We start from the raw sequence: 72089 nt of genomic DNA on the forward strand, positions 1-72089 counted from the left end.
CCCGAGCGTAGCAGTGCACCCCTGGCGAAAAGGCACTGCCAGCTGTGTTGCCACTCGCCACTCCCCCCTTACCGCCAACACCACTGGCAGCATCCGCAGGCGGTCTGCAATCACTGCTGGCCACTACCGATGTTGCTGGTAGCATTTGCAGGTGGTTGCCGACCTCCGGTTGGCACTCGCCACCCCGTAGCCACCTGCAGGAGCTCCCCACTTGCTGCCACCATGCTCCCACTGCCAACAGCACTGCCACCACCTGTGGGAGCTCATCATGCCCCCCCAGCCTCCAGGGACATGCGGTGTTCACGTGCATGCCACACGTGGTATGGGCAGCTTCCTGGTGTGGCATGTGACAATCTGGGAGCGGGTAGGCAGCACAGTGGTAGATAGGGCAGGGAGCAGAAAACAGAGCAGCAGATTGGGCAGGGGACACAGTATGGGGAGCAGACAGCAGCAGATAGATGAGGGGAAGTGGATTGGAGTGACACTTGAGGAGGGAATGAGGCTTAATTTGTGGCATACCTGCCAAAAAAAGTTGGCTCCCAATGTCTGAAATCATCCAACCTTTGTATATACCTACTATATTAACATTTTTTTTCTAACCCAGGGCTGTCCAACTTCTAAATCCCTAGGTGCATCATGCCCCAGGGGCTTTATGCAGTGCATGCTGTACCAGTCAAACCATAGGCCACCGGTTTTCTTTTCTTTCCTCACACTTATAGTATAACTGACAGATTGAAGCATTCAGGCGATCTTCATTTAGGCTTCTCAGACCTGATGCTATCTACTATCCTACTCTTATCAGGCTGCCTTTACTTCATTTAATATCTCACAGTATGCTTTGAAACTCAACCACCATCCTTGTACTATCCAGTATTTAACTCTGAGACTTTCTACTGGACACATAAATAATGTACAATTTCTAGGGACCAGTCTAAGGGCTCTGTATACTGGTATAAAAGATTAATTGGGTGTATCTGTGCCAGCCAAGCAATAGCCATGAGGCTATTACTTCCTGAAATAGCTCAGTTCAGATGTAGAACACCAGCAGCCTCTCCTGGATCCCTGTGCGCAAGGGACGGTGGCACTGGTACTGTGTTTGGCTGCTGTGTGGGGTGCGCAAAGTGGTAAGACTGGGGGTCCTGCTTCCATTCCCTGTATTCATGCAGTAATCAGACACAATTTGGTGACAGCTAGCCTAAATAAGCTTTGACTTTGCTGTACACACAGGGACAAAGATCTTTACGTGTACATATAACATTGTTTTCCAGGCTAGTTATTCTAAACAACAAAAGTGACTTTGATTATCATCATAGATGCAAAACTATATCATGGTTGATTTTGCGCACAGTGGAGTCAGCAGCCTGAGCTAAGGATACTCATTCATAGATTAATAGATGTTAGGGGCTGGAAGGGACCTCTCAAGATCATCAAGTCCAGCCCCCCTGTGCTTGAGCAGGAAAGACGGCTGGGGTCAGATGACCCCCAGCAAGGTGAGTGTCCAGACATTCTTAAAAAGAGATCCAGAGTAGGTGATTTACCACATTTGGGGGGAGTCTATTCCAGACCCTAGACACTCGAGTTGTAAAGAAGTTTTTCCTTATGTCTAATCTAAAGCGGTCTAGCAATTTATGACTGTTCATCCCAGTCTTCCCCTGGGGAGCCCTGGTGAACAGACCTTCTCCCAGTCCCTGATATGCGCCCCTTATATAGGCTGCCACCAAGTCCCCTCTGAGTCTTTTCTTTTCCAGGCTAAATCGAACCAAGTATCTCGACCACTAATTGTATGGCCTACTCTCCATACCTCTAATCATACACATAGCCTTCCTTTGGACTCTCTCAATTCTCTCCACATCCTCCCTGAATTGTGGAGCCCAGAACTAGATGCGGTACTCCAGCTGTGGCCTCACCAAGGCTGAGTAAAGTGGGAGTCTGAGATCCTTAGTCTTGTTTGAGATGCATCAGTAGATGCATGCCAGTGTTTTGTTTGCTTTGCTGGCTAGGGCATCGCATTGGTGGCTCATGTTCAATCATTGGTCTATCGAGACCCCCAGGTCTCTTTATGTTATGGTGCTAGTAAGTGTAGCACTGCTGAGCCTGTAAGCATATTGGGGATTGTTTCTCTCCAGGTGGAGCACCTTACACTTCTAGTTGTGGAAGTATAAGACTTTACTGGTTTTCAAACATTTGGGCTTTGTTTATAATTACAATATATCACTGAGGGGTTTTTCACTTCTTACAGCCTTCATCTAGTTTGTGGTTGTGAGGATACCTAAAAGAATCTTTAACTCTGGCTACATTTATCTGCCCATTATTTGTAAACCTGACTTGCTGCAGGAATTGAAAGCTGCTGATTAATTTTTGAACCCAAGATATTGTAATACTAGTCTTCCACAGTTTAACATGATCCTTTCTATATTCTTTTTTTTTTTTGGCATGTATGAAATCCCAATTACATATTGATGGATATATCATTTTGCCTTATCCAGTAGCTCTGAAATATGTTTAAACTATTTTACAGGGGTTTTTTTACAGGCACTGCAATAAAGTTTTGTGGCTGACTAAAGTCAGAGGCAAATTACACTATTTCTTTACAATTCTAATTAAACTGCTAATTGGTACTGGAGCCTTTTAATACCTGACATTTAGTACAAGTAAATAACAACATAGTAAACAGGACTAATAAAGTGCAGCAGTGGTTTCTTGCTTGCAACCTTCTGAACTCCATTCTTCTCTGGAGTGCACTTGTTCACATCTATTTGGAGTCAATGGACTTTCGCGTCACAATTAAAGAACCAGATGCAAACAGTAGCATAAAAGTGGGTAGGTGAGTGGAGCACAAGTCTTAGGTGTTGCTTAAGATAGGGAGCACCAGAATAGAGCTGAGGGAAGGAGGAACATTTCACCCTTCAAGAGGGAAGCAGTGGCAGGGGTTCAGGAGTGTGAGAGTGAAATGTAGTTCTGTCAAGAGGCAGCAGGAGGCCCACAATGCAGGAGTAGAAGCTGGAATTGGCTGCTGCCAAGGGGAAATGTCACCCTACCTTTTTGCTGCTAAAAACTGGTGATTTTTTTGGTAACTGTACATCAGATCATAGGAAAGCAGGGCTGGAAGGGATCTCAGGTCTTCTAGTCCAGCCTTGTGCTCAAGGCAGAAACATCCCTGACCGAACCATCCCATCCAAGTGTGTGTCCAAGCAACTCTTGAAAATTTTCAAGCATTGAATTCCACATGGGTGCCTGCAGCGGGGGGAAAAAAAAGGTGACATCTTAACTCAAAAGTAGTAAACTCCAGCTGTTACACTTGTGCCACATGCCACCTCCTGCCAGAGCCTCTGGAGTGAAAATCCTGCAAAGAAGTTACAGGGGAGGGAAAATGGGAGTGGGGAGGAGGGACTACCCTGTCGCAGTCCTGGCCAGTTAGGCCCTATAGATTCTAAACCTGATGCAATCAGCAAAGTGTAGAATTTGTCCAAAAGTCAGTAATACTTGTCAGAAGAAAACTGATTGTAATGAAAGATTCCTAAGGACACCAAGTGCCTATCATATAGTCCTATTCAAGCAAACTCTAAATACTTAGCCTGAGTAATGAACACTGCTGAATTTAAGAAGATGGACCATCTTCTTTTGAAGTGAAATACCAAGCTAATCAAATAAGGCTGAGTGAATGAAACAACAATGAACTCAAAGCAGAAAAATTATAAAGAAATAAAAACCCAATTCTTTAGCAATGTGAAAGACACCTTTCCTAGACAACATTACTATTTGGTTAACTCACCATCCTGGCAATTACAAAAATAGATATAAAAAGACATAGATATGCTTGGTAAGTCAAGAATGACAGAATAAAACACAAGAGCTGGAAAACATGCAAGTAGTCAATACCAGTGCACAGTAAAGCAGGTACTTTAGGCCTATCAATTTTTATATGCATTTGCAGATTCACTTATCAAATATTAGTGTAGGAAGATGTGAATTATACATATAGCATGCTTGAGGAAACCACTGATCTCAGAATCTCTTTTGCTGTATATTTCTCAACAACAGCCAATGGCAACTGCAAATGAATCCTACTTACTGTTTTGGGTTTTGTTTTGTTTTTTAATCTTACTGCAAAATGTCAAATGCAAATGCTAAATTTTAGGAAATCAATCTATCGCACTTTGAAACAATAGTTTGTTATGTCCAAATGGAAGAATACAGTAGTATAATAACAAATTAGGGGGCTAGAAAGAAAGCTGAAGGAATTTTAAGGTTTGAAATGTTGTAACATCCAAGCAGGCTTTTCTGAAAGTCAGTAACAAGGGACACTTGTACATGCAATAGGGGTTTAGTCCTCAGGGTGTTATTCTATGCCCCCTAAATTAAAATGGTGGGGCATAGAATAAAAAAACCCTGAGGACTAAACTTTTTCAATTTTTCCATCACATTACAGTGAGGGACCCAATTCTTTTGTTGTTGTTTTTTTTGAGCCAGAGCCTGCCTGTGGCTGGGAAGCAAGCTGAGCTGCGGGGGGCCCCGGGGGGCCTCTCCACAGCAGTGGCACCCCTTGGGGCTGCCCATGTGGGGTGCTAGCAGGCCAGGTGCTGCCCCAGCTTGGAGGCAGCATCCAGCCCTAGCCAACTGTTCCCTGAGCCCGCCTGGTAGAAGCCCATCCGGTAAGCTGAGGCAGCACCCAGCCAGCTAGCAGCCCACCTGGGCAGCCCTGGGGAGCGCTGCCACCATGGAGGTAAAAACCAGGGACCACCCCAGCTCAGAGGCCACTCAGCCTGCTCGCAGCTTACCCCCCAGCCATGGCAGAGGCAAGCAAGCTGTACCAAAAAATTAAATAAATTAAAGGATAGGGCCTCTCACTGCTTCTGCTTTCAGCAGGCTTCTGCAGCTGGCAGAATGCCTGGTGCCACCCGGGAGCAGGCTGGCTTAGTCCTGGGGCAGTGTGGGGAGGTGGCAGGAGTGTGTCTGGGTTTGCTGGCAGCCAGAGAAGGTGGTGAGGATGGTGTATGGGGCACTGAAAGCCCGAGCAGGCTTGGGGAAGCTAGAAGCCTGCCCGGGCGGCCCCACACCCCGTGAACCATCCCTGTCACCTTCTTCCACCCTCCTGCCACCTCCCCATGCTGCTCTGGGGCATGCCAGCCCATTCCCAGGTGTCCTGCCAGCTGCAGGAGTCTGCTGAAAGCAGAAGTAGAGAGGGGCCTGATCCTTCTTATCTGCAGCGTCTGCTCACCTTTTCTATGGCTGGGAGGTGAGTTGACAGCTGCATTGTTGCAATTTGCAATGTTGCAAACTAAACTATGAATTAGTAATGCTTTTTTATTTTTAATGTTACATTGCATAAATAAACAAAAAACTATTTTAATCATTCTTTTTCCTTTTTTTGTTTTGTTTTGTAAGTTTTCTTTTTTTTCTTTGTTTTTTATTTTGTACAGATCTTTTAGCTGACCAAAAGAGCAGGTAATATTATTGTAGTTAAAGTACTGAGTCTGAAAACAAAATATAATGGAACTTGATTTGAAGTGCAAGTACTGCCTTTGAGTTGGCAGTACTTCTCTTCGTATTCCAATATGGTTTAATCGTGCTTGGTGCTTAGTACAAGCAAATCCCAGTTGTTTCAAGCAGAATATTGGGTACTTAGCACTTTCAAAAAAGATCTGTCAGGATCAAGCCCATAATCCTTATTTAGATAACTATTTCATTGATTTCCTTTGATCCATTTATATGTATATGTATTGGAGGAGCAGGTTGTTCCAGGGCTCAGCTTGGCTCATATAACACTTCAAAAATACAAAAATTAAATCCAAAACATGTATCCAATAGTTAGTTTTTCATCTCATTTCTAAAAGTCCTTTTTATTAGCATGGACATCGTTAAATAGATTCTAAAACACACATATTCAATTGCTTTTTCCCCATTAGATTTGAGGGAAGAGAGCAAACTTTATTAGCTAGTGTCTCAAAGTATAAGAAAAGGTAAAGGGGAAAATAAAAAGTTAGTTGCACAGAACAAATGAAATATGCAGTTACATGAAATAGCATAATATGCTGAGGGGGAAAAAACCATATTACTGGCATCACCAAAATCTGCTGTATTAAGGATCAAGTGACCTTAAATGCCATAGGACCATTAAAAGTAATGGGGTGTGATCTCAACCCAGTGAGTGATGTGAAACCAATTTCTTCTCAGGGGCTCAAGCTGTAACTTCCACATTAATGTATTAGTATCAGTAGATGAAACATAACGGATACTACATCTCATTTACATAATGGATGAGACTGGGGAAGCAGTTCCAGATGGCTGATGAGCACCTTGAGCCAAAAGAGGAATTTTTTTGACATAGCAGCAGCCAGGCGTCTAAAGTGCTGAGATTAGATCAAGCTGACAAGAATATGGACTTTGAGTGATTTGTTGCCTTTAAATGGGAAGAACATTAAAACACCCCACAAGAAGTGAAGTACTCTATGCAGCAGTAGGATCTTCTCTGTTTATTGTAGTTGTGCACTGTATCATACTTCCCTGAGGTGGTGCAATTGTAGCTAGTGGCACAGACTGGGAAATTCTCTCCTCTGATCTGCCCTGCAGAACATCACTTCAAAGAGCCTACTCAGATGCTGGAATTAAACACATGTTTAAGTGCTTTGTTGAAGTGGGACTTTACTGCATTTGGTGTGGACTGTGGAGTTATTTAAAATTTCTGTTGAAGTTTTCAAAAGCTTTGAAGACGTTGTAGGTATCTGTAGGTTTGTATTATAGGGATCTGTTTCAGCCTGGCCTAGACAAACTATTAAATGTTTTGGAGTTGCTTTATTGGTAGCTAGGGATTGGTTGTACTGGAGTTCCCTTATTGGTAGCTAGGGATTGATATACACTTTACTAAAGGAAGAAGTCTGTTCTACTAATAAAGGATTAGTGTTGTTGATGACTACTGGAGAAACCTGCTCCTAATATAAAAGGTAGATCAGAACAAGCAATTAATGTTCTGTCCCATGAACATTTTGAGATTTTACAATGTTTTCTGCCTTAAATTGGAATTAAAAGTCAATATTTTGAATTTTTGCCATCAATCCAAAAATATCCCATTTGGGCCAGGTCAGTTGAAATATCTTGTTTAGATATTTTTGAGGGGGGAAAGTGGGTTTTTAATTCATTTTAAAGTGGTTTTATCAGGCAACTCTGCATCTGCATTTAAAAAAAATGTATCTAAAATATGTTTCTCCTTTTTAACAGTGTTAAATGGATCTTTCAAACATTTTATAACAGTCCACCTTTTTTTCCAAGTCAATACTTTTGTCAAAGTCTATTTAAATGAGTTGACAATTTTCAATTAAAAAGTGTCTTATAAAAGTTTTACTGTTTTAAATATCTCCATTGCTGCTCTTCTTCATAGTTTAAATTATGAAAGATAAGCATTTTTTTAAAAATAAATATCCACATAATTGAGGAATAAAATCAGGTCTATAAAGTTGATTTTACAGGATAATGGGAAATCAAAACAGGAAAATATGTAGACTTATGACTCTTCCTTCCAATAAGCCTTAATAAGTTAATGGAGAGAAATGGAGGAGCATTGTTAGCAAGGGAAGAATAGATGAAATACAAACCAAAAACATTGGTTTGAATTACACTAGGATACTGTTCTGTCGCATAGAGATACCATAAACAAGTACTTTACTGTATTATGAAACAAACACCATTTTGATCAAGCAACCTTTCTGTAACCTTTAGTTAGAAAATATGATAATGGAATTATTCAGGGGATATGCAGAATGCTTTATTCATCTTCTTCTTTTTTCATTCTTTTCCTTTCTTGAAAATCAGTAACAGAAAGTTGCTGTTAGTGTGTTGTATTATTTTTCCCTACAGTGCTGAAGCACAATCATAGGCTGTGTATCACCTGGAATGGGGGAAAAAAATCATCAAAATGATAACAGTATTTGGAGGTGAGGTGAAATGAGAAAGGTGCAATGCAAATGAATCTCTCTGTGCTGTGTCAAGCATAAAATGAAAGCATCCTTTACTGTGAGGAAGTGGCTATGAAATGTATTTGAGTATAACAGCCAGATTTATGTTGACTTGATATTAAGTTAATATTGATTTAGATCAGTGGCCAGAACATCAATAGATGCACTAATTCATCTTATTATATGCTTTTGACAGCTCTAGTTTTTTAAGTGTAGTGAGAGATATAGTCAAAATAATTTGTCCCTAGGGGATTGTCCTATTTAGAGTTATCGCACTGTCTGCTCTGTCTGTCTTTTCTTAATTTATTCAAACAAACAGTTTTTCGATTCTTAAATTATGTTGGCTTTTTGCTTCTCCCTCAAGACAATTGCACATCATTAAGGAGGTGGTAGAACAAGTACAATTGCAAACATCTGCTACTATGGAACAGCAACACTGTGAACTGATCTACAATAATTGTGGCTAATAGGACTTCAGTTTCATGTGAAGTAAAACTGGTCATATTATTTGCTGTAGACAAATGCCCTTATGAATTCAGTCTTTCCTTATACATTTGTGCTGCAGTGTTGATTTTTCAATGTCCATGTTATTTGCAAGTATTCAGAAAAAAAGGGGGTTTTTGAAGTGTATTAAATGTCCTACTCTGCCTAGCCTGAGGTGGGAATTGAACCTGAGAAACTGAATTTCCTGGAACATGCACTAACCATTAGGCCATTATGTAAATAGTAGGCAATAGCTTCTCCAGCAGTATTTTTTGAAGTAGATACAACTGCTTATTGTTATAGGCCCACAAGTCTTGGTATGTATTAGATATACTCTAAGCATCCCTAACAGATTAAAAGGATTTTAGCCTTTCTCTGCCTAGTTTTTGGATCTCAATGAGACTGAGGTAGAAGTTAGACTGGTGCAATTCAGGATGTGCACAGAAACAGAATTGCTGGAACTTTCACTTCCAAAAGGGAAGTGCCTAATGTGGTCAAGCACTTAAAGTATCAGGTAGCTATGAGAGGCTGGGGTAGGATAGGGTCAGAACCTAAGCACCTCAGACACCTACGCATGTACCCGATGCCTGCTCTGACACATGCTAATTAGCAAGCATCAGAGCTAATTAGCACACTCCAGCAGCCTTGGCACCATGTGTATTCCATATCCTTGCTCTTCAAAATGGTGGTGGGAGTGCATTAACTAAAGCTGAATACACATGATGCTGTAGGTGCTTTAATTAAATTTTGGCCTTAGGGTTAAAAAAATTAAAGGTAACATACAGGGCAATTTACAAAATGAAAATCTATTTGTACAAAAATTTGAGTTTTAATTTCAAAGCATTCAAAATTTTCTGTTTTTGTTTAATCGTTTATACCTTTAACCTTTTTTTTCCTATATTCCTTTCTAAATTTAAATGATAATATTTTGATCATGGCCTCAATTATATTTCAAAGAAAATATTAATAAAAGTCATTATTTTACAAAAAACAGGAAATGTTTAAAACATTGTGAATTTTTCATCACAGCTTTATTTTAGATAAATGTTTTAACAAAATGCTAAAAAATATAGGACAGCTCTAAGAATGGGCTAGGGTGACCTAATTGGTATAATTAACCATTAATTTCTTTGTCTTAATTTTTCTAATCACTACCAGATCTTTTTGCAGATAGTCTTTTATATTTATAGTTTGATACTTTGGATATCAACATTTAGAAACATTCCCTAATTTAGAAGATATGGGCATTGCAAGACGGTCACTTAGGAAGTAACCAGTTAGTTAGGGCCAAATAAAGGGTCTGCAAATTTTGCTTTCTGCTCCATGATTAAAGTTTGTAATTCTTCTCATTCATTGCATGCCTGTGTTTTATTGAACCCAATGATTACTGCATCATGTCAAAAGTGGCAAATGAGAAAGACCTAGAAAGAATTTGAGTTCCAAACTGGAAAAGATGTTGGAAACTGAGAGCAAGTGAAACAATGCAGCCAGGTAGAAGGACAAGGGCTTCTGTAAGTGATATGCACAGTTAAGTAAAAGACAGTCATGGAAATGTTGCAACCTGTATATTGCTCTTCTACTGTCAGGCAATATAGCAGAGAACTGGAGGATGTTCAGACAGAGGCTCAAGTGGTACCTAGCAGCCACAGAAGCAGAATAAAACACTAACAAAGTCAAATTCTCTTCTTTTAGATTGTGGGGAGGGAAGCACTTTACCTTTGCAGAATGCCAAAATGCAATTAAATGTAATACTGTCCAAAATGAGAAGTACTATATGCCAAAAAAAGAATGAGGGCCTTGTTACACCTTATTCTGTGAGATGTTGATTGTTGCTAGTGGTAGCTTGGAGTGTGGAGCAGTCACACCCTTAGTCTAGAAACCTTTGACTGTCCTCCACCTGTACAGCTGTGATTTGCCACTGGAGGTCCGGTGAGCAGGGACAGGACTAGGAGCTGTAGCTGTGAGTTGCCACTGGAGGACTGTTGAACCAGGACAGGCTTCTATCTCTGTGGGCCGGTTTGTGAGAGATCCTGGGATACTGGAGGACTTCAACTTGGGTGGCACATCTGTGGGGAGTGGCGCTTAATGGAACAGGCGCTGGGTAGTGCAGATCAGAGGTAATCCTGGCCTGGAGTGGCATAACTCTGAGCCACATAATGAGTGCTTAAAACCACTTTAAGGTGTTAATGTGCAGACAACCCAGAGGGTAAGAGCTCCAGGAGCCACCCAAAATTACTGTATAAACAAGGCCCTGAGACTCCTGAAAGACAGATTTTCTTTTTTTAATGTGCAGACAAACAAGTGGAGAAAGTATAGATTAGTATGACACTGAACTAAGGAGCCTGAGTGAAAACTGTGGTTTGGGGGACTTGACAGAATCTTTGATTAGACATACGATTATTTGCAACATTTCAGACCTTACATTACAAGAAAGGCTATTATATGAGGGAAACTTATCACTAGAAAAGACTGTCTAAATGTGCAGGGCAGCAAAAACTGTGAAGTTCCAGGCTGCAGAGCTGAATGCATCAAAAGAGGTTGCAGTAGGAATGAAAGAATATGGCCAGAAAAAGCCATTTCACGGGGTGGAATTTTGTGCTTGTAAGAGGCCACCTCACACAGTGGCTCCCAAGGAGGATGCTACAAGAAAGAGAGCAAATAAGCAGACCTGTACCAAGTGTGGAAGGAGACATATCCCTGAGAGATGTGCTTCATTTAGAAAGCTCTGTTTTAACTGTAACAAGAGAAACCATTTTGCCAGATCCTGCAGATCTGAAACAAAAACTTCAAGTGATGTTTGACAACATACCGGAAAAAATGTTATATAGGTATGGTAGAATCAAGCAAAATCAATGAGAGGGACTGGATTTTGCCAGCAGAACTGCAAGGATCAATGGTTTCATGTAAATTAGACACTGGAACTCATTTTACCAGAGGATGAATAGAGAAAATTAAAAATGACACCAAAAATGAGTCCAACAAACATCAGAATAACTAGGTATTCAGGAATGTGTATATGGGAGAAAGAGAGGAGCATTGCTAGTGCTCAGTATACAAACAGAGTATTCAAACTCATATCCATTGTGGTACCTAGGGAAGTGATGCCTATTTTGGGTTTGGAAGCTTGAGAAAATTAATTTAGTTAATTATGTACTTTCAGTACAAGAAGACATGATTTCCATGTCAGCTGATCATCCTCTTGGCTGTCATGGCCCATATCTGGACAGTCTTCTTAGGAAGAACCAACTGTTCCAGAATACCAGATTCAACCATGTCCATATGGGAAGACGTGTACCTATGAACACAAATACAAATATTGCCATGCAGAAAGAGGAAGTCAGCCTCAATGGTCTTTATGTAGCTAATGAGCTTTGTGCTATGTGCAGAAGCAGAGCTGACAAAAGTGCAAGTCATATCCCAGTGTAATGACTCAAATCTATCAGGACTTGGAAAGAAGGCTTCCCTCCAAAAAACAAATCAGAAACTGTATCAGACACTTTTTTGGTTTGAGAAGAAAGTCAAACTTCTTGAAAGATTTACAGAGATTTGCTAAAGAGCTGCAGAAAGGGGGACAGGAAAGAGTGGTGATGACTCCAGAATGCTGTGCTAGTAACCTTTCCTCTGTAGATGGATATTAATGGAATGTTATGTTAATAGATTTTTGTACTTATTATTAGGAGAGAAAAAAGTCATGACAAAAGTTACAATTTAGAGAGACTTCCTAATTTAGAAGATATGGGAATTCGGAGATGATCCCCCAGTAAGGGAGTAATCAGTTAGTTAGACCCAGATGAAGGATGTGCAGAGGTTGCTTCCTGCTCTGTGATTCACGTTCATTACTGTTCTTCTCATTCATTGTATGCCTGTGTTTCATTGAACTCAGTGATCACTAGATATACCTTTGTCAAATATGTGGAGTAATGATACAACTACACAAACCAATTACTGCAAGTAAAGTTAGTGTGAGCATTTACAATGAATATGTTCCATGTTTAACAGCCCATGTGTCCATACATAACCCTACTTACCCAGCTTCCACTAAGAAACAAGCTACCTCACATTTACTATGCACATAGACAATTACAGTTCACACTGTAGGTTAGCTCAGGGCAATTTGTTCAAGTAGTGATACCTTAAAGCTTACTTCTCTGCTACGCAGGTTGATTGAGCAAACCCAGATCCTAAAAAGTACTTAGGATCATCCTTTGATGTCCATGAAGGATAAATGCCTAAATTCCTTTGAGGATCTAGGCTTTATTTCTCAACAGTCATATCTAAACCTGGCATAAACTGGTATGGATTCATTGGTTTCAATAGTTGCACCAGCTAAGGATCAGGCCTATAATATCAAGGCTAATAGAGGGAGAGGGGAAAAGAGAAAAAAAATCTTCATCAGCTTAAAAAAATGCCTCCGGTGTTAAAACAATACAATGGAAAATTTAATGCAAGTTATAAATGGGGCCATTAATTTGATATACAATGCTCTTTCAGCACACTGTTAAAGATTCATGTTTACTTATATGCTCTGCTAACAATACGACAAAGCAATGCTACACTGTACAACAATTTACTATATTGTGCTAGTTATGTTTTTCAGACTCACTTAAAATGTACATGACTGCTCTATGAAGTTCTTGTAATGGGCAGAATACCTCTTGGGGGACATGAGAATAGATTACATTTGTTTGAAACAGGACTATATTTGTTTGAAACAGAAATGGGTGTTTACCCACTGTGCCTAAATCTGAACCCCTTTTGTCACTGTGAATTGAAAAGCTTGACTCAAATGAGTGTGTATGTAAAACAAGGAAAAGATAGGAAGGAAATTCAGTTAAGTATAGGGTGAAAAATAGAGTTGAGGAATTTTCAAAGGGGCAGGGTGGTAAATTCCAGAGAAACAGGAAAAAATTCAAATGATAGAGAGATCATTAGCTCAGAATAGCTGCAGTGAAAGTGGGGAGCTGTAAGTGGTCCTAAACATCTTTCTATTGTCCCTGAGAGGCAGTCAGGATGAATATGACCTGAAGGGCACCTTCAGTCCCCTGTCATTGCAGTCAACTATGTCATATAAACCCATTGGACATGTCTATGTGAGACGTTTTCTGCAGAGTTGCTAGAGTTTATTGCTGTTCATTGCCAGCAAAGCAAATAAAACCCTGGCTTGCATCTACCAATGCATCTCAAACAAGACCCAAGATGTCATTCTCCTGCTTTATTCAGCCTTGGTAAGGCTACAGCTGGAGTATTGCATCCAATTCTGGACTCCACAGTTTAAAAAGCCTATAATTATATCAGGGCTGTTGACCAGGGCTCCCCTAGGGAAAAGAAGTTCCAATGGTCACAAATGGCTACCATTTTAGACTGGGCATAAGGAAGAACTTCTTTACCATCTGAGTCTTCAGAGTCTGGAATAGACTCCCCTCAGAAGTGGTGCAAGCACCTACCCTGGTCAAGTTCAAGATGCATTTGGATGATTATCTTGCTGGGGTCATCTGACCCCAGCTGGCTTCCTGCTCCTTGGACAGGGGGCTGCACCAAATGATCTTGCAATGTCCCTTCCAGCCCTAATGTATATGAAATCTATGAAATCTATTAAATTAATTGCATGTGTAAACATGCCCATTTTTAAGTATATCTAGTACCGGCTCAAAACTAGTTTGTTTGTTTGTCTGTATTCTCCAACTGGAAGAATTTTCAGAAACTCACTGTGTTGATGAATAGAAACCTTTTCTAATTTCCAGTATAAATGTATTAAGTTCAAGAAGCCTCAAGACTGTAAGCCTTTGGAAAACCTACATTCAGTCCAGTAATCAGTGGTAAATGTCTGCAAGAGGAACAAAATGTTGCAATTCTATGTCCTTTGTTAGGAAGTAAAATTAGTTAGTCATAGTGGTTCCTTCTGGCTTTAAAATCTGTAACCCTTTGAATAACTGACTGGTGCTAATGCCAGGAGTCTAAGATTGAACAAAACAGACAAAACTATCTCAGCTCAGCACAGTGAGGAGAGATGATTATGTTAGGGTAACACTATGTGGATTTTTGGGGAGCATTGAATCTGCAGCTGGAAATAAAGGCATGACCTGTGGCCTAGCAGAGCTGCTGAGCACGAGGCAGAATGATAGCTAAGCCAGCCCTTTGCTTATGCTAAGTAACCATCTTAACTCTGTTAACCATTTTTTCTGAGAAAAAGCAGCAAGTAAGTTGGTGTGAGACTGTGTGTTGTGAATGAGGTGATGTTTTAGGATTGTGGAAGATAGTACAACTTGATACAGAAAATCAGACTTGAATGTGAAAAACAACATGTAATTGGTAACAGAATCCAAGATAAACATATGCAAAAAGGTGAATGGTGATTGCTGAAGAAGCCTCCAGAAGCTTCCAGGTTTTGGTCAAAGTCTGCCCATTGACTGAAGAGCAGGAGTCAAGGTCTGAGACATGCGCTTACAGCAAAACGACATGTAAATGAGTAAAATGCATAGACAATTCCATGATAATGAAGCAAACAGTAAACAGAGGCGGAGCTTGAGATGGGAGGAGAAATGGGTGGAACAAAAGGAGGGACGGAGGTAAAGTGAATGTTAATGAGTAAAAACCAAAGTGTATAAATGTGGGAAAAAACTATTGTTCATTGCTGCTCCACTGGTTTCCCGGGCTGTGTGTCTGTGAGGGAGCTTGTCCGAAGCTGTCTCCATTCTAAATAAAGCTGTTGCAAGCAATGTGTGCAAGTAGCATTTGCTCTCTGCTTGCTCTGGCTAGTGAGTAACAGGATCCATGAACAATTGAATTGTCATCTCCCTAGTCGTTGGGTGCCACTTGGGGTCGGGGTCTATAAGATTATATCTTCTTGATCCTTGCAGCTGCTGAAAACAATTAGATTCTTGGTGTTATGAAATCACCCTATATATCTTGCTGGCCAATATTGTCTCATTATTAACTTGTACTTCCCATGCATAATTTAACTTGTACTTCCCATGCACCTCCCTCTGCATCTTGTCTTTGTGGGCAGGGACCTACTTTTTGTCTTCTGGTTTCCTGGTCCACCTAGGCCCAACAGTAATACAAATAATGAGTAATAATGAACTATTTACCAATACAAGATCTGCATGATCAAAGTGGTAGACAGATTCTTCCTGGAGGTGGGCCAAACTTGTGAGGTGGCCCAGTCAGGAGGATGTCCTTCCTGTGAGGGAGTATGCTGTATGGGAACGGGCGATAGTATGGGGTCGTGCTTTGTGAAATGAAGCATTTCTCCAAGGAAATGTCAGTTGGTCTATCTACTTCTCTACCCTCTCCCGGCTCCTCAATATGTCTACCCCTGGATGTAGCAGAATACGTTCTATTATACTTCTATTCAAGGGCATAGAGCGTGAACTGCAGGATGTGACTCAGGAGCAGTTGTGCTAGTGAAGGGTTCTCTAATCTACAGAATTCTCTAAGGACATTTCCACTGAGTTTATAGCTGTTTTGTACCACTAAAATGCCAAAAAGGATCTGGCTGGAGAATCTGTTACCATAATTTCCTCTTTTATTTCAGGGGATATTGAGAAGCTTGCTTCACTGTACTTATTATGTAAATAACAGGATTCCTACACTGTCAATCCATTCATACACCAACCTTCACATAAAAGCATTTAAAAATAAGTTCAAAATATTGATGTAATAGAAAGGCATTGCTGGCAGATCTACAGCTCAGACTATATCAGTGTCTTCACCTAAAGAAGCAGCAGAATATACACAATTAGCTAATCTCTATCTTACAGTACCTGTTTTCCTGGAATGCATGTAATAACTTGAGTTTTGCTTGTGAATTGTGTTGATTTATTCAATTAATTAGGGTAACACCGATGGAACATCAGCATACTCTGACTAACTATAATTTAGTGTAAAATGACATTCAGAACAAAATTTATACTACACATAAATAAGAGGAAGAAGTTATTTTGGTCCATAGGTGAAAGTTCCATGACATGAACGTCGTGCTTGATGTGCCTTTAGTAATACAATTAAAATGATGGACTTGTGAGTTCCCCTCCTCCTCCAACTCCCTTGCCAGCATTCTTGTACTAAGCTCAATGAGGTGTAGTCATTCATTACAAGCTTTGTTACCATAACCACATGCTATATTTTGTGTCAGCTCTGAACCTTGTTAATGAGACCTTGATGTTTCAAACTTCTGCAAAGGATTTGTGGTAAAATGTCAAAACTAAATGGATCATATGTTATCTCTTGGGATGACTGAGAAAAAAACTACAGTCCCCTTGCTATGTTTCTTTTCTATTTTGCTTTGTCCCCCAAACAAATTAATATGTTTTTCGGTCCTCACTTGTTCCATCCAAGTCTAATAGAAAGGGAAGAAAGCAGCATCTGTAGTGCCAAATCTCTATTTATTTATTTTTTTGATGAACCATCGAAACAGCACATAACCATTATTTAGATAGGCTGTGAAGTCTTGCATACATCCTGGTCTATCTCCAAAGGTGTTTTGCTCTTCACCCATTATATCAATTATGAAATCATTTAATTCCTTTCTAGGTTTGAACTATTTCTTACAATATAAAGCCCTCTGCTTTTTTTCCATTGATTTACCTCTCTAAACTAGGTGTTTCATATCACATTATTCACTATTCCTAGCTCTGAATGAGAATTCTAGATGTGCAAAGAAGCACAGATAATGTTTATAGCCTTCATTACCACTAAGCAGAAGTAAAGTTTTCAATTTATGAATAACAAAGGGCTGATTTTAAACTCGTGTGCGAAGCACTGAAGTTTTCTTAGAAGTCTGTCTATAAATTTTATCCAGCTGCTACTCAGTGAAGTATTGTGATCTAGAAATTACTGTGAGCAAATTGGAGTTCTTTGAATGTTATCTTCATGTTTGATGTGCAGTAAGTGAACTAACAGAATGGTTTATTCAATCTTAGAGAAATTGAACTTGGCTTGAGATTAGTTCTTGATCATAATTCCTGCTTGGAAAAATCAATGGGAAACTGGTAAGCATCATATCCTTTCCCCAAGGTTTTTTGATGCAGACAATTGCCATATTCCCAGTATACACAGGGTTCATTTCAGATCAATATAATTTGTGCTACAAACAGTAGCTTAATTCCAGTCTTACCAATAAAGGTATGAGCTGAACACTCCTAAGCTATGAAGCACATACACTGCCTTTTGAATGCAAATGTGTTGCTAAGGCCTGTTCATTCTGAATGCTGGGAGCTGGGGAAATGGATGAAAGGGAAAGAGCAATCAAATACCAACATCAAAACTAAAAACCAGAGTTTAAAGTGGTAAATTGGTTATATTCCTTAGCCTGTCACCTCGGGAGATTAGTGCTCAAATCTTGTATTAGGACCCAGGGCTTTATCCTGATCTCTAGTGGATGGTATTAAAGAGTACATTGTCATTAAAAATGATAAGCATTTTTTTTTTTTTGCTCAGGAAAGGCATAGTGGCAGAACAACAGGGACTCACATAACTGACAGAGCAGTGTGTGATGACCACAATTTGAAAATAGGGGAGTGGCAAGTAAAAAGTGGGGTGCATGTGTTTGAACTGCCACAGATATGAAGAACTCTTTATCTCTAACTCTCCTTGTGTTAATATTCATGATCATCATCTGTATTAGTACAATTATAAATAATATTCAATTAATATATTTATGAACATATAATTAATAAAGCAACAGAGGGCTGTGCCAGTTTATAGCTTAAAAGGTCTGTGTTTCCAGTAAATAGTATGAAGGTTCAAATGTTTTTCTAAGAAACTGTATAATTGAGCTCTATATTACAAATAGTGTAGTAATAATAATAAACTAAAACAGTTTGCAGGGTTTACTCTCAGATGAAAGGAATGTTATGGTAGCTGCGCCAAAGCTGAAGCTTAGGGACATGAGGACCAACTTGATTTATCAGATGCAATATTGGAAGCACTTTTAGAGAGGCGCTTTTGGTTATTAAGCTACGTACATCACAAGGCTTTTTTAGAACATTTATTTCCTTTGTTCTAATTTGGCATTCAGTTCAAGTTTAACTTCCCTGTTCCAGCTCCCTTGCTGCCATAGGCTATTCCTATTATTTTTTAGATTGTCTTATTACTACTGCCCTTCTCCTCAACTGTAATAACCTCCATTGCACCTGGGATCCTCTTAATTGTAAAGAGATGATCCAATTATTCATGTAACTATCAGAATTCCCAGCATTTGACATTTCTAATACAATGGTTCCCAACCCATAGCTCATGGGCAACATGTTACCAATGAAAACCTCTTACATTGCTTGCAGCCACTGGATATTAAAAAGTTAGAGCTCCAGTTGACAAAGCGAGCCAGCAATGGTTGGGGATAATTGTTTTAACAATAATTCTCAACCTCAGGACGCAGCCCTCAGAAAACGCCAGTTTTTAGGTTTGACTGGCTTGTTTTGGTTTTGTGTTTTTACTATGGACAAATAAATTTGCACTCCTGACATTAATAATATTACACAGCAGTTCCTGACACCTTTAAAATGATCTCACAGCACCCCAGAGGCTGCAGCACCCTTGTTCACTTACACAGAGCAAATTATAGGGGAAAATGTAAAAGCTTTTCACTACTGGATCCTTCACCTTCTGTAGTTCCTACTACCAGTGACCATGCAAAGGAGTGAAACCTGCATAAACCCAGAATTAGTCTGTCCCTGAAATCTTAAACATAGCAGTTTTTCCCCAAAAATAACATTATCCTGAATGTTCACTAGAAAAGATATGACATGATTTTTCATGCTCCCCACCCATGAGCAAGGGGGAAAAAATATCATGAGGTCTTCAATATGTAGCCAGAGATTCCAGATAAAATCTTGACCTCTGTTAAAGTCACTAATAGTTAAATCCTGGCCATCTCTGGCCATTGATAAATTTCTCATTAGTCTGAAAGCTGGACATCAGTCAGTTCATTAATATTATGCTAAAGCATCGTGTAAAACAGGGGTGTCAAAATTCCAGTCCACAGGCCAGAGCTAGCTCCCAGAGCCATCTCACCAAGCCTACTGGGCTCCTGTAGGGGCCTGAAATTTGGGGGCAGGGAAAGAAGGGTGGGGTCTACCCCTGAATTCCTGTGTATGGAGTGTTGTTCGCCCACACATGTCGCCACCACAACAGCTTAGTTAACTCACTCAGCTTGCTGATACTGCTGGGTCTAGGTCTGGCCCTTGAAACTGTTCAAGTTTGGCAGAAAGGCTAGCTTTAAGCATCTTGGAGAGTAGAACTGGTTTTAAATTATACCTATTTACTGTAGGTCATGGAGCCGCTTTAATGGTTTTATCTACTCTTAAGTATACTGCTATAAAATAGCCTAAACTGATGTAACTTAAAGCTTGTCTCACCCAGGTTTATGGCAGTTTAGTCTATTTATACTGGTGTAGGAGTGGACTAGCTAAGCAGCTACATTAATTCAACTCTGAAGTGTCCTTCCCTTCCCCTTTTAAAATGATGTGTTGTTTGGTCTTTCTGTAGCCGATGAAAAGCAGTCCTAATCTTACACTGCACTTTCACAAAAGCCTTAGTTTTAATTTGCAGAATTCACATCCAAGAACAGGCAAAGTTAAAGCCACCTTCACTCTGGATGACAAAGAAGATCAAAGGCACTCAGCCATAGTATTGCAATAGGTTTGTGATAGTTGTACCAAATGTTTTATTTTCTATCTAAAAAAAAGAAGATTTTCTTCCAAACATAGTGTAAGATTATAGTGGCTGAGTTACCTCATTAGTAAAAAAAAGCGGTTTTTTTCCATGTCCTTTAACCCTACGACCAACAAACTCTTGTGCATGGAAGGGAAAATAAAAGCTATTTGGTGGAGAAGAGAGAATCAAATAGATTTATTAAAGAAACTGGTTTTCTTCTTCCTTCATTGAAAAACAAAACTTTCTTTGTACACTCTTGCATACTCTGAAACAAACACCTGATAAAGAGAGAACATCCATTAAAATGAAACATTTTTCTTTTCAATAAGGTTATGCATGGAGCATGTTTCTGCTGAAATTCAGGAAGTGAAGTGTTTTTTGTGAAGTCAAGAGAAAGCCTTAATCTTCGAGTCTTTGGGATTTTGGTTATGCATTAAGAATGTATTATTCCTGTTCCTATTGTTATTGTGAAACATGGCTTAAAATCTAGCTTTCCCTTTGTTCAGTGACAATGGTAATGTGCAATTATAGTTCAAAATGCATTATTTGTCTTTTATTCTGAATCCAGAGCCACAGTCTTTCATACAATGAGTTTTTAAATGGCATTTGGAAGAGCTTTAGAAATATACATATAGTAATAAAAATACTATACTATATACTTTCCATAGATTATTTTTCTTTCCAGTCGAGCTTTGCAAAATATTCATAATATAACCTTAAGGTCACCTGTATTTCAACTTTATTTCAAGCTCAAAATTCAGCCAAGGTCCTCAGCAATCACAAATGTGGGCTCTGTTTTGCATAAACTTGGGCTAATATATGATTTTGCATGAAAGCCATGTGAAACTTATAGGCTTGACATAAAACCTGTGGAAACATTGTGGTTTTGATTGTGTTTGGACTCATTCCATCTAGACAATTAAAGAGCAACTTGTCACCACAGCTCTACTTTCAGGGCCAAGTTCATAGTGTAGGTCCAGTTAATTTGGAGATCTAATATATGGGATGAATTAGACCACTTTGATTTGATTTCCAAGTGCAGAGCACCCAGAACTCCTAATGAAGATTCAGTGGGTGATGAGTACTTTTGAAAATGAGGACAATAGAGTCTTCCGTGTCTCTATCCTCTAGAGCAAAAACTTTTCCTTTCTTATTTTGTACTATAGATATGATGGTTTCATTGGAGCATTAGAAATGACCAACTGTGAAAAGAGTTATAGCATTTGGTTTCTGAACAATGTAGCAAAACTATGCCAGATAGGCACATAGGAAGGCTAATTGTCTAATGATTGCAAGAGGATGCAAAGCTATTTTACTGTGTTGTTCATCCAGTTGAGTAAAAATATGTTGGGATAATGTGAATGCACTATTCTGTAAGAGGCTATAACAATGTATTTTTAGTATGATCAAATTCAGGAAATACAAGGATCTCATAGGAAAGCCTATTCTCCCAGGATTTGATGACTTTTGTGAACTCCAGTGCTCTGCGTAGTTCCAAATGCAGTACAGTTAAACATCCAAAGTAAACTGCAGTATGAAAATCCTTGAGGTGTTAACTCAAGATATACTTAGGAGTTGTTAGTACTAAATATTAGGAGGATGATATACATTTCACCCTGCATGGAGATTTTTTTTTTAAATGTAATAAATTAAGTCAGGGCTGTCAATTGAGTCAGGGGACTGCCTGGGGCCTACAAGGGGTTAATCTGCAGCCCCTGGGCTGTCAAAAGGCTCCCATTCTCCAAGCTGTTCTGGCTGCTGGTGCAGCCAAGGTCTCTAGGCTTCCCCTCCCTCCTCTGAGTTCAGCTTCCTGCACCTTCCCTAAGGGATAGTGCAGTGCGACGCAGCACACACAGCTATGGAAGCCCACAGCATGGTACAGCAGGGGTACCCTCAGCTGGAGAGCTGATCAGGGCACAGGCACCCACACTACCCATTCTTGTGGTGGTGAGGGGTGCTCCCGTGTATGTGGTGGAGTAGGGAAGGGGCAGCGGGTGGAGGGCGGGGGTCGTGCCTGCAGGGTGGCCGTCACCCCCGTGCCTCACTATTGATACACTACTGATACAGCCCATATGGGGTGCAGCCCCTGGCCACTTAGAAGTTGGACAGACTTGAATCAAGTAAAATTTGAATGATTAGAGTGCAAAAAGGAAGAAGAAATATAAAAAAAAAAAACTACAAGTACTTTGGATGTTTAACTGTACTGCATTTGGAACTACCCAGAGCACCGAAGTTCACAAAAGTCTTCAAATCCTGGGAGAACAGGATGTTTCTTTTAAAATATTTTTTTGTTAAGCAGCAAATGCTCTTTGTTTAAAATGCTTGTTTTTGTTAATCCAATATAGCATAACACTACTCAGGAGCTTTTTGTGGCTAAGAGTTTGGTCATGGTTAAAGCATGGGAAATGAAGTCTGCCAAGTAGGTAACTGGCCCCTAAGGCTACCCTTATTCATTGCTACAAATGTTTTCTTCAGAGACCCACTTTTTTGGTGAGAAATTGTTGTGGGAGTTTCTTAGGAGCTATGCTCTCTTTTATTACCTCCAGAAGTAAAAATAACAAAACTCTGTTAAAATTTAGAAGAGTCCTATCGCTTCTTTACTTTGCAGTCTTGTTCAGCGCCTTTCTGTATGAAATGTGCTAACTAAACTTACATTTATGTAGTTCAGACATGGGTCAGCTACCAAACATAGAGAGTCAGCTTATGTGCTGATGTACGTCCCATACAACCAGACTGGATCAGGTTGCGTTGAGTGTGAATTCAAGGTGGAATTTGTCCCAGAGACAAATAGTTCCTTTGGTACAATCTCCTGACTTTATATCATTCTGTTTCAAAATCTGCCCTTTGTTGTTGTTCAAAGTGTGTCATCTATTCCTTCAAGGAGTTGTTACCAATCCAATGTAGTTGGAATGCCATGTGTATTCTTAAGTTAGATCAGTGCTTGTACCAATGGTAAGACTAGTTGTTTCTTTTATGCATTCAATGTGTAGAATGTAATAGATGTTCTATTCATGGTGGGGAAGAGAAACTTTTAAAAGAATTTCTGAGTATATGGCTGTGCATTGCCAACAAAAACAAAGAAAATTATAGCACTACAGAAAAAAGAAATCACATCTGTCCAAGGACAACAGTATATCAAGGAAGAATAATTCTCTTTGTCCTACCTTGGGGTTAAATGCTTACTGCTGCTTGGAAAAGCTTGCATTTCTTTTGTGCTGTGTATGTCTGTGAATGTTTTATGAATCTAATTGAGCTTAGGAATCAAGTTTCTTAGACAGACACAGTTTATTCAGAAGAATAAAGCTACAGCAGAAAGTTATTGATTTTTGAGGAATCTACGCCTTGTGAAAAATTAACCAGACATTTCTTCCAAATCAATACGATTATCCTTGCTGTTTCAGGACTGCTTCATCTGATCCACAGAATGACTCCAGTGAAGTGATTCTGTTTTTTAAAACTGGCTTCTGCTGTCCCCTTAGTGCCTGTTCCTCTCTTCCACCCATCTTTTTGGTGGGGGATTCTTCCATGCTTAGGAAATATAATGGTGCAACATTTAATATTACCTCTACTATAAATGCTGATCCTCTGTTTGATGACAGAGATGACAATGTAGGGTGCTTCCATAGTCCCTAAACTCTGAACAAAAGGCCCCACCTCTAAGGGTATGTACAGACATGTGGGGGGATTAGACCAAATAAAAAAAGACCACCTGATTTAAGATAATCTAGGACTAGGGGGGCTAGTGGGGTCTGCTGGGAGCTTGGTGAGGACCATGAGGTTTTGGCAAGATTGGGGGCTTAAGTGGGGATCACACGGATCTTAGAGGGATTGGAGGAACAAATGGGATCTTCCGGGGAGATGGAGGCTGGGAGGGTTTGGCAGGACTGAGGGGAAGCAGGATCTATGGGGCCAGCATTCACCAGTCCTGAGTGTCCGCTTGAGAATTTTTAGTCCCTGCCCCCCCACCTCCAGAAGAACACGCATGCCCCTGGTGACCCCAGCTCCCCAATCCCACCTGCCCCATCCTCCACACCAACTTACTTCTATCAGCTCCTGGCACCTACAAATTCTGGTGAAACGGGAACTGGGAGTGGCTTGCGGGATGGGGGATTTGGTGGGTTTGGGGAGCTAAGTTAGACTACCTCTGAGATACATTTAACTTAGATTTGGTCATCCATTTTAGACTGATCTAACCTTCCTCTGTAGAGTTTGCACTTAGAACCACCTAACTAGGATCTAAATGTAAGGTCCGCACCTGAGCAAACTAAGTTGGATTGCCATTTTTAACTCAATCTAACCTTCCCTTAACCTCCCTGAACATCTGTACGCAGTCTGAGAGAGAAAATGGTCTTTCAGTGTCCATTCCCATTTCTTCCCAGTACTCTTTGCTATGACCATCAACAAGGATTACTAATGTGAGTGCCAGTTATGGGTGATGGCTTTTGTTGTGATCAGACAAGAGTTCAGCTGCCAGTACATTACAGAAATTATATTAAGTAACTGACAGGTCTTAATAATTTTGCTGGTTTTGAATCAAGGATCTGAATATTTTAGACAAATTGTTCCTGATTCCCTAGGCTGATTGATCCCTGTTTACCACTCACCTTAACAAATGATTAAGGCAGGGGATCAACATTTATTTTCTAAAATTTCAAATACAGTAAAATCTGTGTTATCTGGTACTTCACCAACGTGAATACTCTATTAACCGGAGTTTCTGGCCATATGCGGGGGAGGGCAGGTGAAAGTTTGCATGCCGTAGTGGCTGCCGCCACCCACCAACCTGCACTCCTGTTGCTCCACTTGTGGTTACTGCCACACCTCTCCCCCCACCCTTGCACTTCACCAGCTGGACACGGAGAGGCGGGGAAAGCTTGCATGCGGCAGCCACCACCCACCACCCAGCACTGCTGCTGCTCTGTGTACAGCAGCCGCTGCCATGCCCCCCCACTCCATGTTATCTGAAAACCCTGCAAGGTTATTTCAGATAACTGGAGCTTTTACATAACCAGTAATCCCCTTACCCCAAGGACACCAGATAACAGAAATTTTATTGTAGTTCTGTTTTTTGTTGTTACTGAGTTAACACAACCAATATTTATTACATGAGTTGGATTTCTATGACAACAAGATGGTCAGAACTTATGAGCTACTTTTATATTTTTCTTTCTGTTTAGTAGTCCTTTTTAGATAACTTGGTGCATTTTTTACACATTCCTTATTTCTTGCATTTGTAAGCCAGCTGATGCTTTATAATTCATAATGCATGTGTTCCAGAGAATTCACCTTTGTTGGCAGAGAAACCATGTTTAACAGGCTTACTCGCATCTATTACCTAACTTTGTTCTGGTGCTTTTTAAAAAAAACATATTCTGGTATCAGGGTGTTAGTAGTAGTATATATTTATTTTCTCAATAGTGGTCTTTGTTCTATGGCACTAAACAGAGATAGTCTGCTGGGAATTTACCCTTCCCAAAGATAAAAGGAGAAGATCTTACAACCTCTATGTAGACATGTATTTGGGCTTATGGGCAGCTTGCTGCAAGTTTATCTTAAACCAATTTCTAATCAGTTTAAGTTAAAACAAACTAGATCTGGTTTAAACTAGAAAATAAAATCTATACTGGAGTTTACTTTGCATCGTATTGCTTTAAAATCACAATAGAGCGCAGCTTTTATTTAACTAAAATGTAGTGTCACCAGTTGTCTTTCCATACAAGCAGTCCTATGGAGTAGGTAAGGACATGCAAGATCTTATTCTAGGCTATGCAGAAGGGGTGCACAATAGGTGTGAGTTCCTTCCAAAGCTACAATCACTAGCACCTTGGGCTATGATACTATCAGAACTTAAAAGCTAATTAAAATATGGACTGTGTAGCATTTGGATGCCCCTCCCCTTCACCCCCCCCCCCCCGAAAGACAGGTTGTTCAGACAGTGCTATTGGTGCCATTAGAATGCATTAGAATATAAATAAATATGTCATCTCTCACTGAACAAGGAATTCATGGAATTCAGGGTTCCTTAGATCTACATAATGGGCCTCTAAGTGCTGGGTAGCAGGAAAGGATCCTGTAAGAATTTAGGAGTCCTAGTGCACATACAACAAAGAAAAGCTCACAGTATGATTCTGTAATATTGTACAAAAACCAGATAGATTTAGTGTCTTATAGACTAAATCAGAGATGCTTTTGTAAGAAGCAGCTTTACTTTATCAGTTGCTAAGAAAGGACTGCAGAAAGCAGAACTTCTTAATAGAAAACAGTGTTTAGAATATACAGGGTAGAGAAAGGGGAGGAAAAAGGAGAGTGCACTGCTGATAGAGGCAAGGTGGGTAGAACAAAGAGAAAAAAAACAAAGCAGTTAACCTACTGATGGATGTAGGATTTAAAAATAACAAATCCAGGTAAATGGAATAAGGATCCAGTATCAATTCAGCTTATATTTAACATAATCCAGTCTGTGGATGTTTTCTTGTTCTGCAGTTTCCCATTCAAGCTGGGTTTTAAAGTTTTGTTATCTAAGAATAACTACTGTCAGGTCAGCAGTGGAAGAAGGTTAAAATGTTTTATCACAAGCGTCTTTGTCTTTCTGGAATTCATATCAAATCAGTGTTTATTCATTCTTTCACATAGCGGTTGCCCCATATAGACACTGTAAAGCTGTGCATTATAATAATATAATGGCATGGCAAGAAAGGCTATATATAATCTTTGCACACACACATATATATATAGGGACCATCGTAATTTGGGCTCTACAGAAGTGGGATCCCTGCAGGCTTGCTGGAGCCAATTTCAGGTGTGGGCTCTCCCACACATGATTGACTGAGAGGACCACCTCTGCTCCACAGCACAAAGAAGAGGAGGGGGAAATTCCCTCTGCTCCTGTATGGCAGCAAAACAAAACAGGGCTTGGGAGAGCTGTGGCAGGTGGAGCAAAGCCCCTGCAGTTGGAGCACCCTGCACCCCACACTCAGCTGTGGGGGCAGGCACCCAGTATGCCTATGCCTGCAGCCCCTGGGGCAGGGGGTACTTGCCTGCTCTAATCTGGGCAGGGCTTTTAAACTCCCAGCCAAAGTGGGGAATTGAACAACCTGATTGACTGAATACCATAGGCGCTCAGCCTGTACTAGGCTGCCCCTGGAAACACATGGGGTTTCCGCAGTGTTTCCAGGGCTCTGGTGCCTTTCTTTTCTGTGCTTTAGTTAAGTTTTTTTTTTTTTAACTTTTTCCCCTGCCCTTCCTCTCCCTGCACAGTTTCAGGCCATTTCTAGCCAAATTGCAGTTTTCTGGAGCTTTGGGGGAAAACACCAAATTTCAGGCTTTCCCTGAAATCCCCTGAAGTCCAAATTACAGTGATCCCTACATATATATACAACATTCACTCCTGTGTTGTTTAGGTTTATTTTATAAGAGTCTGAGATCAGTGGCTGTATCCTCATTCCATTTAATGTAGTGGCACAACTCCCATTCATTTCAGTAGTGGCAGGCACCAGCTTCAATTCCTTATGCATGAAAGTGTTCACTTATGCTGTCTGCCTACACTCTGTCCTGCCTACTGTTCTCTCTCTCTTTAATTAGCCTTTCCAGTTTTGCATGGTCACTTTGCCTGGCCATTGCAAAATGGTGTTGTGAAAGACTCATTCTGCCAATGAACAAGTTTTACAAATGTGCCTGCTCTTGTTTTCAAGTCAGAGCAGGGTTTTAATATCATGTTTTGAATGCTACTACTCATTTCCCATCTAAGTTTGGGATTAATCCTTGGAGGTGAATCTTTCCTGCACAGTATGCCAAAAGGCACTGCTGTGAAACTTTTGTTTTGTTTACTACAGAAATACATCTTCGATTAAATGCTTGAAAAATCAGGTTAGAACATTTTTCTTAAGAATAAAAAAATAAAAAATAAAAAAAAAAACCCTGTTGCTCACACCAGATCAAAACGTCTGTGCAAGGCATGGGGGAAAACCTATGACCTCCTTTCAAAGTAAGCTTTAAGCAGAAATGTACGTCTTGTCTTGGTCCTTTAGCTCACAGGTGAATTTTGCCATGGTTGAAGGTTTTAAGTGGGGATCTGCCATAGAGTGAATTTCATCCTATATATCCCAAGCAAAAGAACAAAAGACACCATAGTAATCAGATTTTAATTCTCCTTACTTTATTGTGTACTGATTTACTGTACATATCTTATACAACAAGGCAGACTGTGTTTGACTGATTCTGGGGTAAAGTACCTAAATTAGAAAGAAGGGACAGAAAAATATAAAACTATTTTTATACTGACAGACAGTGATTGCCCAGATGACTGAAAGGTCTCCAGAATTGTTGGGCCAGAGTAAGGATCATAGCACCTAAACATTAGGTGCTGCATTACCTAAAAAATAGGGTGAAATCTCAAAACCTGACTTAGGCACCTAGGCTCCCCATAATTAGGTGCATCACAATGGGATCCATCCTAATTGTCAAAAAGCTCCATAAAATCAGAAATCACATCACAGAGCCTAAAGCTGCCAACAGCAAAAATGTATGGGGGTAAACCTTACCAATACCTGTACATGTGCTGAACGTCTACTCTGATGTGTGCTAATTAGATTAATTCAGTCTGCTGGAGTGTATTAAATAATGCACTCCAGAAGCCTTGTCACGTCTATTGAACATCCCTGCACTTCAAAATGGAGGCAGGGACGCTTGAACTAAAGCTTCTTATACTAGCTTTAGTTCAAGTGCCCCTGCTGCCATTCTGAAGTGTGTGATGCTGAATACATGTGAAACTGAGCACGCGTATAGACATTGTAAATGCCTACCTCATACCCATACATTCTCCCTAGAAAAAAAGAACTTTATAGTTTTTTTCCCAAAGAACTGAGGTCAGTTCTTTATTTTCTTTCAAAATACTGCTGGTGATGTCACCGCTGATAGAATATCTTTTTTTGGAGCATTTACCCAACATGTGGTTGACCCAAGTTCAATTACCTCCTTTGCCAAAGGGGCTCAAATGCACATCTTCCACAAGTATGAGTTAGCCACCTAAATATGGGTTGCTTTCAGTGTTTAGACTGTGCCAAAGCATGTGCATGTTTGGGAGGGAAGGGAATCAAGATCCATTGGATGAGAAAGAAAGCATGGCTTTCATAGCTTGCTCACCAGGAAAGAAGACCTGGGTGCTGGTCCCTACTTCAGGTACTGCTTTTGTATTTGGTAAGAAGTGGTCATTGGAAACAAAGAGCATAATAATGCAATAGTAGAACTTTCAAGCTGGCAGTCAAATTTAAGAGCACAAACAGCTGGTGTTTAAGGATAGGTACAAAGTGTCAAAAAGCCCGAGGCTGACTTGATTCAGCCTTTGCAGGTTAATCTAAGCTGCAAAGATTGAACCAATAAGCAAATGAACAGTCATTCACTTTTGATTCAAGAAATGCAGCCACATGTCTGCAGTGGCTGAAGGCAGAAGCCAAGGGGTGCTAAAGCATGGCTCTCTGGAATGTAGCCAGCATGGACTACATGCTCACTTCCTCTTCCTGCTGCCTCAGAGGTCTCTGGGATTTGTAGTCCAGACTCACATCAGCAAGACTGCAGAGTTGCTCATCATTCCCTCTTCCTGCTTCCAGGTGCCTTTCAGATTGGTAGTGCACAGTTGCGGCCAGCACTAACTAAGCAGGGCAGGGCAGCTCCATACTCAGGGGAAGGGAAGTTTAACCTCTCTCCCTGGCTCCACACATCAGACCCCAGCAGGCGTTTCCCTGGGGCAGGGGGGAGGGGGGGGCAGTGAGCCAGCCCTCACTGCACCAGCTAGGGGAGCAGAGGGGCAAGACTTCCCCTGCCCTCTGGAGCAGACAGCACAGCTGAGCTCAGGGCTACAAAATGCTGGGATATTGGAGGGCTCTGATTTAACTTGAACCAGGAAGAGGTTTGGGACATAATTTTCATAAACCAGTTTGACCTAAATCAGTTAAGTCTGATACTACATACAACCAAGTTTCTCTTAAACCAGTTTCAACCATTTTGAAATTGGTGTATGTGCACTGATCTTCTGCTCTATTACTGGTTTAAACCAGTTTCTGATTACTTAAACTAGTTTATGTATAACTTCTGTCCCTAGCCTAAAAGTTTCCAGGGTTAGATGGCAGCTGAATGGACTTACTGTTGGAGTTGTAATAGGGAGTTTGCCAGTGTCTACTTCAGCATCTTTATCATACATATTTCATATAATTTTTTTGTAGTATAAATTGTAACTCCTTTCTCTGCAGTCAGCAAAGGAAAATAGTCATGTGTTTTCTCTTCTCAACCTTAGTTTACATATATCAATACTATGAACTAGAAATAACTAGGGCATGGGTCCAATTAAGGATTTCAGGCACCTATAAGTTGGATTCCACTATACCTTTTAGGTGCCTGGTCCCCACAGCGGAGTTAAGAACCTGGAGTGAGACATGTAGGCTTCCTATACAATGCATGCTGGGAGTTAAGCACCATTGAGATTTGTAGTTTGTTCCTCTTATGATCTACAGTGTCTGTTGCTTACACTGTAAAGAAAATACTATTTATCTTATTTGTTGAGTGTTTTAAAGCCATATCTTGTTTCTGTATTAATGACATTTTATCATTTTTTCCGCTAACAAGCACTTATATAGCGTGGTTTTAGTACTGGGTCTATCCAGTTCATCTCATCCCACACTGATTAGTTCCCTTATGAGTTTAACAGGATTTGTAGCTGCTAATGCTAGATCTGACTTTAGCATCATTTGGGAAGTTGGATCTTATGTTCATAGATCAAAGAGAACCATTCAATTTCAAAATTACTGAATTTAATTAACCCCTTTTAAAAAAACCTATAATTTCATGACCCAACCATCAAGGAATTTCTGATGACAAATACCCCAAATCATTATAAGACTATTGCAAAGTGCTTTGCTGAGTGATGACATCCTATATCAGACATAAAAAGGAGATAGTCTAAAGCTGTAAAACACATGGATTAAGCTATTGACTAAAAGCTATTTTATTTTTTCAGTGCTGGCAGACTGCAGTACCCCATCTCTCTCACACATTACAAATTATCTGTGATACAAACTTTTCTGAGTTATCCCTTTACTTTGTGTAAGCAGGCCTATTTATGGGTCTGCTCATGTCCTCAGTGGTAAAATGTGTATGAATTCAATAGGAAGAGGTTTGGACTCTAAATCACTTTATTTCTCAGGGGAAAATTTTAATGTGCTTTAAAAAGAAAAAAAACAAGACAAAATGCCATTGATTGATCTTTAACAGATTCCTTTGGATATTACAAAGAAATATTTGTACCCTGTATTTAGAACAATTTAAAAAGAAGCAGCAAATTTCTCTCAAGGGTATGCGAAAGCCGTGTTTGTTACATTGTTATCTGCGGTCTGTCAAGTACATTGTTTTGCATGCCACCACCTACCACAGAGGCAGCTGCATTTCATTAATCCTCTGTATAAAGCTTCTGAAGCACTTCGACAGCTTTCAAGATTATATAAATGTAAAATATTATTATTACACATCTTACCCAACAATGTGTCTCTTCCAGGGCTGCCCAGTGACTTTGCAGTGCTTCAGGAATATCAACAGATGGGCCAGGCTCATTGCTATCCACAACTTGCTGAACACATTGGCCTATTAATATTTCTGATTTTAGCTCTTATCCATTATGTTAGAAGAGGACATAAATTACAAGGTTGCTGGAATAGAGAAAAACAATTTGGGAAGCTAGGAAAAGACTGAGGATTGGAAGAAACCTTGATACTGCTATGGTAAATATATACTTACTCGTCATAAAAGAAGGCATAGATGATTGGTAAGATTTAGAGACACAGGGGCTGCAAAGCAAAACAGAGTTGTGTGCAGTTAAGCGATAAAATGTACAATCAGCAGTAATGAAGTGAATAGTGATGGATGTAAGTGTTAGCAATATGCTGTAAATAACTCAGAAGGAAGGTGCAATAATTGCTGGGTACAGTGAGAACAGAAGGCAAATGTAATTATCAAGGAAATGTTTTATTATAATTACATACATAGTTATTTTTTAAGTATGGCCTTAAACTATAAAAGTTCTTTAGTTAAGCTCTAAAAAGGCATTCTAGTCTGTTATCCACTTATTGTAACAAATATATTTCTATCTCATAGTTAAGATAAATAAGGCCAATTGTGTATTAAAACTTATAGACATATAAATACCCAAATAAATGGAACTGAAGCCACTTGTTTAACAGAAGCAGTTACAATCCTTTGTACTTCTCTTGTGCTTCCATCTCCGGATTGCCATTTACTAACCGTGGTACCAGTCCAGTGATGGACTTAAGCACATGCGTGACAAGGCACTGAAGTCAATGGGATTGTTTATGTGCTTAGCTGCTTATCATCTTGTAGTACTGAACACTAGTGAAACTGAATACAATTAGTCTCTCCAGTTTTACTGCAGGATAGCTCTTTTTACTTCGGTGTAGTCATTCCTGATTGCAGCTGAATTAATCATTTATTTTTTGGTATAAAAGACAAAAATCAGAGCATAATTTATTTTGGGTCTAACAGAAAATGCTTTTTCTTCCGAACTTTTTGGGGAAATTTGTATTCACCCACTTTGTGTTAGGTTTTAAAGTGTATTTGAATACATTTAGTATAAGCATGGGATTGAATCCTGCTCTCCATTTTTCTGAACAAGTGCACTGTGCCAGCCTATAAAAACAAGGAGACACCTCCACCTCTTTTTCCTGAGTGGCACACTCATGTTACACCTTTAGGGAATTGAAATTAGGTGAAGAGACATCTAGCTTTTGACTCCCATTTAGTCTTAAGCTTTGGGTATAGGTACAGACATTCAAAAAGCCTGAGGTGGAATCATTCTAAGTTATGTGGTTTTCTGTAAATGGCATTGTTTAAAACAGATATTCTTCCTTGGGCGGAGCACACGTCTTAAATCAGGTTCTACCATTATTAAACCAGTCTGTGTGCTAAACTTCTGTTCTGTAATGGGTATGGACAGGTTTCTAATCACTTATACTGGTAAAAGCGCAATATCTGTACCTCTCCCAAAAGTCAGATTGTATTCCATCCTGACTGCTATCGGGTCTGCAGGGTATCACCCATTCCTCTGGTTCTAGACTGCCACAACTTTTATCTTATTAAGGGAGGAAAGAGATGGAATGTTAGTAAATACCTGTGGAGTAATAATGCTTGACCCATCACATGATTCCAGGTGCTTTTATTCTCTCGTCTTTCTTTTACAGTGGCCTGGACCACAGGTGGCAGCCCGTCCCACTCACCCCCTCAGTCACCCTCATGTCCAGAGGGGATCACCAGCTTCGCAGTTCTAAAGGTAAGTACCGGCCAGAGTCCCACGGTGCTAATTACCTCCTTAGTGGCTCGCGTGAGTGGTGCTTTTTATCCTGCACCAATTACGGCCAAGGAGCAGTCACAGCTTTTCCTCGTGTGGGCAAGGGTACCTTACAGTCCTGACCCAGTTCCCCTGGGTGTGAGCCGCTCCTGCCTGGGCTCTACTTATTGCCTGCTAATTGCCTTGTTAGTGGTGGAGGCTCACCGCGTCTCTCTCTGCCTCCACACGGTTTGTGCCAGCACATCTCCGGGAGCTCCCTTGCTGCCCGCACCAGCACTGAGGGTCCAGGAGGGTCTACCCCTTTGCTCTGGGATGACTGCCATCTTTCCCTTTCAGATCCCAACTGGGGACCGTCTCTACTGTGGGATGCCTCACCCTGTCGCTGCCTAGACCTGTGGCTACTTCCCCCTTCTAACTCACCACGGTGGCTGGAGTTCTGTTGCAGGTATTAGGCGTCTTTACTGATCTGGCAGCCGTACGGTCCCTTCTCCTCCTCTTTCTGGGTCTCAGCTCCGTATTATAGGGCTATCTGTCTCCGGGGTCTCGGGCAACCAAGGAGATGAGATTGGTAAGACAAGACCTACCTGCAATGAAGCCATGCTGGCTGTCGTTCAGAATCTTACCCTCAACGCACATAGATTTTTAATGAGTTTTTCCAGGATTTCCCCTGGGATGGAGGTTAGCCTAATTGGCCTATAGTTGCCCGGGCCCTCCCTCTTCCCCTTGTTGAAGATAGGCACGATGCTGGCCCTCTTCCAATTCTCAGGGATCTCCCCTGTGTGCCACAATTTCTGAAAGAGTTTTGCCAGGGGTTCCATAAAAACCTCAGCTAGCTCCATCAGCACTCTCAGGTGAAGTCCATCTAGTCCTGCTGACTTAAAAATGTCTAGATTTTCTAGTTGGTTTTGCACCAGCTTATACCCACAGTGGGAAGTCTGTCATTCCCACCATGCTCGCTGTGATCCTTATTTTGTTTGTCTTTCCCCAGTGAAATATTGAAGCAAAGTGGGAATTCAGGAGTTCAGTTTTTTCATAGATTCATAGATTGTAGAGACGAAAGGGACCACAATGGATTATTGTGCCTGACCCCTGCCTCTGGCAGGAAAGAGGACAGAGGTCAGATGACCCCAGCCAGGTGACTATCTAGCCTCCGCTTGAAGACCTTCAAGCCAGGTGATAGTACCACCTCTCTTGGAAGCCCATTCCAGATCTTGGCCACCCTTACTGTGAAATATTTCTTCCTAATATCTAACCTAAATCCACTCTCAAGTAGTTATTTTCAAGTAAACCCGTTATTCCTAGTCACTCCCTGGGGCGCCCTAGAAAACAGTATGTCACCTATTCCCCTTTGACCTCCCCTCAGTTTGTAGGCGGCCACAAGATCTCCCCTCAGCCGTCTCTTGTGAAGGTTGAAGAGATTCAGCTCTCTCTACCTCCCCCCGTAGGGTCTTTCCTGAAGGCCACTAATCATGCAAGTCGCCCTCCTCTGGACCCTCTCAAGATTCCCTGCGTCCCTCTTGAAGCGTTGCACCCAAAACTGGACACAGTACTCCAACTGCGGCCTGACCAGTGCCGCATAGAGGGGGAGCATCACCTCCTTTGTTCTATTAGTCATGCACCTGCTAATGCACAAGGTGCAATTGGCCTTGTTGATGGCCTTGTTACACTGCCGGCTCATGTTCATCTTGGAGTCAATTATGACTCCAAGATCCCTCTATGCATCCGAGCTGCTGAGAAGGACACTCCCCAACCTATAGGTATGTTGGGGGTTCCTCCTTCCCAGGTGGAGTACCTTACATTTATCTTTATTAAATTGCATCCTATTTCTCTCTGCCCATTGATCCAACCTGTCCGGGTCAGCCTGAATAGGCTCCCTGCCCTCCGGTGTACTAACTTTGCCCCATAATTTGATATCATCAGTGAACTTGGAGAGGGTGCTCTCCACGGCCTCGTCCAAATCGCTGATGAAGTTATTGAATAATATCGGTCTGAGGACCGAACCCTGCGGGACCCCACTGCCCACCTCCCTCCAGGCCGAGAAGGAACCATACGCTACCACTCTCTGGGTGCAGTCCCTAAGCCAGCTGGCCACCCACCTGACCGTGTAGGTGTCCACTCCACAGTCTGCCACCTTCCCATTGAGGATAGGGTGCGAGACTGTGTTGAAGGCCTTCCTAAAGTCCAGGAAGATGACATCAGCCTCAGCTCCCATGTCCAGGCAGTGTGTGACCTGGTCATAGAAGGCTGCAAGGTTTGTCAGGCAGGATCTACCTGTCACAAACCCGTGCTGGTTTCTCCTCAGCATCGTTTCCCCTGCTGGGCCTGCACAAATGTGTTCTTTGATTATTTTCTCTAGCATTTTCCCAGGAATAGAGGTAAGACTGACTGGTCTAAAGTTACCCGGCTCATCCCTTCTCCCTTTCTTGAAAATGGGCACCACACTGGCCCTTCTCCAGTCCTCAGGGACCTGGCTGCAGCACCATGAGTGCTCAAACAGCTGTGCCAGTGGTTCAGCTATGACACTGAGTGTCCATTACCAGCTGTCCTGAGGTATTAAGCAGGGACCCCACACTTCTATTTGTTTTACTTCTGCTTCCTACATACCTAAAGAAGGACTTCTTATTGCCCTTGATTCCCTCGGCTAACTTAAACTTGGTCACCACTTTAGCTTTCTAATCATTCCCCTACAAGCATAGACCACTGTTTTATAGTCCTCCTTGAGCACTGTCCCTAGCTTCTACTGTGTATATGCCTCTTTTTTCTTCTTCAAGAGTATTGAGATGTCCCTATTGAGCCAGGAGGGCTTCATAGATTTCTAGAGTCAGAAGGGATCTGGTAGATCATCGGGTCCAACCCCCTGCTTCAGGCAGGAAAGAGCGCTTGGGTTAAGTAACCCTAGCCAGATGCCTTTCTAATCTCCTCTTGAATACCTCCAAGGTAAGGGAAAGCACCACTTCCCTTGGAAGCCCATTCCATATTTTGGCAACCCTTACCGTAAAGAATGTCTTCCTTATGTCCAATCTAAATCTATTCTCCTTCAGTTTGTGTACATTATTTCTGGTAACCCCAAGGGGCAACCTGGTAAACAGAGTATCCGCTATTCCCTGCTCCCCCTCCCCCCCATGAGTTTCTAGGCAGCCACAAGATTGCCTCTCAGCCTTCTCTTGTGGAGACTGAAGAGATTCAGGTCTCTCAGTCTGTCTTCATAGGGTCTTACCTGCAGCCCCTCAACCATACGAGTACCCCTCCTCTGAACCCTCTCAAGGTTATCCACATCCCTCTTGAAGTATGGCATCCAAGCCTGGATGCAGTACTCCATTTGTGGCCTCATCAATGCCACATAAAGGGGAAGGATTACTTCCCTATTCATAGATTCATAGACGTTAGGGTCGGAAGGGACCTCAATAGATCATCAAGTCCGACCCCCTGCATAAGCAGGAAAGAGTGCTGGGTCTAGATGATCCCAGCTAGATACTCATCTAACCTCCTCTTGAAGACCCCCAGGGTAGGGGAGAGCACCACCTCCCTTGGGAGCCCATTCCAGACCTTGGCCACTCGAACTGTGAAGAAGTTCTTCCTAATGTCCAATCTAAATCTGCTCTCTGCTAGCTTGTGGCCATTGTTTTTTGTGACCCCCGGGGGCGCCTTGGTGAATAAATACTCATCAATTCCCTTCTGTGCCCCCGTGATGAACTTAAAGGCAGCCACAAGGTCTCCTCTCAACCTTCTCTTGCGGAGGCTGAAAAGGTCCAGTTTCTCTAGTCTTTCCTCATAGGGCTTGGTCTGCAGGCCCTTGACCATACGAGTTGCCCTTCTCTGGACCCTCTCCAGGTTATCCGCATCCTTCTTGAAGTGTGGCGCCCAGAATTGCACGCAGTACTCCAACTGCGGTCTGACCAGTGCCCGATAGAGGGGAAGTATCACCTCCTTGGACCTATTCGTCATGCATCTGCTGATGCACGATAAAGTGCCATTGGCTTTTTTGATGGCTTCGTCACACTGCCGACTCATGTTCATCTTGGAGTCCACTAGGACTCCAAGATCCCTTTCCACCTCTGTGCCACCCAGCAGGTCATTCCCTAGGCTGTAGGTGTGCTGGACATTTTTCCTCCCTAGGTGCAGCACTTTGCATTTCTCCTTGTTGAACTGCATCCTGTTGTTTTCTGCCCACTTGTCCAACCTATCCAGGTCTGCCTGCAGCTGTTCCCTGCCCTCCGGCATGTCCACTTCTCCCCATAGCTTTGTGTCATCTGCAAACTTGGACAGAGTACATTTCACTCCCTCGTCCAAGTCACTGATGAAGACATTAAAGAGTATCGGTCCAAGGACCGAGCCCTGCGGGACCCCACTGCCCACACCCTTCCAGGTCAAGACCGACCCATCCACCACAACTCTTTGGGTGCGACCCTCTAGCCAATTCACCACCCACCGGACTGTGTAGTCCACATCACAGCCTCTTAACTTGTTCAGCAGTATGGGGTGGGATACCGTATCGAAGGCCTTCCTGAAGTCTAAGTATACGACATCCAACCCTCCTCCTGTGTCCAGGCGTTTCATAACCTGGTCATAGAATGAGACTAGATTGGTCAGGCACAATCTGCCCGCCACAAACCCGTGCTGGTTTCCCTCAGCATAATTTGCCCTGCCGGGCTCTCACAAATGTGAGCCTTGATAATTTTTTCAAAGACTTTACCAAGGATGGAGGTGAGACTGACTGGCCTATAGTTGCCCAGGTCCTCCTTCCTCCCCTTCTTGAAAATGGGGACCACGTTAGCCCTTTTCCAATCCTTTGGGACTTAGCCCGTGCGCCACGAGCGTTCGAATATTCCCGCCAGTGGCTCTGCAATGATGTCGGCCAGTGCCTTCAGCACCCTCGGATGCAGCTCATCCGGGCCTGCCGACTTAAAGGCATCCAGTTCTTTGAAGTGACTCTGCTCCACCTCAGGATCTACGTATGGAAGTCTGGCGCCTCGCTGCTGCCTCTCTACAACCCCAGTGAGAGACTTGTCGTGCCCCTCACTTAGGAACACTGAGGCAAAGAACTCATTGAGGAGTTCAGCCTTGTCCCCTCTGTCTGTCACCAATTGTTTCTGCCCATTTAGCAGGGGTCCTATTCCTTCCTGGGCCTTCCTTTTACTCCCAATATATCTAAAAAACAATTTCTTGTTGTCTTTTACTTGGGTTGCCATCCTCAGCTCCATGGTAACTTTGGCCCGCCTAACTGCCTCCCTGCAAGCATGAGCAGAGGAGGTATATTCATCTTTAGTGATCTCACCCTGTTTCCACTTTTTATGTGCTCCCCTTTTGGCCCTTAGGCCTAGACTTCCCTAGACCTGCTCATGATGCATCTGCTATGCAAGAAAGAGTATGTTTAGCCTTGCTTATTACCTCGTGACACTGGTGACTTGTGTTCATTTTTGTGTCAACCAGGACTCTCAGATATCTTTCCACTGTTGTGGTGCTCAGAATGGTACCCCCAGTCTATAGGTGTGTTGGAGATTCTTTCTCCCCAGGTGAAGCACCTTGCATTTGTCCTTGTTAAATTGTATCCTGTTCTGATCTGCCCACTTCCCCAGTCTGTCCAGATCTGCCTGGATTCATTCCCTGCCCCCCAGTGTGTATACTGTACCCCATAGTTTAGTGTCATCTGTGAATTTGGACAAGGTGCTTTCAATCCCTTCATCCAGATCACTGATGAAGATATTAAACAGCACTGGTCCAAGGACAGAGCCTTGGGGAAGGACACCACTGCCCACATCTCTCCAGGGGAAAATGACCCATCCACCAGCACCACTTTCTTGGTGTGTCCCATAACCCAGTTTTTCATCCACCTTGCTGTGAAAAAATCCACATCACAGCTACTCAGTTTGCTCATAAGAATTGGGTGTGAGACTGTGTCAAAAGCCTTTTTAATATCCAGGTAAATAATATCTACTTCCACTCCTGCATCTAAGCACTTTGTGACCTGGTCATAAAAAGAGACCAGGTTAATCAGGCAGCATCTGCCTGCTACAAACCCATGCTAGTTGTCCCTTAACATTGTTTTACTCTCTGGACCCCTGCAAATGTGATCCTTTATGGATTTTTTCTAAGGTTTTGCCAAGAATAGAGGTGAGGCTCCTTCCTCCTCTCCTTGAAGATAGGGACCACATTGGCCCTTTTCCAGTCCTCTGGGACTGTCCCAAGTGCCAAGAGAGCTCAAACAGTTGCACCAGTAGTTCTGCTATGTCATCGGCCAATTCCTTTAGTGCCCTCGGGTGAAGATAATTGGGGCCTGCCAACTTAAATATGTCCAGCCCTTCCATCTCACTCCAGACTGAAGACTCATTGGGAGGTGTATTTGTATGTGTGTCCAGGAAAACAGAAGCAAAGAAATTATTGAAGAGCTCCGCTTTCTTCATCCTATCAGTTATGAGTTGCCCTAGTCCATTCTGTAGCAGCCCTATGTTACCCTGTGCCTTCTTCCTGCTCCCTATGTACTTAAAGAAGGAATTTTTGTTGTCCTTAATCTTTGTCAACCAACTTGAGTTCTGTATCTGCTTTGGCCTTCCTCATTGCTTCCCTGCAGGTGCAAGCCTCCTTGGTGGCTGCCTCCTGCTTCCACAGCCTGTAGGCCATTTTTTCCTCTGAAGGCTCTCCTGGACTTCCCTCTTCAGCCAAGGAGGGTTTTTGGCTCTTTTGCCTCCCTTTGCATGTACTAGGATGGTGTCCCTCTGTGCCTGTAGGATCAGTCCCTTGAGGAACTCCCATCCTTCTTGGATTCCCATCTCACAGATGTGATTACCCGTCAGTCCCACCCTAACCAATCTCCTGATCTCATGAAAGTTGGCCCTCTGGAAGTCTAGCAAGCCCAGAGGGCTTGCCAGCCCTTCTGCTACCTTTCCTCTTCATGGGAACAGTTTTCTTTTGTGCTTTGACGAACATGTCCTTGAGCAATGACCACTATTTGTTCACCCCATTTGCCTTCCATCCCTGGTCCTGTATCATCTCCCCTACTAATGCCCTGAACCTGTTGAAGTCAGCATTTTTGAAGTCCAGGACTTCAATCCTGCTAGTTGATTTGTCAACCTTGTGGCATCCAGTGAACCTGGTCACTCTCACCCAGGCTACCCTCAGTATTCAAGCCATACATGAGGATCATCTCCTCTGGCCAAGATGAAGTCTAGGAGAGTGGTACCTCTGGTTAGCCCTTGTACTTCCTGGGTCAGAAAGAGCTACTTGATTACAGTTAAAAGACTACACGAGTGATCTGACTTAGCCGAATGTTCCTCCCAATCTATGTCCAGGTAATCGAAGTCTCCCATGACAACCAAGTCCCTTGCACATGCAGCCTCTGTCAGTTCTTGAGAGAACTCTAAATCAAGCTCCTCCCCTTGGTTCGTTGTCCTGTAGTAAATGCCTGCAGTTAGGTCTCTCTCACCTTGCTCCCTCCCCACTCCCGCTCCCAAAGCTTGACCCAGAGGGTTTCAAGCTGCTTATCTTTGGAGCCAATGTCAGCCTCCAGAGAGGTGTACTGCTCCCTCACATAGACAGCTACCCCTCCACCTTTTCTCCCTGCTTGGTCCCTTCTGTGCAGGGTGTATCCCTCTACAGCTATGCAAGGAGTCCCACCAGGTCTTTATTATCCCTACCAGGTCATATTGCCTACTAGAGAGCAGAGGGGCTAGCTCCTCCTGCTTGTTCCCCATGCTTCTGGCATTGGTGTACAGGCATCTGAGGCCCCCAACTGACACCCTCAATTTACTGAGACCTGTGGGAGAAGTGTTCCATTAGCATTTTCAAAAACAGCTATCTTACTGTCCTCCATGTCAGAGCTTTCTTGCATGCCAGTCCCCAGGCATGCTACACTTGGAGTTTCCCCATCCCCCAGCAAAGTCAGTTTAAAGCCCTGTCTAATAGATCACCATCCTGGCTGAGAACAGTGACTTACCTCTCCATGTGAGGTGGATGCTGTCTCATCCCAGGAGTCCTCTCTCCCTGAAGTGAGAGCTGTGGTCCAAAAAACTGAAGCCCTTGTGGTAGCACCACTGTCTGAGATGTCTATTTACTTCTTGCATGAAGCCTTCCTTCTTGGGTCCATGGCCTGCAACAGGGAGCACAGAAGAAAAAAAGACTTGAGCCCTCAGTCCCTTAAGCCCAGCCCCCAGAGCCCAGTAGTCACTCATGACTCGGTCCGGATTTCATAGTTGGTAGGGTCAGAAGGGATCCTACCAGATCATCAAGTCCTACCCCCTGCCATGGCAGGAAAGAGTACTGAGGACAAACGACCCCAGCAAGGTGTTCATCCAGCCTCCTTTTAAAGACCCCCAGGGTAGGAGCCAGCACCACTTCTCTTGGAAGTTGGTTCCAGATCCTAGCTGCCCTGACAGTGAAGTAGCGCCTCCTGATATCTAGCCTAAATCTACCATCTGCCAGCTTGTGACCATTATTTCTTGTCACTCCTGGGAGTGCTCAGGGGAACAGCGACTCCCCCAATGCCTGCTGGTCCCCTATGACTAGTTTGTAAGTGGCCACTAGGTCCCCCCTCAGCCTTCTCTTGTGGAGGCTGAACAGGTTCAGGTCCATTAGCCTCTCCTTGTAGGGCCTGCCCTGCTGACCCCTGATCATGCAAGTGGCCCTCCTCTGGACCCTCTCCATGTTGTCCACATCCCGCCTGAACTGCGGCACCCAGAACTGGACACAGTACTCCAACTGTGGCCTGACCAGTGTCGCATAGAGGGGGAGGATCACCTCCTTGGACCTGCTTGAGATGCATCTGTGGATACACGACAAGGTGTGGTTGGCCTTCCTGACCGCATCCCCACATTGGTGGCCCATGTTCATTTTGGCATCAATAATGACTCCGAGATCCTTTTCTGCCTCTGCACTGATGAGAACGGAGTTCCCCAGCCTGTAGGTATGCTGCTGGTTCTTCCTCCCCAGGTGCAATACCTTGCACTTGTCAGTGTTGAAACCCATCCTCTTCTCATCCGCCCACCCCTGAAACCTGTCCAGGTCTGATTGCAGCCTATTCCTCCCTTCTAGCATGCCCACTTCTCCTCACATCTTAATGTCATCCATGAATTTGAACAGGGTGCTTTTTACCCCCTCATCCAAGTCGCTGATAAAGATGCTGAACAGTGTGGGCCCAAGCCCTGCAGAACCCCACTGCCCACATCCCTCCAGGTCAAATAAGACCCATCCATCACCACTTTCTGGGTGCAGCCATCCAGCCAACTAGTGACCCATTTGACTGTGTAGGTGTTGACAGCACAGTCTCCTAGTTTTTTTTTAGTGAGGATGGGGTGAGAGACAGTGTCCAAGGTCTTCCTTAAGTCCAGAAAGACTACGTCCACTGCTACCCCTGCATCTAAGGATTTTGTGACCTGGTCATAGAAGGCCACCAGGTTGGTCTGACAGGACCTGCCTCTAATGAACCCGTGTTGATTGCCCCTAAGCATAATCTCCCCTGCTGGCCCCTTGTGGACATGCGCCAGGATAATTCTCTCAAAAAGCTTACCCAGGATTGACGTAAGACTGACTGGCCTATAGCTCCTGGGTCCTCCTTCCTTCCTTTTTTGAAAATGGGAACCACATTGGCCCTTTTCCAGTCCTCTGGCACCACTCCAGAGCACTGTGAGTGCTCGTAAAGCCGTGCCAGGGGTCCCGCAATGACCTCTGGTAATTCCCTCAGCACTCCAGGACCTCCCTGATTCCCCTCAGCCTGCTAACCTCCTCCTGGAGCTCCCTCACCCCGTGCCTCCAGGGCCCTAAGATGAGCTCCTGCAGGACAGGTTAGGGGCCCCCAATCCCTGCCCCTCCTGGCCCTGCTGGGCATCCCCCACAGGCTGAGGGGGGCAGGGAGATGCCAGCTCCCCCATGGGCTCTGTCTGGGTGGAGGCCTCAGACAAGCCCCGGGTAGGCAGCGCCTCCCGGGCAGGGGCCCTAGTAGCACTCTGCGTTGACACCATTTTATAAATTGCTTTTTATTTATATTTTTGTGTAGTGCCTTCACCCTACCCTTGCTGGAATCTCCATCCTGGCTCTTCCTGCTAGCCTGCCGGTGTGCTCTGCTCGCGTGGCATGGCTTGGGAGCATGGCTCCCTACAGGCTCAACTAAAAGGGTTCTGGGGGTCTTCCCCTCCAGATCCAGCTCAGCTGTGCCAGCTCCCTCTGCCCCACTTACCTTTGGGAAATCAGCTGTTGCTGCCCCCGCTGCTGGCTCCACTGCTGCATCCACCTCTGCCTCCAGTCAGGTAAGGGGGCACATGATTACTCCTGCCATGTTGTTCATGCCCACATGGATTAAGGGCAAGGGGTAGTAGTCAGACGGATGGACAAGACTGGGGATCCTCTCTGCAATGTCCTGAATATGGGCCCCAGGAAGGCAGCTGACCTCTAGGGCCAGATGGCAGATAGGTTCCTCCGTGCCCCTCAGGAGAGTCCCTCCCCATCACCCGGCATCCCCTCCTAGGGGTGGGAGTACTTACCTCCTGAGTATTTACCTCCTCCTCTGGTATCTCTGTCAGAGTCTCCTCTTGCATGATGAAGGGAGTGCACCTGTTATGCAGTGTCAGGGAAGGAGTAGCCCTAGCTCTGCATGCTCTGGATCTGGAGACTACCGTCTTCCAGGTAGCTCTCAGAGGGTGTTTGTGGCCAGTCTTCTTCATGTCCACCTTCTCCTCCATCTTCTTCTGCTCTACTTTATTCTTTTTCCTTGTTATAAAAGTAGATTCATTAATGGATTTTCAGAGACAAAAACAGTATACACTAGGATAACCAAACCAAGTCATCTTAAGTGCCCAATAGGAGGAATAGGATCAAGTCCCAGGTTGTTTTGACTGGGACAATTCTGTGCAGTGGTAGAAGCTGAACTCGAGGCATTTAGAGAACTTTAAAGTTAAATAGGGAGAGATATTAGGAATTAGTCAGCTGCTAAATGATACTTTTTTGGGTGCTGGTTTTGGGCTTGTTCATCTCAGTTCCTAGTTTTTTATCGACCCTAGTCTTATGACAGTAGAAAAGAGTCCCCATGACACTGCTAGATTATTTTGAAATGAGGTACGGCATGAGGAATACAGAGGCACAACTTAAGCTTTCCTCCAAGGCAATATTTTATCTTCATCTGTTGTTGAAGATAAAATATCTACTAACAACACTTTGCAGCTATATGCTATATGCCCAAACACTTGCAAGTCCACTAGTTATTCAGGATCTAATAGTAAAACTGCTAGAATAACTATATTTGCTGCTGACTACCTATCCATTGGGGTTTTTATTTTTATGTATGCTGTAAAGCAAACTAAATGCATCCATTTGCATATTGTTACAAAAGCATAAACCTTTTATAGTGTTTTAATAAAGATTTACACAAAGCAATAAACTTGATGCATATCCAATGCTTGTATAATTGAACAACACTGGGCAAACTGCACTAATCATGCCAATTTTTTGATTATTTATAGTTTTAAATAACGCAGCTGGTCACAAATATAAAATGTTGTAAATGTTAGATAAAATTTCCTCTCTCCCACCTCCAAGTCAATGGAAATCACTTTGCTTTTCCTGCTTATATTGGTGTTAGTCAAACAAGTTATCACAGGAAAAGTAACAGTTCCTTAAACTGTCCAAGTCAAAGTAAATGCTCCTTTGAAGCTAGAGCTTATTCCAAGCTTTCATAGGCAAACAATATTACTTCTGTTACTGATATCACAGTTTGTTACTGTAGAAAGGCTTATGATATCACAAATAGAGATTTATGACTGGAGTTGGGGATAAATAGAGGGTCTTTTTTCTATATTGTTCTCAAGTCTTGTAAACCATACATCTGGATTTCACTGATATCTAAGAATATAAAAGTTAAAACCAGAAGACTATAAACCCATTAACACAAATGAGCATTATGTACTTTATAGGCAATAGGAAAAATGGTTCGTTGTGGGAACACAAGAAGAGAGAAAAAAGGAAATCAATACAAATGCCATGAAAAAGGAAATGATAAAAAAAATCAACAGAAAGAAAGGCAGTAATACAAACTGAAACACGATAATTTTGTGTAAAGTTGCATGTGAAACATATCTTCTTCCCACTTGTAAATTAGCCAACAGTGATTTATGTATATGAGATTTTAAAAAATCTGTAAGTAAGCTGAGAAAGAGGTATATAAATACCAATTTAAGGTGAGGCTTTACATTTGCACATAGGTAAAAGGAGAACAAAAAGAAGTATTTTCTTCACAACTCTTGGATGGTACTCTGTTTGTACCAGGCAAATTTACCTACTTCTTTGGATTTGATTTCCCTACCTGTGAATTGGTAGTGACATTACCTTTTCATCTTTTTAATGTTATGAGGCTTAATTCCTTGTGAGGTCCTCAGACACTAGGGTACATACAGAAGTTTGTCACACCTGGTCTATTATCATACAACTTTAAACCATGTGATCATAAACTGGGAGCAGCATGTACAGGTGTTCTTCAGTGCCAGGAGCCACATAGGGAACTCAGTGCAACTAACCCAGGGTGGGAATAACAGCGGGTGAGAACAAAGGGGGCAAGGGGTAGCTAGTGGATCCGCAGGCCAGGGCTTGTTCCTCCAGGTGTCAGAGGCCTAAAACTGAGTTGGTCAGGGTTGGGGAGGATAGAAAGAGTGGATTCCCATGGCTGGAGAAAGTGATTGGGCTTTCCCAGCCTTGGGACTACACTCCAAACACAGGCAGATATTTGCTGGATTGGGTTAAAATCATAGAACCATAGAACCAGAAGGGACCTGTAAGATCATCAAATCTGGTCCTCTGCTGTAGGCAGGAAGTTATTGGGTTTAGACAAGCTCGACAAGGTGCCTGTCCAGACTCTTCTTGAACACCTCCAAAGAGGGTGACTGCACCACCTCTGCTGGGAGTGTGTTCCAAATTCTGGTGACCCTTACAGAGAAAATGTGGGGTTTTTTTATGTCCAGCCTGAATTTACCCTCTATTAGTTTATGCCCATTGGTCCTAGTTCTCCCTTGAGGTGCCTTCCTGAAGAGTTGTTCCCCCTAGTTCTTGATACTCACCCCTGACATACTTGTAGGCGTTTATCAAGTTACCTCCCAGCCTTCTCTTACTCAGACTGAACTCCCAGTGTCTCTCCTTATAGGGCCTACCCTCTATGCCTTGGACAATACAGGTAGCCCTTCTTTGTACCCTCTCAAGCTTATCCATCCTTCTTGAAGTGCAGTGCCCAGAACTGGACACAGTACTCCACCTGAGGCCTCACCAACACCAAATAGAAAGGGAAGAGCACCTCCCTGGATCTGTTGGCCACACACTGGCTGATGCATGCCAGAGCTATATTTGCCTTTCTGGCAACCTCATTGCACTGTTGGCTCATATTCATCTTCCAGTTGATCATGACCCCCAGGTCTCATTCAGGTCGTGTTCAGGTGCCAGCCAATGGACTACCACCCCTCATGTAGTTATGGTGAAGGTTCTTCCTACCCAGGTGGAGACACGCCTGAACTTCTTGTTAAAACTTAATGATTTTGTTCTGCCCATGAATCCAGTCTGTCAAGGTCATCCTGAATCTTTGCCCCATCCTCTGGTGTGCCTGAGTTTCCCCACATCTTGGTATCGTCTATGAACTTAATCACTGAGCTGTTCACCCCATCATCCAAGTCGTTAATAAATATATTAAAGAGCACAGGTCCCAGCACTGATCCCTGGGGGACACCATGGGAGATGGGCCTGCAGGATGAAGCCATCCCATCAGTTACAACTCTCTGGGAGTGGCCTCTAAGCTTAGTTGTCCACCCACCTCACTGTAGACAGGTCCAGCTCAGTGCCCTCCAGTTTGACTGAGAAGATCTCATGGGAAACAGAGTCAAAGGCTTTACTGAAATCTAAGTACATGACATCAACCTCATGTCCCTCATCCAGCTGGCTGGTTACCTGGTTGTAGAAGGACACTAGGTTAGTCAGGCATGATCTACCCTTGACAAAGCAATAATGGTTGCTTTGCAATACCCTTTCAGTTTCCAGCTTGTGACTGATGGCCTCCTTAACACATTTTTCAAAGATTTTACCCAGGTCTGAAGTCAGGCTGACCAATCTGCAGTTTGCTGGGTCATCCCTCTTACCTTTCTTAAAACGGGCACCACATTGAACCTCTTCCAGTTGTCTGGGACCACTCCTGAGTTCCATGATTCTTCAAACAGCTTGGCCAGTGGTGCTGCCAGTTCTTTCAGGATTCTCGGGTGCAAGTTGTCTGACTCAGCAAACTTGAAAGCATTCAGATGTTGTAGGAGATCCCTCACCTGTTCGAAACTCATTTCATGTAATCTGTTGTCTTCCCCATGTTCCCTCGGCCTCTGGTGAGGTGAATAACTCCCATTTGGTTTTGGGAATACTAACATGAAATATGTATTTAGGAGTTCTGCCTTTTCATGGGCGTTGACTGTGGGCTGCCCCTGAGCATTCAGTAGGGGTTCCACAGTGGATCCCAATTTTTTCTTGCTCCCTATATATCTGTAGAAGGACTTTTTGTTGTCTTTTATGCTGGTTACCAGATTAATCTCCATGCTTCCCTTAGCTTTGTGTGTCTCGTATCTGCACGCCCTGGCAATATAGATGTATTTTTCTCTGGTAGCTGATCCGTTCATCCACTGATTATATGCTTCTTCTTTCTTTTTCAATGGCTCTCTAATATCATTGTTGAACCAAGCAGGTCTCTTGGCTCCTTTCCCACTTTTTGTCTGCATGGGGATGGCCTGTTTTTGAGCGGTGAGAATTGCCTCCTTAGGGAAGCATCACCTTTCCTGGACTCCCAAATCTTCTAGTTGCTGGTTGCAGAGGGCCTCTTCAACTAGCCTCTTGAGCCTGCCGAGAGGATTAACCAGTTCCTGATCTAAGTTAGTTCACCTACTCAGGTAAACTAACTTAGATTGGGCCCACCATTTTCAGCCTGATTTAAAACCCCCAAGCATCTGCACCAATGGGCACTTAGATAGACCTTATTCTAGCCAGATCAAGGTAAATGTAATGTCTGTATATACCGTATGGGTATAAATGCCATTGGATAAATTTGTAAGTAAGCAAAGGTTTACACAAACTCAAGTTTGATACCAAAGACTTACTGGATCTGGGGCCTGAAGCAATAGAAATTTTCCAACACTTGATATTGCTGATATGAATATATAGCTGAAATCTCATAAAATGATGTCTGTTTGTATTTTACCATTTTAGGATATAACTAGGTTATATCTAGATGCTAGAATCAGGCCTATAATCAAAATGGTATGTGTGATATATGGATTCAAAGTGTATTTTTTGTTGGAGGAAAAAGATTTAATATTCTGTATCGGGACCACTTCCATTGTAATAAAAAATAATTACTATGAGATTTTTTAAAACTAGTTGCTAGGATTTTTTATTATTACAGTCCCTAAATTGTGGATCAAGATACATAAATCAGTGTCTCAGATAGATAATAAGCTAATCTTTATCTGGATATTTTTAATGGACTTGTTACTTAAAAAAAAAAAACAAACAAAAAGTTGTGTATGGGCAAATGAGAATTAATCCTAAATTTCTCAAAGTATCCTGTAGGCCTTTTTCCTTCTCAAACAAGAAAAGTCCTTAGGTGAGGAAAAAAAATGAAGTGGTCAGGTTTGTTCCTGTCCAAATTAGTGTTGTTACCTCCTGCTGAATTATTACTATGCCTGGAATTAACTAAACTGCCCCTGAGTGTGGTTTCAATTACTTTTCATGTTATAAATGTCAAGTGAATGTAGGAGGGAGAAGCACTTTTCAGTAGACAACCCTATCTCTCCTTAGTTATATAAATTTTTGTATTCAGCTTTTCAGAGCCCTTAGCTAAGCTCATTGAGTTCTCCGAGAGTGTTGCTCATTAGTTTTAAGGCTTCAACTGTCATTCTCCGTTCTTTTTTTACCATCTTCTTTGATTCCCATCTCATTTGAGATATCTATACGTTCAGAAGGAAGAGGCTGATTAGATTATTCTATTGATAATATGCAATTGTAATATAGCCACATTTCATTGTAGATCAGTTGACCAGACCAAGCTCTTCCCAGAGTTTAAGCTATATTATTATTATTGATGGATAATGTTCTTTATTTTTGTATGGGGTACAGATGTGGATATTTGGAAGGCCAGGGTCTGGTGAGCTCCTGAAATCCCTTAACCTTACCCGAAGAAGGAGATGGGCGGTCAGGTCTCTTCACTTAGGCTCTGTCTAGGAGAGCTCCTTCCCCATTAGCTGCTGGCAGAGAACTGACCCTCTGCTCTCAGCCCTGGGGTTTACATATGCCCCAGGCCCTGCCTCTTCCTGTCAGCTGACCACCTGCAAGTGCGGGCTAATGCCTCATTCCTGCTGCCCTGGTAACTTGCAGCTGAGGGGTTCCAGACTGACTGTTAGGGCTCTCTCCCTAGCAGTTTCAGCCCTTAAAGGAGCAGGCACCTTAGTGCCATGTGACAGACAGATTAAGGCTTTTATATTATTAGAATGGTCAGTTTACATTCAGTGCCATGGCAACAAACTTTGGCATCTGGGGCAAAGTCCTTGCCCTGTGCACAGATCTGGGGGGCACATGCCCCCTCATACTTGCCTAGAAGTGTGTGCACTCCTATTGTTTCCAGTGTCAAAGATAGCAGAATTTGGCTTGGATTTATGATTGAGAAAGAGCAAGTTGAGATGGTGGGACAGCCATCTTCAGAAAAGCAGTTTTTTACTTGGGTGATGTGAAGGACCTTGAGAGAAGATAAATATAAGTTCCTATCCAGTTTTAGGGCTCCTTTTCAGAGTACACCTGCACTTTGATGCTCCTGATCAGCATCTATTTGAGCTCTACTGCACAGTAACTACTGCACGGATAATCTAATAACTGTATTTACAGGTACTAGGATAACTGCGTAGTAGACTAATTTACTGAGCAGTAGCTGCTGCGCACAGTTACACGATGATGCTTTACTTCTCAGTAAAGCATCTCTTGTAGACACACCCAATGTGGTGGAAATTTTGCTTATAAATTAAGATTAAGATTGGTGCAGCCTGAAATCCTGGGAATCAATGTTTGCTTTGATTTAAACAGGGCCTTTAAAAAATCAAAACATACTTTTGAAACATCATCCCACTAAAAATATGAGAGCACTAAAGTATTTGTTTTTCATGAGGAAATTATCAGTAAGTATTCTCTTTTGCAAATATAAAGCATTTAGGGAAATAACTTTGCTGCAGGCTCCAGTTTTTTCAAAATCCCATTTTTAGCCCATCATTGGGACAATACATTAACCCAGAAAATTAGAAAAGAGAGTTTTCTGAAATGTTTAAAAAACCTACAGTAAAATAACTCTGAAATAATTTCAACCTTCTTTCCCAACAAACTTTATAATTAAGATATCATTTCTAGTTCTAGTGAATAGGCTTACAATTATGGTGGCCACAAATACTAGCTATGACATACCCTTTTAGACTGGAGTCACTCTCTTTTGCTTATTCTTTGTTTAAGATATTTTCAGATCTCTGTGCCCATTTGTCAAGGTATTCTTCTTGTTGCCCTGTAAAAAATGGCTGTTCTGTTCCCAAAACCTAGCTGTTTTATATTATTGTATCCAGCAATATTAAAAAAGACTATATGAAAAGGACATTATTTAGGTTGCACAGTGAAGTTAGTAAATGTTAGTTTGAAGTAAAATTAAGTTAGTAAATGTTTTCCCTCCATTACTGTATTTTGGTTGTGGTAGCAAGTGCTCAACCTGCTGCAGTTTAGGAGCAGGCTCATCAGGGGGTACCAGAATGCCTAATTCCCTCAGAAGCCTTGGTACAGCAGTCACAGCCCTGTGCCACACAGCCAATAGAACTGGGCAGCTCTTCATCCTGTACTTTATGGGGAAGAGGGGTTGAACAGAATGATGCCCCTCACTAGGATTTTTGCCACAAGAGGCATAATTCTGCACCTAGGAAAATATCTGGGGTAGGGGAGAGAACAAGTCACCAGGGACAGCCCCTGAGGAGCCTATGCCATGGGGATGGTGCAGCCAGTATCTAGCTTGGCACCATGGGGCTGCACCTGCCACAGCAAAGGCTCCCAGCATAGGGAGATGATTTTGGCACCCCCTCTAAATCATGGTGGGTGCTCCACTTGCCCCACCCTACCTATACTATTGGTATAGTTAGACATCATTGTACTGCTAGCAAAGGATACAGATATAGGCTGTTACAACCCAACTGTTATGTCTGAATGATTCTGTGGTGATACACATGTAGCAAAAATTACACTGCCTTTAACCCTGCTTCATCTAAGGTTATAATTCCAGCTGGTAGTAGTTAGCTCACTTGTGTTGCTACAAGTTCATGCAGGTATAACAGTTACAGTGTGACAGCTGCCCTGAAGTCTGGAGAAACAGCTTCTCCTCCCCTTTTGAAGCAACTACAAATACACACTGCTCCATACTTTCAGACAATTGGGACAGTTGGTCACAGTTGGTGGCCGCATATAATTTTTTAGTTTCTAATTCAGGGGCTGAGCTTTTCAGTTCTAATTCAGGGGCTGAGTGTTTGTCTTGATAAATTTAAGTTCAATCTTGCAGAATCTTGACATTGCTTAAGTCTTTATGGTTCATTTTGTGTCTATGCATATACAAAAAGGAAAACAAATTATGAATAAGCTTATCCTGGAGTTCGTCTAAGTTTATCTGGAATGTAATGCTTGAAGTTTCTCTGGAAATTTAAGAACAAAGTGTTCCTTGAGATTCTATTACTTCAGGGTTTCTGCTGGTTTGGTAACACTCTGGAAGCAATGCTGCCCTCAAATATACAACTGCAGCTTTTATTAAATACATGGCAATTGAACCTCTGTATCTGAGGAGAGAATCCTCTTGTTTTTCTGTTGTTCTGTTTTCATGTCAAATGAGTGGCATAGTGGAGGAAACTTAATGAATAAGTGCATGTGCTTAAAATATCCTTACCATTACCCAATTTTATTTCCAACTCAAGTTTTGGATATGGATCTTATTTGTCATTTTCTCTCATTTCCCTAATCTTAGTTTTTGTCTACACACATTTCCAGGGTCTGCACAAGTACTGGTAACTAGCTCCTCTTGCTCTCTGCTCTAAACCAAGTGGACCTTGAAAGGATGTTAATGTTCTGCGTGTTCAGGCTAGCTTCTTGTAAAGGTAGACACTGGATATATCTAAGGTAGTGAAAGGTAGTGCCATGCTGGGACATGCTGCACTCAGTCTGTATGTGCTACTACCAGAGGCAGAAGCAATCTAACCACATTATTGAAGTACAGCACCCCAGCTAGTTACCTGTACTGTGAAGCTTATGAGATTGTATGCAATGTGGTACTAATATGACTATACTGCTTCCAATTCAGGAGCTATTATATATATAGCTAGCACTTCAGCAAAACACTAACTTACACGCTATATGCATGCACCAGAAAGAGAGGGCAAGCTTTGTACAATATAAAGATTGGACGGTGGGGGGGGAGAGGGGGTGGCTCTCGCCCTCCCTTCCCCCCCCCCCATTTTCCAAAGAGCCTTTACAATCCTTACAATGGCTCACTGAAAAATGGCTCTTTGAAAAATGAGCTCAAATCCATGCAGCAAGGAGAAAATATAGGCATACAAGTGGATCAGAGAGGGATGGCATGGGGCAATACTTTGTAAAACAGTAACCTAACTAGGGATCAGCAACAGAGTACCAGTCCCAGATGCAGATTTAAAAGAGGTGCAAGATTGGTAGCCACTGCTATCCTGGCCACCAGAACCTCCACTGCTGGCCCAGTTGCTGCTGTTACCCAAGACACAGAAACTACTCATTGTAGCTCTGGCTAAAAAGAATATTTCATAGAAACACATTTAAAAAAAAGTCTGCGGTGGCTTTAGTGGGAAGTTTTCATTTTGAGGGACAGGTTATCTCCTAACTGACTACTTTGGGATTTCTTCTGAAGCCACTGTAACTGAATACTGGACTAGATAGACCCCTGATCTGCTCCACAATGGCAATTCCTCCTGCTCCATGATAGCAATGCCTTCTTTCATTATATTCCTGTGTTCCTAAACATCTGCCCTACAATAAGTAGTGTGTTGTACTTCTGCACATGAACTTTCATCTGAAGCTCTCAGAGCTCTTTACATGCATTAATTAAGCCTCACAGTGCCTTTGAGGTAGTAAGTAATATCCCTATTTGACAGGTGGATAAACTGAGATCCAGACCACAGAGAGCTGGTGGTTGCTCAGGGTTGCATAGCAAGTCATTGCTAGACTTTAAAATAAATTTCAGAAATCTACATTTCCCATTTCCAGCTCTAGCCATTAGATAACAATGGTTTTATACTGTCCCAAAGCACGTTATGAAACCAGAAAAACATTATTCTGCCGGAGGATCTATATCAATATGCAGTTATCTTTGACATCAAAATGCTACAATGAAAGGTCCCTAGGAACCACATGTTTACCACAAGCATGGAAAACAGTGTATTTTTAACTCTCACTGCAAATGTAACTGATATTGTTCTCTCAGTTTTATACTCTACCAAGAAGGAAAAGATATTACTGCAGTGTGTACCTACCAGACAATGTAATTTGATAGGTGCTACTAAAAATAGGCCCTTTATTATCAGATGAGATATTAAATGCTGTACCATGATATTGCAGTATATGGCTATATTGAATTGACCCATTCTCATTCCCTTCTACCACTCTCTTTTCCGAAGCCAGGAAAATGATCTGATGGTAAAATGTACTCAGGAAAAGGCCTGCACTTTAATTAATTTGTATCCCTTGAAACGGACTTTAAAAATACTACTTTTCAATCCTCTTTATAATTAGAATTACAACAGGCTAGACATTAACAAATCAAAATCTGCTAGCTTAAATTTCTTCTTCCACACATCCAGTGAAATGCTTTGCTTTAAAAGGTGTTCATTCTAATAAGTTATATTGTATGCATCTGTGGCAATGTAATAAATTGGGGACCATTTCTAAATGGATTAAAACTGAATCATTTAGTTTTCCAGTAAACAATTTTTTTTCTCCCTTTAAATGTATCATTACTAATCTCCACATAGAAGGGAAAGAGTTCTAAAAATATTTCATGTGGCATTCAGATATTCAAATGTCTTGAATTGCAAGGTTGCTAAAACCAGTGAGACACCTGAGTTCTAGTGGGAACATTTTAAACAACTGTTCAGGTGACTGTCCAACTCTGTCTTCTGAGCACTCATCTCCTCCTATACGTAGGTGCCAATCCCAGAAATGATGTACTGAAGATGCTCCATAATTGCTGTTCTTTGTCTCCAGACCTCTCTGTCTTTAGTGTGCTTGACAGTGGTGGTGGGGGTCACCTGCTTCATTTCTGGGTTTGGCAAATGCAAGCAGTAAGAGGAAGGCAGGACATGTTTGGCAGCACCCCAGTGCAGCAGCAGCAGGAGTCACAGTTTAGACATAACCTAATTCTCCATTGATGGTACAGGGATCCTTAGTATCTGAATGTCATATCAGATTGCTTTCCCAGGCTGAGATTTACATAGTGATACTTAAATATAGGTGTCAAGATGAAATAGGATCTGATCCTAAGATACTTAGATGATGAATTTGGAGTACACAATTCTATTGAATGGATTTTTTTTTATTTTTTTTGGACTAAGTGCTATCTTGAAAAAGAGGCATTGGATTTTGAAGGAACAACCTGTTGCCTATTTGATTCCTACAGCATTCAAATAAACAAGATTTTATTATCTATTTTTGTAGATAAAAAGGACTACTATCTGAGTACCTAACTCAATCATCTATTTCAGAAACAATCAACAAAATTCTAACCATTGTTGAGCCACTGGGGGTACATGTGCTGCATCCAGACGAGCAAGCCCATGCCTGTTGCAGCATCTCAAAGTAGTTTGAAATGCCACAAGAGGCACACTGGCAATGAAAAAATGTTCCCTGTCCTGCATATTTGCAGCATGGACTCTAAATTTGTTACTGCGAAATTCCGGTATAAAAAAAAAAAAAAAAAGCATGTGGAAAAAGGCAGCGTAAGCAACTGGAGGCTGGGTCCTCTGTAGAGATGCTCTAGCACCCACCAGAACATCTCTATGGCTGCCCCGTGTCCCTATTGCCAGTGTGCTGGAGCAAATAGGAGTGGAGCAAGGCTGCAGCAGTGGATCAGACCCAGTCACTTTCCCAGGTAATTAGGGATGTGGGGGTGGGAGGACTGTGTGGTTGGGGGGGTGGGTTGGCAGGGTAGGTGGGTGTGGGGGAGGATGTGGGGTGTGTGGGGAGGATGTTGGGTTTGTGGGTTGGTGGATGGAGTTTGCGGGAGAGGTCTGAGGGGAGGCTGACACCCCCCCACACACACACCCCCTGAGGCACACAGCCCCCTCGCACAGGCAGCAGCAGCTGGCTGGTCCATTGGGGCACTCATAGCCCGCTGCAGGCACAGCCCTGTGGCAGCATGGTGTGCCTGACCAGCACACTGGCAGCTGGCCCAGAGGTGCAGATAGCTCTGCTGCAGTGCCCTTGCCACAGCCCAGGCAGGCGTGTGGTCCCCATCCAAGTCTGGCAGGCATGCAGGCTTGGGGCTGCAGTTCCAAGAGGGAGGATGCTGAGACAGGTGGCAGCAGGTCACACCCAGGCATCAGCCCTTGCTGCCAGATTGCTGAAGTGGGTAGAGGGTGCGGGGGCCGCTCTAGGTCAGGGCTGCTGCAGCAGTCCAGGGTCACAGGGGGCTAGTGTCTCCATATATCAACTGGCTTGGTCTTAGAAGCTCTGAGAGCAAGTAGCCCTGAGCTGCTCACCAAGGCAGCTTTTTATACTGCTGGGGCCAGCACAGGTGCCACAGGAAGCCTTCAGATTCCCCTGGCTGCAGATCCAGGAGGAGCTGGGCAGGGTCAGTTTGCCCCAATGGCACAATTTGCCCCACACCAAAGTGCATGTTCAAGTGCATGTGCTGAGGTACAAATCTCCAGCACAAATTTGTGCTACTGCTATTTGAACCGCTGCATACGCACATGCCTGCATGTGTAGACATCCCCATGAGGAGCAATACATCACTGTCAGAAAGTTGTCATGGTAGTCTAATTTGTTTTCTTTTCTCTGCAAGCTGAACAATAATTAAGCTAAAAACAATCATTATAAATATGAAGTTTATTTAATTAAATAATATACCTGAACTGAGAGAGAGAACTCAACCCAGCCACCCATTAACAATTAAAAGAACTCCACTCCACAACCTCAGCAAAAAACAGGAAACAAGTAACTGTTCAGCCTTGACCAGAAAGATGCCACCAAAGCACTTTGGCAGTTAGAGCGATAAAGTAGTGAAATGCTTGCTTACTGCTTGCATGTCAATTTATTTTATAATTCATGCAAAGAGAATGTTACATCTTCAGAGGACCTAAAAAAAGAAGTGAGAATGTTGTATACCTTGCAGGGAGATAAAAGAATCTAACTATAGCAAGTCTCTACCTTTCATATTAAATCTGTATAATCAGATACAAGCTTGTTACCCAAGGGAGAAAGAATTGGATATTCAGATCTTTAAAAAGTCAAAGCCAAGCATCATTCTTTAGCAAAAGATCTATGGAATATACTTTAGACTTTAATATATTAGAAAACCACACACGTCAAGTTAATGTAAGGACTGTAATGGGGACAGGATTGTGTTAGGGATGTGAAAGTTTAAATGGTTAACGGTAAGTATATTTATACTATTAATGCATTACTGTTAACATTTAGGGCCAGACAGTGGTGCAGTGCCTCAGGAAGATAGCTAGTTGCAGCATGCAGCTCCTCCTCTACCTCCCTCTTCATGCAGTGCACCACTGACTTGAAAGGGAAGAAGGAAGAAAGGAGAGAGGAAGAGAGTATAGTTGCAACATGTGGGTGCTAGGTATCCATTAACTGTTTAACCAATATCTTTAAAGGAGTTTAAACAGATACTTATTTAAACAATATTTACATCTGTAGAATGAGTCCAGTTATAACAGGTCGCATGAAAATCTCTGGTGTCTGTACGGAGTACTTCATCACATTGTTGTTCCCCTCGATTGTGACAGATGGAATGAGTGATCTGATTGTAACATTCCTAGCTATTAGGATTCTTATTTTTACAGTTCTTTAATGGCTTCTCTCTGCCATGGGAAGTTCCTGTAGGTGGGGTTAGGAGGGAGAAAACTGTGGAAATGTTTCCAGTATATTTGTGGATAAAAATATATGTATCTGGGAGGTAGGATACCCCAGTCTCTATTAAGTTATTGAGATTCCATGCGCTAGTAGAGTTTTGTGAAAGAAAAGAACTATTTGGGGTCCCAAGGAAGGCCTACTAGAAAAGCATGGATATGATATAGAAAATTTCTGGATGTGGTTAGAGGATAAGGAGACTGTTAATAGAATTTAGGTAAAAACTTCAACATTAACCCCCCCCCCCCCCAAAATCATACTGTATAATGTACATGCAAAATGTTGTTATAGAACCCATCTCAAAACTAGTGACTGCCGCTCTTCTTTAACAAGCCATACTGACTTCTGTCACTGATCTTGGGGGCAGAGGGGGGAATAAAATCGTGTTAAGCATATATCTCCACCTGTAGTTATCCAGGGACAAAAATATTGCCCAGTAACTTCAATGAAATCTGATTCACTCTGGTCACTGAATCTCCACCATAATCCTATTGATTTGTAAACAAAACAGTTTGGCCAACTCACCGTTTTTGAAAATATACCTATTTTCAAATGTAATAAAAATAGGCAACCATCAGTCCTCTGGATCATGATGTACTAGTCAGGTACCTGATGAATCTGCTTGTGACTGACAAGCCCAATTCAATAATGACGCGGCTTGTTGCAAGTTTCTCACATCCATGTGTTGTATGAGTTGGAGTCCAAGTCTGTAGCATGCTGCTTTCTTCTTTCTTGCTTTGCTTCCATCCTCTGGATCAAAGCTACTTCATGTTGAGCTGCACCCAGTGCCAGATGTTCCCTCCAGATTGGGCAGGATTCTACAAACTCCTCCCAGCTTTCTACATTGATGTTGAACAACTTCATACCAGTTTGCACTTGGTGTGGTACCATCATGGAAGGCAACCCCACTTTCTAGAGCCATCTCGAATCTGGCTGTACAAACTATTCTTGATGATACTGTCTTCTCCCATTCTCCTGCAATGGCCAAACCATTGCAAACTCCTGTTCTTGATAGCAGTTTCTTAAGCGTGTCAGTCCTGCATGCTCCAGTACCTCTGTGTTTGGCATTTTGTACATTTCCAAATGTACACACAGATTACATCACAGTGGAATTTACTCTTGATAATTAGGCAGCTTAAAAGGTTCTGACCTTTGCTCTCCATTGCACCTGTCAAGCAAATTAATGTTTGCAACGGATTAGACACCTTTTAGGTCTTCTTGGCTCAACAAGATGGAGATAAGCAACTGTTCTCTTTTGCAGAATATCTTCCATTTTAGTGATAAATGCATGCAAGAGTTCAAAGGAAAAACCTTTGACTGACTATTTGACTCCATCATAATCATATAATCTTATATAGTGAGCAATTCAGTTCTTTTAAAGATATTGTATATTAAATATTTATCTGTATCAATCCTATGTAGTGATCCAGAGTGCATACACTTGTACTTGGATTTTTTTTAATATATATTTTTCCTTCATTATAAATGTATTTCAGTATGGTAGGCAAAATGCATCTCACAAAAACTTGAAAATGGCTAACTACTCATTCTTAGTCACTTAGTTATAATTAATCATCATTACCAATCCTCTTGGAGTGACAACTTGACCAGATTTTACTGCATTCCTAAATATCACCATGTGCAGATACTTTTATTCCAGAAGAAAAGTGTCACGTGTGTCAGGAATAGTTATTGTTCCTGAAATTCACTACCCTCATCAAATCATTTTCACTTTCAAATGTAAACAAGTCTGAGGTGCACACAGGTCTGAAACAAAAAGAATGAGCAACATGGTAATATATTCCTTCTGGATTGGGAAGAACACTCTTCTGTCAGGCAGAATCACAGACACATCATCTGCTATGAACCAGATGGGCCACAAAATGGTGCTATTTAAAAAAAAAAAAGTGTGAGCTGGTTCCGTTTTCTATTATTATTATTATTATTATTATTATTATTATTATACCTTAAAAGGAAAGCCCATCTAACTTAAGTTGTAATGGTGAGTAGATTATATAAGTCTAAATATAGAAACTTTTTCCTCCAAAACTTTGTTCCAACTGCTAAATAAAATTAGTTTTTTTTAACAAGGCTGGAGGTCAATATAATTGATCTCAGGTTTCTAAAGGGAGGAAAATCAACCCAAACTACAGAGTAAAAAGCAGTTGATATACATACAATATTGTACTGAGGCCCACCTAGAAGTGAGTTAATTCTAAGAATCCACCCCAACATAGATAAGGGAAGAGACATATGACCTTAGGGCTAGGGACAGAAGTTACATATAAACTGGTATAGATTTGTAGAAACCAGTTCAAATCTATAATACAACAGAAGTGCTGTGCACATAAACTGCTTTCAAAATGACCAAAACCAGTTTAAGATAAACTTGGATGGATGTAGAATCAGACTTAATTGATTTAGGTTAAATCAGTTTTTCAACTTCTGTCCCAGATCCCCTCCAGATTCCAGTAAACTCACAGTCCCCCCATATCCCAGGATGCTTTGAGCCTCCCTTGCAAACTTCTACCTTGCAGGGACAGCAGGCTTCCTGTCTGCTCCAGCCAAGCAGAGAGGCATGCTCTAGTGCCCCTTGACTTGTGGCCTAGGCCACTGCAGGCATGTGGCTGCATTTCTGGAATCAAAAGTGAATGTCTGTTCACTTGCTTATCAGTTTAATGTACACAGTTTAGACTAACCTGCAATGATTGAATCGATTCAGCCTCGGGATTTTTGACTGTCTGTACTTAGCCTAAGTGAGTGTTTTCAGTGACCACGGTGCAGCTAGCTTAGTGCCTATGATAAAGAGTGACAAAACAAGATTTTTTTTTTCTGGTGTTCATCAAGAAAATACAAGCTATTTCATTTGTTAGTAGTTCAGGATGGAGAAGAGCTGTCTTCAAGCAATGCATGATTTTGATTATTAACATTTATAATTTATGCAGCATCCTCAGTGCAGGTAGTGTTAGACAACTGCAGAACCAAGTCAAAACAAATAACATGTCCCTGACTATAACATTTTATAACCTAAAGGGAAAATGAGTAGAAGGCACACATAGCAATGAACAATCATAGGATTTTAAATTATGTCTGGGATGCTTCTTGGATTTAGTTGGTGTTGGAATATTTTCTCTTTTAAGACTGAAGCAGTGTTGCTATGCAATATTATTGCTTGGAAGCTTTTAGAAGCACTTTGTACAGCATGAAAATAAATGCCACGGCCCCAAACTAGCCAAGTGCTTGATTGAAATCAATGGAACTACCAACATGCTTGAAGTTTACTGTGTACCTAAGTGCTTTGCTGGATTGCATCTAAAGCCTGAAGTGTTGAATGATGATGTGATGTCCCATAAGGGCAAGCAAGGATGGATGGATGGATGGATGGATGGATGGATAGAGATTGAGCTAAGATATAGCTACAGTTAAATTATCAAGAGCTTTGTAACAAATAACTTGATCTTAATTCTGATACATTTCAAATACTTGCAGTGGCTATATATAAAATATGTGTAGGTATCCATGTGTATAATATATACACACAGACTCACTATTATACACATTATATATGTGTGTGTATGTATTATTCTCCCTAAAGACAATACTGTAAGTGATAAAATCGTGTCAATAAAAGGAGATAGACTCCTTCCTTAGAATTTATCGTCCCCTTCACTATCAAAAAACATATTACTTCTATAAACTAAAAGCTATCACCTTGGTAAACATTAAGCACTGAAAATGAATGGTTAGTCCCAAAGCAACTGAAGACAGTCAAAGGACAGTGCGTATTAAAGTCAACCATGAATAACTGAGCTTCAGGATACGTCTTTATGCCATTACAATATGTCATACCTGTAAGAAATAATATTCACCCTCAACCAAGGTCAGGGAATTCAAAGGCGACAGGTTACCTTTTAGGCAATCTGTGAACCAAGAGAAAGGACTTCATTATTTTGTTTCTAAAACAAGAAAGGGATATTTTTCTCTGTTAACAACTGGACAAAACTACATAGTATGACAAATTAATCACTTTATGATGAAATGGATGTTTATGCTATGCTCTACTTGTCAAACTTCATTTCAATTTAAAAAATAAAACAGAGAAACTGGACTTTGCTTCAAGGTGGACAATTCTTGCTTTAGATCTAAAGACCACAAAGTAAATCAAGAAGTCATCCAGGGAAAAAGGGGTCCTACAAACAAAAACAGTACTTAATAGACTTTATAGAAAGTGAACTATCCTGCTAAGCTCAGTGAAAATTCTTTTTATAAAGAAAAAATGAAATCTGAGTCACATTAATGAGGTCTCTGTTTCATTACTAATAAGTAAATAAGTGTTCCTTGTAAATAAAACAGTAATGGATGCTAGTGCAGATGAAGGGTTACAACCTAGTTGCTAAACTAAAGGCTTGCCACTTCAAGGAGAGAGGCCGCATCCCAAAAAAAGCAAATTTCTCAGGAACAAATAATGAAAATACAGGGACAACAGTCAGTACCGGTACAGGCATTGGCAATGGAAACTTACTCTCACTGTTTCTAAGAATGTCCTCCAAATCATCAACACACCAGTACTAAGAGAAAGTAGTTCTTTTTCAAGTTCATTCACCTCTTGGCCTCTCTGCTGAGATTTTTAATAAGATTCATTATTGTAAGCTTTCTGAGATACGGACACCTACATTCTAAAAACCACTTTCATTTGGGCCAATGCACAGCTTTCAAAGTGGTAATGGATTTTTGCTCACTGACAGCCTCTGCTGGGTTTCAGCTATCTGCTCAAAGAAGCAAGGCTCCAGGGTTTAAAACTATTCCCCTGAACCATGCATCTCCTCAGATCCTTGAAAAAAGAATTTGATACTGCTTTAGTAAAGCTGGACAAACCATTGTCCTGTAGCTCTTTCTAGGCTGTATCAATGTTGTCTTTTTCTCAAATTTTAAAGGGGAAAAAAATCATGTGTTTTTTATTGTTGTTGTTTTTCCCCTTGACAATTCAGGGCAGGCCATTATGAAAAGAGAATTTCAAAAAGGATTATTTGGAACCTGACTCTGTTCCTGGGGCTGGAAACATTGTGAATGAACTAGAGTTCTTAGACTGAAAGAGCAACTCATACCAGTGAACAGTAATTCTCTCAGTGCAAATTCAGTATGATATGAGGAAAGTCAGTGTACTTCTTAGCTAGAATGATATTCACCACTGAAAAGGCACTTCTAGATGTCAAGGACCTGAAAACTAATAATGGGAAAAAGATTCATCCAATTATATTTGGTTATAAACCTGTTTAATGTATCAGTATAAAAGATATGGTGAGACTGAATAGATACAAGTGGAGAGACTCAGTGAAAAGACTGTCTGACACTTTCCACACTAAAGAGCCACTTTAAATCCCTGCAAAAAGTGAGTCTAAAATTAGGAATGTGGAGAAAGTTGTTCAAGGATCTAAAATATCTAACATGATGGTTAAGCTATAATTCTCAAGGTCAAAGAGTTTGATAAGATGTGTAGGAAGTCTGCATTGTACAGCTCAGGAAGCAGCATCGAAGACATTTTTAACGGAATAATCAAGGAAATAAAAGTAATAGTGGGTGTGTCTACAAAAGACACTAACTGCACAGTAGCCTAATAACACTGCGCAGCAGCCTGCTGGGCAACCCATGCTAATACACTAATTAATGAACATGTAGACACACCCAGTGACAGGTAAAGTCTTATGAAAACCTGGCTTAGCATAGACATTGCTGTCTACATTGGGTTAAATAAATGCAGGACTAAGGCTGCAGACACAAGTTAACTCTGTGCTGCCATAACAATTTTTATGTAGCACCAAGCGAATGCAAATAGATATCCACGCCCTTTTTCATGCCAGTCCCTTTGTTTGTGGCCACAAGAGGCAGTAATAATTTGTGCATCTTTTTCGCAGCAAATATCTATTTGCTTTATGGTGGAAGAGTATGTGCAGGTGCCCCAGGCAGACACTCCTGGAGCTTGAGGAGCCTAGTCCTGACTGCCTCAGGAATTCCCATGCCGGATCAGGCCCCCTCAAGCTCTGTGAGTGTCTGCCCAGCTTTTAATGCTGACAGAGATGCACCCTCTGGAATCTACAGGGCACTTCTCTACAAGTGGAAAACATATCACCATTGTCCTTAATAATGAATGGGCAGGACAATGGATGACATGTGTTTTGCCCAATGAAGCAGATCACATCCAGCGCAGCCGATCCGCTTCATTTGGCAATGTCTCTTTCTAGCCAAAGACTGTATTTATACAAGTACAGTGGCCATATACAATCATCTCTGCCTGTTTGGGGTACGTGTATTTCCCTGGTAATAACCCATTTCACAGAAGCCACTGATACCTTTTCTACTGGGGCAAATTGTTACAGCAAGTGATGCTAGATCTCTGATTACAATGTAAATAAAAATAATAAAAATTAAGAAAAGTCATGATTCCCAATGCATTTATAATTCTCTTTAAAATCCAACCTGTTGAAGGTGGCAGGCTTCCTTCCTTGCCTGTAGAGAGAAGCTCAGGGATGTTGCTATAGTTCAGTTTCCTGAGAAACATTCACTTTGTCATTGGTAATCCACTGTACCTAGAGAACATATGCACCACAAAAAGGTGTACAAGAGGGGATAGAGTTTGCCAGACTGTCATCCGCCTAATTTTGAAACCTAATGCAGAAATAACCCTGAAAAATATGGTGAACTTCTACTAAAATGCTTGGTTATGGTAAAAAAAAAAAAAAAAAAAATCAGAAAACAAACCCACTTCATTTATTGGTTCCTTAGCCAGGGTTATAGCAAGGTCAAAGTGAAATGCACAGGTTGGGCTTCAGTAGAGGGGATAGTTGATAGTTACATATCTTGGGTACAATTGTCTTCTCATTTATACCACTGGACCTTCAGTTACTGTAGCCTAATGCATAGGGAATTAGAATGAGTTCTGTTCCTGGCTCTGCAACTGGTCGGCTGAGTGACTGTATACAAGTTGGTTCACCTCTCTATGCTTTAGTTTATTCATTTGTAAATGGGGATAATGATAAGTTCTTTGTACAACACTTAAATGAAAAGCTTTGTAAAAGGGATACATTTTATTATTACTAGCATAAGTGAAAGGATACTCTAGACCCTAGAGTGCATTTTAACACAGCTGTAGTGTCTCCATGCTTGACAGCACTGAATTAGATGTTATCCTTTGTTTTCCATTCTTTGCCAGCAAGTGTGGGGTTATCCCATTGCACTGCATTGCACATTTGCTACATGTTAATTCACAGGGATCCAAGCAACATGAGTTTTTCTCTCCATGGGGATGTACAAATACTGATTTATCTGGAATTACATTGCGATAGCAGGTTCCCTTGGTAGAAAAACATATGCTATTTGTCGGCTCTCAGGCCATTTGTTGACATTCCATGAGTTTTGTGATCAAAGTGGAAAAGTTACAGACTCTAAAGATCTCTGGGGTTTATGGGATTTGTCTGAGTACAGAGCCAATGACCTTGAACAGTTCTGATTCCTTACTAGTTAAGCTGTACCATATCTGATAAAATGATTGCTGTGGAATTCTGATAACAGCTAAGACATTTGTTATGCTATGCTGTCTACAAATGATCAGATCATGCACGGTCTACATATGAAGATCATCATTCCAAGGCACTTTGGCTAGGAACAGATATTACACTTTTACCAGTATAACTGACTGGAAACTGGGCCATACCCATAACAGAACAGAGGTTCAGTACACATAGACTGATTTTAAAATGGTGGAACCTAGTCTAAGATTTGATCTCTCATCAAAGGGTGAATGTGTCCTGTTCACTACCAATCTAAACTATGCCACTTGCAGAAAATCATGTACCGCCTTGGTCTGTGTGTACATGTGCACGTATAGGTTTGCAGACAGAGGGACCTTTCCATTCACTCAATGGACACAGCCTGATTCAAAGTCCATTTGAAGTCAGTGAAAACACTTCTGTAGGCTTCAGCATGATTAGAATCAAGCCTAGGAGGAACATAGAAAAATGCATATGAAGGGATGTGTGGATGTGTGTGTGTCTTTGCATCATGTAGCATTGTAGAGACTGAACATTGTGATAAAATTCTGACCCTCTCAAAGTGGAAGTGTTGCCATTGTTTTCTCCCCCCTGTATTTTCCTTCCTGGATTTGAGTTTAGTGATAAGATCAATTGGAATTCTCTAGGCATGCTCTAGGACAGTAATATTTCAGCACAGATAAAATCATAATCAAAGTGTGAGGATTCACCATCTTTGAAATGTAAGGTTCTGAGATGTATGTGTGAAGTAACGAGTTCTGAGTTAAAACAGCTGGTGTGGTCCACCATTTTTATCTTCCATCTTTGCTCAAAGCAGTTCATTCATGTGTGAACAATGATAAAAACATTTTCCTTCCCTCAGTCTCACCAATGATCCCAAAGACTAACTGTGCCATTAGCTCTTATTAGCTAAGTAGGATCAGGTCTGGTTTGTATTTAGATAGGGGACCTCCAAGGAAGAAGCAGGTACCATAAGAAGTTGTACTGTTGATTTATAACAGAGTATTTCTCATTCAGAATCCTTATTGAGTCAAAACTTATGAAATGGTATATTTTTGCATGCAGCATAAAGCTGCACTCTTAATTATTTCTGGTCACGAAAGAAGACACAACTATTTTTTCACAGGGAAAAAGTACAAAATTCAGTGTCTCCCTACACTCCAGTTTTGGTGTACTAATTACTCCAGTCATTTAAAAGGGATATTCTGTCCAACACTTCTCCTGTCCTAAATTTCTCTACTGGTTTAATTAATCTGTAAGATCATGTTTCCTAGTCATCTGTGTCATTAGAGAGATTGTGCTATCCATGTAACTAATTAAGTTGCTCCTTTACCTTTTGTGAAAAAAGCTGAACTCTAGGGACTGATCTAGAAGTCAGTGTCTGTGGAGGATATTTTCTAGGGCTGTGCGAAACGGCTATGTTTTGTTTTGTTTTCAGATTTGGCATTTTGGAGGAACAGTGATTTGTTTTGGTGTTTCAGATCACTGTCCTGTTTCAATTCAGCTGAATCTGTTTCAGCATTTCAACATTGTTTTGGTGTTTTGGCCATAGGCTATAATGAGGAATCATTAAAATACCTATAACTTTATCACTTCTTCTCTGATTCAAATGAAGATTGCAGGGATGGTAGCCCCTTCAGAGGGCATGACGCCTGCCAAGTTTCAAAGAGATAGGTGCAGGGGGGTTTGTAAAACTGCACCTCAAATTGTTCAAAGCAAAACTAATATCACTTGCCGGCAGCAACAGCATGCTGTCATCCCCCAGCTCTCTGATCATTTCCCCAGCTCTTCCCAGGGGGCATAAGCCCCTGGATCTGCACGCCGGGTTTCAGCAGGCTGCAACTGCAGGCTGGGGCCAGTGGCAGCACTGCAGTCTTCTCGGTGCTTGGTGAAGGCTGTGCCGAGTGGCTGCCACTGGCCCCAGCCTGAAGTGGCAGCCTGCTGAAGCCCTGTGTACAGATCCAGGAGTCCGTGTCCCCTGGGAAGAGCTGGAAAAATGATCAGAGAGTTGAGGAATTGAAACGGGAGCTAGATGTCAAAATCAGAGCAGTGCTTCCTGCCCTCTTCCCCCTCCCTCTTCTTAGTTTTTGTTTCCCTGCAAGCCTTGCTCCGAAACTCCGAAATTCCCTGAAACAATTCCTAAATGTTTTGGAGCCTTCCGTTTACTTTTGGAGCTGTTTCAGAGCCTTCCATTTTGATTTGGATTCAGTGTTTCAGGCACCGAAACAGCCAGAAACACCTCCAAAATGAAACGGCTGCTGAAATTTTGCACAGCCCTAATATTTTCTATTAATTTCAGCATCTTTGTATAAGTCTTAGATCTTAATGACCCTGAATTTGATTTTCACAGTTTGTCTATGTATAGCTACTGTTTGTTACATCAATTTGTGGTGTGCTGGTATATAGCTATAGTGTCCCAGTATGGGAGCATGTGCATTTCGCTAGGAAGTGAAGTGCAACTTAGGTATAAATAGTATTTCTATTTAAACTTGTGAAACATTTTGAAATCATCCTGAGTACAACATGGCATGTAAAAAAACCAGCATTTTTTATTAGAGTGTAATTTTATAATATCTAATTTGAGATGGCTACTGATTGGGGTGTTTCATTTTTAATGCATTATTTTTGAGTATGTGACAAACATAAGTGAAATGCCAATATGCACATAGTCTGAACCAGCAAAATACGAGTAGATAAAGGACTGTTCATGGGCCAAGTTCTTTTTTTCAAAGATAGGAACAAAAACTACAATGTGGACAGTAACCTACATAAACTCAGTGGAGTAGTGAGTAAAAGCATCCTGATTTATGTAGTTTGGTGTATGCAGTCTATGTAGTCTGACACATCTGGCTGATGTGTCAGAAGATGATGCAAGATACCTCTAAAGGCAATTATGAAAAAACCCACCACTAATGTATTTCCAGACAAGTATTGTTTTTCCTCCCCACATTTTTATCTTAATGCAATTCTGAATATTTTTTATTACCCATGGAAATATAGTCTCTTTTTCCAAATTGTATAAAGCTCTTGACTTCAATATGTCCCTGAAGTGAGTTCCACAGATTAACTATGTAGTATGTACAACATGCATTTAATTTTGTCTATTTAAAATGTTTACCTTTCAATTTGATTGCATTTTCCTTGGCCTTGTATTATGGGAAAAACTAAATAAGAGCTGGTGAGTGACATGCTCTATACCATTCATTATTTTATATACCTCGATCATGTATTCCTTTATTTGTCTCCACTCAGTTATCGGTCTAAGAATATTAATAATAGCCATTGATTAACTCCCTCAGATAACTGAAAAAATTCTGTGCAGAGGAAGGGGGAAACAAGAAACTAGAAATACAAATCCCCGTATACTTAAGACCTTAACTCCAAACATTCCACTGACGTCTGGTTGATGGCTGTAAAACTGTCCATGATTGTTCAAAAACCAGAGGGTTCATTTCAGACCATGAGGAGCACTCAGGGGAAGTCTGAAGTAAGATCGGAGCATCTGGATTCCCATGCCAGACAGGCCAATACAAACCCCCACTCCCTTCCTAGGAAACTTTGTGTCTCAGAAAACTGAATAAACATCTTCACATAGAACTGTTTTAAAATGACTTACACTGCATTCTCCTTTAATTATAAGAAAAACATTAGCTAACTCAAAACTCATTACTATCCAATTCTACATTTATCTGTACTGACTTTTTTCTCCTGGGTAATCTCCTTATAATTTACAGCAATCATTTTTATGTTCTGTTTTACAGCACCATATCTTTTTTTTTTTCACTATTTTTATAAATGTCTTATACAGTTGTTCACGTTGCTGTCATCATTTTTAAAAAATGCAAAGCGCCAGACTCTGACAACCTGACTCTCACTTATTAAATGTTCACTTCTTCAGTAATCCTCCCTGATTTCAGTGGAATGATTTCCAAAACTTTCCACTACTACCCAATTGAAGTAAAGTGTTGTATGCAGAATATTGCCCATAATTAGTTTACAATGTAAGTCTAAATCTACTGTTTAAACTGAAACACACAAATAGCTATTAAATAGAAAATATCTAACTACTAATTACATACATTTACTATACCTATCTTGAATAAAATATAGGTACCAAATTAGACTACAATCATGCAAAGAACTGAAGCATGTATGAAATTAAAGCTTCTGGGATTATTCATACATTTAAAACTATTCACACATTAATGTATTTCATTAGTGGGAGTTCATTTTTATTCTGACAAACATTTTTGTCCTGATTTGTGTGTGTTTGCATTGTGTATATAGATGTGATTGCATAATAGCTCAAAATAAAGTCTTACTCTTGTATATTGTGGGGGATGTAGGGGTATGGATGGGTATGGGGTTTGTGGGGGACTCTGTGTGTGTGTGTGCACGCATGGGATGTGGGGGAGGGTATAGGTAAGTGTGTGGATGTGTGGGGGGGTTTGTGGGCAGGGTGTGGGTGTGGGTGGGTATGGACACTGTTGGGCTGCGGGTGTACCTGTGTGAGTGTATGTGTATGTAGGGTGTGGGTATATTCTTGTACTTGGTTCTTTGTTAGACTTTCTATTAGCTGTCATTACAAGTATATATCACTATATTAGGTTTGGTGGAAAAAATTTCACCATTGTACATATAGGAGCAAAAACCAAAATCTGTTGGAGGATCTTTAGTCACTGACTAATGGCCATTGCACTGTAATGATCTCTAGAAATTTGCAATAGGTTGACATTACTTTGTAGGGATTTGGGGATCTAAGAATGATAGTAATTATAGAACAAGTTGCATTAACAGTTCCAGAAGATTCATGAGGTAAAACCATTCTAGAAATTGCACACAGATTCATTATCCATGATAGACTATATCAGATAGCTCATTCTTAGGTGTCAAATTTAATGTTTGCATTGGAAAGGCAGCTACCACATTTTGCCAATAGATTAAATAAATGTAGGAAAACAGGCAACTAATGCTAAACACCAACATATGTGTCTGTCTTTCATGTGTTCTGAGCACACTGTTTTACAGGAGTGAGATCTGGAAACCGATAGTATATGAAAGTGTTGATCACTTCACATTTTCTATTTTTGAACAAAGTACCTGCACCAAGATGCTTGAGCAATCAAAGTTATCTCATCTAATAATTCTTAAACAGACATGACTTCATTGGTTCGTGGTAATTCTAAAGCATCATGGGTGCTCATAAACCAGAGACCTAAGTCCAAAGATGACTGCAAGAAGTAAGTGAACATACTGATAGCAACAGTTTGTGGTACTGGGCTGTATTGTAGTGGGCTGAGGAGTTAGATAAACTGAAATGAGGTCAGTAAGAGAGGAGGAACTGAAGAAAGTGAGAGGAATCCTACTGGATTCTTACATATTTAAAAGGAAGACATCTCTGCAGATACCCTACCTACTGCACAGCTCTGTTAAATATATTTCTGTAGATACTGTTACTTCCTGGACATTACCAATATCAGGGGTAACGTGTAGGGGGTGCATGTGGGTGCACATGCACCCACTGAGTGTGGCAGTGCACCCCCTACCAAAAGGCACTGCCGACAAAGTCAGCACTGCCTTCAGGCAATCGCTGCTCGCCCCCCCACCCTGCCGCCAACACCACCAGCAGTGCCTGTGGGTGGTCACTGACCCCTGCTTGGTGCTTGCCACTTCCCCTCCCCTCCCCCCCAACAGTGCCCACGGTGTGTGTAGAAGCTCCCCTGCTTACCACCACCGTGCTCTTGCCGCCACCATGCCCCACCCACCCCCAGCCACCGGGGGCATGTGCTGTTCATGACCAATATGCAGGACAGCAAACTTTTTCTATTTTGTAGAAACTTCTTCCATGCCTACTGCATTTAACATGAACCCCTAGCTGTGTTGTCATCCTAAAGCATAAACAGTTATTTATCATTTTATAAGAAAGAGTTGAAGTAACTGGAATGCAAGGTAAGCTCCTTTTATTCATTCAGAGCATTACCAGCTTTACTTTTCCAATCACCTTTTAGGGAGAAGCATCTTTGAGTGCTCTTTCTATATTCTGCTAAGACTCCATTTCCTTAACCTAATCTTACAAATGTCTGCATTCAACTGTGACAAGACTGGATAAGGATTGGAAGGTCAAATAATCACACTCTGAGTATAAGCAGGCAGTGTGAAAATCAGAAGAAAAGTGTCACTGGTATCTAAATTGATGTGTAATTAATTCTCCAGTGGCAGATGGACATGAAAGGACTAATGTAACAGGGAGTGTTGGTGCTGAGACAACATTAAGGACTACGTTTTGGAAGACATTTCTTTTACTGAAACTGTGTAAGCTGATTGTCAAAGTTACAAATCAAAGACCAGTTTTCTTTCTCCATTTCTCACCAATCATTTAGCTTTGAACTTCCCTCTGGCCTGACACCAGTCTGGTAACTGCTTGTCCTAGAAACTTATGCTGTAATGTTACTGTATAATTGAATAATCTTTCCTTCTCTGTGAGTGATTTCACTCACTTTGACTTCAACAGGGACTTCATCCTGTATCTCCTCCCAAATTTCATCTGAAACATTCATTCATAATTTTTCCTCCTACTACTTTTATTTTATTGTTTAATTTTGCAACTTTGTTATTGGCTATTTAAAAGTTCTTTAATATGCTTATATCGAACACATTATACAAAATAATTAAGTGTCTAACTCAGTGATTCTCAACCTGGGTGCAGTGGCACCTTGGGGTGCTGTGACATACTTTGAAGGGTGTCCTGAGGTGTAAGGAGATCAGTGAGTGATGAGGAGAGAAGCAAATAAGTTTAGGCTCAGGCTTGTCCTTGCCTGGCTGATCCTTTCCCCTAGTGCCCAGGCCCTCTTCAAGGAGGTAAGCACTGTAATACATACATTTTTTTTTAAATTGGGTGCCATTTAATTTACAAAAGTTATGGAGGGAGCCTTTCAGTTGAGTGAGGGATATTTT

Source organism: Alligator mississippiensis, chromosome 2 (assembly GCF_030867095.1).
Source record: "Alligator mississippiensis isolate rAllMis1 chromosome 2, rAllMis1, whole genome shotgun sequence".
In the NCBI taxonomy this organism is placed as follows: Eukaryota; Metazoa; Chordata; order Crocodylia; family Alligatoridae; genus Alligator; species Alligator mississippiensis.